The following is a 56,984-nucleotide window of genomic DNA, read 5'->3' on the forward strand; positions in this document are numbered from 1 at the left end:
CCAAAAATTGTCATCTAACTACGTCCTACTGGTTCTGCTATTAGGGTTCTAGAGAGCCCTCATACAGGTGGGCACTGCCATGTTCCCCATCTTAAAAATGGAGAAGTTGTGGTTTGACACTAATTTGCTGGTTTAAACAGATGGTAAGCAGAACCTGAACTTCGACACAGAAGTTGACTTTGGAAACTTTGAAAGCGACCATCATACTATTTGTGACTAAGGAAAACTTTGCTGGCTGGATATATCACTGGAAGGTTGTGCCTAATTTTCACTAATGTTTATTTTTTAAAGATTATTTTATTTTAGAAAGAGAGAGAGAGAGAAGGGGCATGGGGAATGGGTAGAGGCAGAGGGAGAGAGAGAATCTCAAGCAGACTCCCTGCTGAGGGTGGAACCCACACAGAGCTCCATCCCGGGACCCTGAGATCACGACCTGAGCCGAAATCAAGAGTTGGATGCTTAACCGACTGAGCCACCCGGACGCCCCATAATTTTCACTAATGTTTAAAGAGTCATTCAAGTAGAAAGCATCTGCCTAGAGAATCAGAGAGCCCAGAAGTGTAAACGAATCTAGACAGACAGAATATACATCTGTTCTTCTCAGCTACGGTGCTGCTCGTCTCTCTCCCACACAACTCCTCACATCGACTTCTCTGCTGCCCAGCTCTCTTTGCCATGTCCTCATCTTAGCACACTCAGCGGCCTACCAGCAGAATCCAGTCTTCTCAAAGAGACTGTTCTTGGAAGACACAGCAGGGAAGCAGAATAGAGAGGATACATTCAAAATTCCCCCAGAGGAGTTTTAATCTATATCTAGCTGTTGTGAGCAAATAGCCAGAACAACTCTATTGACTGTCTGCCTGCAGAAAACCAGATGACGTTCACAAGCTTCTAGACCTACATCATAATCCTGACGCCAGATACACATGCACCCATCCCTGCAGGGCCCAGAGCTTGCTGGCAGTCTTTTCCTGCAGAACTAAAATCGCCCATTTCTCAAATTCTAGGTGAATCCCAATTGTGGAGCCCCTAACTGTATAACTCAGGGTCGATGGGAAGTTTTTAAAAGCAATCTTTGAAAGAGGCTTCTTCTGGAAAAGAATATAGAACTTTTGAACAGACGTGTTCAGCTGAGCAGAAAGTTCAGAATGGTCCAGACGGTAGGGGACCAAAAAATTAAAGATGGTCTGAGGGGAATGAGAAGAGCCTAAAATAAATGTAACCTAAAGTAAATGTAACTGCTACTTACCAGGAACATAGGCACAGTTACTCTTAGGGCAAGCCTGGATTGCACTGCTGTGAAATGGGCTATGAATTCTCAGAGTGGAATGGTACAGGGAGCAGAAAAGAGAGAAAGAGGCCTGGGTAAGTGTGGGCGGCACGACCGCCCCTTTGGTGTCTGATGGCGTTTTCCGAAAATGATACCATTTGTAAAATGGATTTAAAATACTATTTTGATTGGTGATCTCATGTCCGTAAAGAGCATTAATTATTTTGGGATTTCCTCCAGTGTTTGGATGCTCCGCCTTTTGAACACACTGACTGATTAGCTCATCTACAGCTGCTCCTGTGCTCGGCAATGTCCCCTGTCTTGTTGCTAGGAGACCAGGAGGGCTCCCAACCGGCCCGTGTGACAGGCAGCGAAGTGGCGGTGGGCTCTGCCGACGAGCCACAGTGCCACCAAGCGGTCACTCCGCAAAAAACGGTTCGACAGAGCCGGTTCTCTAATTAGAGCACTCAGGTTGTTTCTGCTCCAGATGAATTAGCCCGTTAGCTGAACCGGGGTGAATTGTTTATTCTCCCCGTACTCTTCCGCACACGGTGAGGGTTTTTCTTCCTTCAATAAGTGAATCATGCCACAGCAAGCAGGATGGTGAAGTTAAAAGAATGTTGGACGGGTTGGTAGAAGGCATTTTAGTTCGCCCCTATTCTGACCTCTCTTGGTTGTAACTTCTTCCCCTAAACAACGAGGGGCGTGGGTGAGGTTTCTCAATGTCCCTTCTAATCCCAAATCTCCAATTCCTTGCTGCTTTTACACACAGTTCTTCCCCAGAGGAGCTTATCCTTGCAGCTGATCCTGGGCAAGGAGCTCCAGCTGACCTTGGTTCTGCAGCTTCACCAATGAGTTTGAGCTGGTGGCAGCAAGGCTGACTGGGGGGGAGGGGGCAGGGAAAGACCGTGCCCACCACCAGAGGCAAAACCGCCCACCTTTTCTGGCAAATGACTCTGCTCCCACATGTTTGATGGAGTCCCCCTGGGTAAAACTCCTTCCTGAGCGAGGAATTCTGACCCAGGGCAGCAGCTCCAGGCATCTTGGGTAAAAACCTGTGATGTAAGGTCAACAGGGAAGGGCATCTGAGCAAGATGTGCTTGTGAACTCTGGACTCATGCTTCCACTGAAGATTAGAAGAGAAGGAGAAATTCGCACTCCACCCAAAGGATGCACCCCTGTCTCTTCCTCTGACAGTCTTTGGGAGCCACGTATGAGGATTGGCTCTACTCTGCACCCTGCCCACCTTTCTTCAACTCCTGTTTGGAGGCCACATGAATCCAGATTCATGGTGCACCTCATCATGCATGGAGACTGGGGTCATTCTTCACCCTCTCCAACAACCTGCCTCCCTGTGAATTTAACTCTGGTTCTTGCCAGGTAGATGTGAGTTATGGTGAATGTTGTGCTTGTCCTGCTGGGACTTAGGCAAATCTTCATAATCTGTGCATTATATCCAGTGTCCTCTGATTTCAGGATCAAGTGAGACAACAGGAATCCTGAATATTAAACAAGCCTGAACCAAAATACAGTGAATTATGCTAAGAGCACACAGCTGAATTATCGTAGGTCATGAGACTATGATTTGGTTGACATTTTGTCATTATTTGGGGGGCTCTTTTTTTAAAAAAAAATACTTTCTATAACAAGAGTTCGTATGAGATTGTCTCACTGAATTTCCACCTATTGGGGTAAACTCACAGAACATTAAAGACAGAATGAAGCTTAGTACTCATTTTTTAGTTTAAACTGAGACCTAAATATATATATCGATAAAATTGAGATGAATTAAACATTTTACAATCTAACTTAAAAAATATGCCATTTAAAGGGATCAAAATAAAAGTTTGCACAAAAAAATGGACAAAAATGCAAAGGTCTTCTCTATTTTTTAATAGGTCTGAACCTCAGAATTCAAGAGCCAATGAGAGAACTGTCTAGCTCATTTTGTCATTTTAGAGTGCCATCTGCTGATGGGATAAGTAAGAAGATGAGGAGGAAGAAGAAAAGGAAAAAAAAACATGAGATGTTCTTTTCATCTCTTGAACCTGTTGACTGAAGGAAGCACCTCACTTAAAAACATCGGCTCTGTAGATGTTTTGTAGACGAGATGTTTCATGTTGGTTGTTCCCGGCCCTGAATATCAAACCTAGTCTTGTCTCATTTCTCTGCGATTGTATCTCTGACACTCAGCACCACAAGTCCAAGAACCGATCCATGGCCAAAGAAAAGGTGAGGGCCAGCTCATCAAATTTCACCCGACTCTCCTTTTAAGAATGGCCAGATTTTCTTAGACCTTCCTTAGATTTCCACCAAGGCGGCAGCCAGGAGGCCCAGTGAGGCCTGGCTGGGTTTGGCCACTCATGTGTTCCTTAGAGAGACTTCTGTAATGTCAAGGGAAGAGTGACATATTTGCAGTTAAAGGACCTGAGTGTGACTACCAGCCCTGTCACACTCCAATGTGGGCAAGTCACATACCATGGCATCCCAGGTAGAGCAAAGATGACAAGTACATCGCAGAATTCTTTTGAGAGGATAAAATGAGATAGTGTTGGTAAAATCACTAAACAACTGGAATTATTGTTTGCAGCTCTTAACTGGGATGTGAAAATGCATATGGGCCTTGTCTGTAAGCTTTTTATTGTTTAAATAAGAATGTTTTTAAAATGTGCTGGCCCCAGATTTGAAATAACTGACATCTGACAAGCAGAGAAAACCTCGAGATATCACAGGCAAAGAAGAGTCTGGCTTGGCAAAGATGTAATGATGTTTCCTAGAAAGAGATGAGGGGAGAAAGGTGCTGGCTGGGGAAATGACCTCACGTCTGAGTCTCTAGGAGAATGAAGAAGGTGCTCCTTGTGCTTCCTGTCTTCGTGTGTAGGGTAGGGCCGGGCAGCAAAGACCTCTGCCCGAATTGCAGAGCCCAGAGAAATGCCACCTGTCATTTCTCCCGTTGGCATTTTCTCGGGTTGCCTAGCAAGGACACCTACTCATTGGCTTGAGTTTAACTCACAGAAGGGAAGTAAATGTTCCAGACACAACCTAGATGGGACACAGATGTGAGAAAAACATCATGACTTCAGAATTTTCAGGGCATCATCAGTTGCTTAGGTTAAGGGAGAATGGAAAAGAGAAAGAGGGGGAAATGAGGCAACTTGATTATCAATTTTCTTTCCCTAAGAATCCTGATTAAAATTCAATCACAGAAGGTTTCCCAGCAAGTTCCAGTATATTCCATCCTATGGAGTGCATTCCACAGGAGATCTGGATAGTGGTTACTCGGAAGAAGGCAATGTAAAAATATATACGATATTAACACTCCCTCAGTGTTACTTAGTCGGAGTAATACAAGTCTCCGAAATGTGTGACACAGATTTCATTTGGAGCAGAAGCCCACAGTTACAAAATTTCAGTAGGGAGGAAAAAGAGCAGACAGAATAAAACTAAGTTGAATCATGAATCAAAGACTGTGTGTATGGTTTACGCTTTTTGGACCTAATAAGCGTAAGTAAAAAGTAGGAAAGTATTCTCTTTTTTATGTGTGTAACTAATATACTAAAAGGACTACTGACCATAGCTCAAGGTGAAAGCTCCCTCTAAAATGAAAAGCAACCAAAATAAAACCACAGAAATTATAATCAATAATTAAATGCATTTTACAAAATAAAACATTCCCTCAGGAAGTTGATTTAAAAGAAAACATAAAAAGCTGCTGTTTTTAGAGTTAAAGCTTTTTAATCTCTGGCACATAACAATAATTGAAAGAATTCTGCAAAATTACACAAAAGTATTTGGTGGATTTGAATTAATGGGCCAAGCAAGCTTTTTTTCCTTGGCTTCTCTGTCAAATGAATCATAGATCGAGTCTTTGGTTATAGTTTTGGCCGTGGGAGGAATTTCTGAAATGCCAACGTAGTTTTTTTTGGCCATCCTTGAACTGGTTGTGATAGTATAGGCATTGCTTCGGTAACATTTCATTGAGGACATGCAAAAAGTCTCTTTCATTCCTCTCCTAAAATTGGCATTATAGATGGAATACAGCGTAGGTTTAGAGGCCGAAGAACTAAAGGATATCCACGTGATAGCTGTGAAAACAAGGGAACTTTTCTTAGAGTCTCGTTCGTGGGGGTGCCATAGCTGAGCTACATGGAAAGGCAGCCAGGAGAGCAAAAACAACAGATTTAAAATGAGGAACATCTTGATCGTTTTCACTTTTGTCCTCGGGACAATGTTCATGGTCCTCCTCACTGTTCGGCCATCAGTGCCTATTCTCCAAATATACTTCACGACCTTCTGGTAAAACAAGATGATGAGGACAGACGGAATCACAAAGCTCACCAAGAAATGGATGACGGTATAGGCAGTTCCTTCCCAAGAGGAAGGGAAAAAATAGTTGCAGTGATTGTCCCAGTTGGAGCCAAAGAAAAAGAACACGGGGGTCACAAAGGCGGCGTCGAAGATCCACGATGCCGCGATCATTTTTTTGGCTTTTTCTCTGGACACCTTGAAGCTCAGGGGATAGACGATGGTGTAGAACCGGTCTATGCAGATGGAGAGGAGAACATAGATCTGGACGCCTGGGGTGAGATACTGGAAATACCGCACGACCTTGCACATCATGCTGCCGAGCGTCCACCTGCCAGTGGCGAACTGAAGCAGGACGAAAGGCGTGCTAGCCACGCTGATGAGAAGATCCGCACATGCCATGGAGACCACAAAGTAGTTGGTGGTGGACTGAGTCCTCCTACTTCTGTGGATGACCAAACAAACCAGGGAATTGCCAAAGATAGAAAACAACCACAGGGTCCCAAAGAAAATGCTGGCTGTGGCCACCTCGCCGGGTTGCAGCCCAGGCTGCAGGTCTGTTCCGTTGCTCACCCAGCCGTGCTCCTCATGGAATTCCATCAGGTCATGGCTCGGTAGAGGCGAGGCTGTTTCCGTGCAGCTGTGGTTTTGGAGGGGCACCAGCAGTGTGGGAATAACCAAGGGCGGCTTGCTGTTATCCATTCTGTGAGCAAAAACCATACTCACTTGTTTCCTCTCAGTTCTGGATAAGAAAAGAAGAAGGAGGCCTCCTGTTAAAACGGTGTCATACAGAGCGACTCCTAAGGCTAACGATCTCATCTGACACTTAGATGGGTTGTCCTTTGCCAGAGAGGAGGACGTGTGCCTTGGCAGGAAAACTGGCCTACTATCCAGAAACAGCTCTGGCTCCATGTCTCTTTCGTTTCAATAGCTGTTTTAGCTGATCCCGGCTCAAGCTCTCCCTGGCCTCCCCCTCTCTTGACCCTGCGTCAAGTGAGGTAGAAGTCGTGCCAAGCCCCACCCCCGAACATACCCGTGTCGCCTTCACTCACTGGGTACCACAGAGGGTGAGGGTGCTCAGGTCTGGCTCATGGGGAGGGCGCCACCCCCTACATGAAGAGCCACGGGAATGCGGGGCGAGTAGATGAGAAGTTCCTAAATGTCGTGACACTAAAGCAAAGAGGCTGCGAGTGGAAAACATGGGTAGACGGAAACACACAGATGTCAGCTATGGAAATAGCACCCAGGAGTCTGTGCATACAGCCTGGCTGGCTCCTGGAAATGGCCCCGTTCTTCCTTACGCAGTTTCCAGTACAGAAGCATTAGGGAAGTACACGGGGCCACTGTATGTAACACTTTCAGAGGAGCCACTATAGCGCCTAATGTACTGACATCTGCAAATGGCTCACTCTTTTCCAAAAGATGATGTGCTTCATGTTCTAATAGCTTTGCACGTATCCATGACATATCTTGATGCCCTTTTGCTGTTACTGTTTCATAAAAGGACATATTGACGGGAGAACGGGAGAGCATACAAGATGTCCTCTGAAGAATGTAACCAGGTTACTGGAAAGCTTATTGGCCTCCGGATGATTAAAAGCAACCAACTATAACTGTTACTCAGCAACTTTTCAAAAGCTGATGATCCTTAGATAAAGAAGAATATTATAAAGTTTAGCCCCTATTTTAATTTTGGGGGGAACTATTCAGTGAGGACAAAAGTTATCCTTTTTAATAGGTAAAACAATTCTATAATTGTGGGCTATTCAGTTAAAACTGGGGTGACTAGGGTTGCAGTTGGCTTATGAAGGTCTAATTTGGTCTGACTCTATGAAGCAGAAAAGAGAAAGCACAGCACCTAAATCCAAAATAACCAAAGCAGTTCCGTGCGGCCTGCAGACAAGGGGAGGGCACTCCAGCAGCAGGCTCCAGCAGGGCCCAGCGTCCCCCCGTGGGCTCCTGTGACCAGCCTCACGAATAAACGTTTCTGAAGTTTTAGAGGGGGGATTAAAGAACAGGTGTTTATTTTTTTTTAATAAAGATTTCATTTTTTTAAGTAATCTCTACACCCAACGTGGGGCTCAAACTCATAACCCCGAGATCAAGAGCTGCACGCTCCACCCACTGAGCCAGCCAGGTGCCCTAAGGACAGTTCTTGATGAAAGAACAGTTCTTAACAGCTGCTTTTCCTTGAAGGACTTTTGACGTAATTTGTGGCAGGGAGAGGAGTGTTAATATATACTGTCCTCAGCAAGAAACCACATTCAACAAAAATTTGGAGCTCAGGGCAGTAATGTAGTAAATGCCAGTCCCATATTATCTTCAGGCTTTTTTTGTCCCTGAGGCAACCCTACTTATTTCTCAAAAGAAATGTCAGATAATTAGACATTTGACTACTAGAAGACCTTTAAGCATGGCTGGCTGGTTGATAGTTGTAAGAATAGCAACCACACTTTCCATATAAAAAATCAGGATATGCAGTCTGAAAACAGAACATAAGATCTAAAATTAGCACTGTCCTAGAAAATCTGGAATGCATGACCCTTGTACTTATAAAACTGAAATAATCTCTTCACCTTCACATGCGTTAAACTTAGAAAATGCCCCCCAACATTTTTTTAAAGGTTTAAACTTTAGGGCTGCCTGGCTGGCTCAGTCAGTAGAGTGTGCGACTTGATCTCAGGGTTATGAGTTCGAGCCCCACGTTGGGTGTAGAGATTATTACACACAAAATCTTAAAATAAAATAAAATAAAATAGAATAAAATAAAGATTTGAAGTTTAAAACAGATGAGCAATTTTCCCAGCCAGAAAGAGCTGTTCTAAACTTTCTGGGGATGATTGTGGCCTAAATAAAACAGGAGTTGGTGGCACAGGCACTATTCTGTAGTGAATAAACATCTTTTGAAAGCTCTGAACTTACTTTTGTTTCTCTCTTCCTCTCATAGCAAAACCCTGCAGATGAAACTCAAGTTCACCACCACAACTAAAGCACTGTGAGGCCTCCCATCTGCCATCATTTCCTCCAGCTGCCTGTCACCAGTGACTGTGTCTGCCCACTCTTCTAGCCCCACCACTGGGAAGCAGAGGATCCCGCTCCTCAGAAATTGGACAAGGGGGCCTTGAGGAGCTGAGTCCAGGTCTCCCCTGATGATGGCTTGGCTGTTCCGAACTACCTAAATTACCACTGCAGCTCTGTTTATTCATTCAATAAACCAAGACACTACGCTAGGTGCTAGGGAAACAAAGGTAAGTAAGGCCACGAAGAGGGAAAATGTATAAACAAGCTGCCCGACCATATGATAACTAAATTCTGTAATAATTAGAACCGATGTTAACAAGTCAAGGAGCTAAGTGGCAGAGAAAAACAAGGATCCAGTTTTGCATGGGATAGGAGAAGGAAATGAAAGATTTCGCAAAAGAGGCGAGGTCTGAGTTGGGGATGTAGAGACCAGGACTTCTTCAGGAGGACAGGGGAGCGAAAAAAACATTCCAAGGGAGAGAGAGAGCACATGAATGATTGGGGGGGGCTGTCATCTTTCTGCGTTGATCTTTTCTGGGCCCTTTTCCCTTTAGAGTCATCGTTTTCTGCAAACCACACCTCCCAGAGTTTATCGTTTCTAAATGCCCTACAATCAAACTGACCTAACTTTTCCCCAAGGTGACAATGAGAGGTTACATTTTCTGCATTCATGGGCTGCACTGTGGTCAGATGGTGGATGAGAATATTAGCATATCCAGAATGGCTGTGGTATCTTGGTTCACACAGCACTTTCCTACAGCATTTCCCAAGTGTGTTTTGCTTTACAGCAATGGTTCTCTTAGTAATGCACTGGACTCTCCCAGGGAGCTTTAGAAAAATACCCCTGCCCTGGTCCTACCCCCCAGAGATTCTAATTTAATTGGTCTGGAGTGCAGCCTGGAGAGCGGGAAATTTCAGGGTTCCCCAGGTGATCCTAATGTGCAGCCGAGATCAGGAAACCCTGCTTTAGAACTGTTTCCATGTTTCTGTCTTCCCCCACCAAGCTGTGGGCTCCCAGGGGAAGAGTGTTATTCTTTTTCTTTACATGAATAATTGTTTATTAAGTATTTCCTGAATTGAATCCGTAAGGACAGAGAACTGAAATGCATGACTCCTGCTCTAGGGGGCTCTACTAGGAGAAGTAAACCCAGAGATAGACAGTGAGTGTGTCTTCTCAGGTGCTAAAACACTGGTGACCATGGAGACGGGCAAAACAGACTCCTGAGCAGAGCAGGACAGGCGAAATCGAAGTCACCCTGGACAACTGCTACCAGAAGTAGAATTCTCACTGAGGGGAGAGTGAAGGTAGCTGAGGAGGGGTCCTCAGACGGGCTTCTGCAATCCCCACTACAGAAAAAAATAGTCTGCCATATTGTAAGTAAGTTCTAGGGTCCCAAAGTAAAATTTCAGAAAGGTCTCCCCTGCTCCATTAATTTAGAAATAAGTCCTTCTTCGGGGAGGGGGGGGCTGTTTCTGAAATACCAGGGCTGCTTAAATAGTTATTATGTCTGGGTCATCCATATGCAGTAATTTTAACAGCAATAGGAAAGATTTCTTCACCTCCTTCCTGCTCAATCTAGTCTTCCCATCCAGTTCTGACACTGCCCCATGACCCACCCCATTGAATTGAGCAGTAAGGCCCTTATTAAAATATATCTCTATATAGGGGCACCTGGGTGGTTCAGTCGGTTAAGTGTCCAACTCTTGGTTTTGGCTCAGCACTGGGGTCATGAGATCAAGCCCCATAGCAGGCTCTGCACTGGGTGTGGAGCCTGCCTAAGATTCTCTCTCTCCTTCTCACTCTGTCCCTCCCCCCTCACTTTCTCTCTCTCTCAAAAAAAAAAAAAAAAAAAAGTTAAAAAAAAAGTATCCAATACTTGAAAATAAGGCAAAGAGAGTATAGCATATTTTTTTAATGTCATGCTAGTACATTGTTAAATGGGCTTCCCCCAAGAATTATTTAATTCTCTGGGAGAATAATACATCTGTGCTTGATTTTGCTATCTATTATATGACGAGAGCCCAGACATTGAAGGTATGTGTTAACGTGCAGATTTCTGTCCAGCAGAAAAATTAACTCCCAAGGTTATAAACTTATTGCTCTGTAGGACATTAACCAGTTTTGTGTCTATCTCGCAGTCTTATGTCCACCTTCTTTAAAAAAACAAATAACAAAAATAAAACCCTATAAATACCTATTTATTCAAATGCTCTTGGAACCAGCCTAATGATCTCACTGGTTCCTCAGTAGTAAGTTGATAAATCTCTGACATACATTCATCCTCTATTTGTGGAAGAGCCATTATTTTACTTATTTATTAATTTATTCATTTATGGGGGGGAGGGGCAGAAGGGGAAAGAGAGAGAGAGAATCTTAAGCAGACTCCACGCCCAGCACGGAATGGATCCCATGACCCTGAGATCATGACCTGAGCCGAAATCAAGAGTCAGACGCTTAACCGACTGAGCCATCCAGGTGCCCCAAGAGTCATGATCTTGGCTTTTTGAAAATCATCCTGATAGGTGGATGAATGTATAAATGATGAGAAACACACGAAAGGACCACAAGGAGGCACAGAGGGGCTCAGCCGACAAACTGTAGTCACAGTTCTGCCAGGGGTGATTCCTGGCCAAGCATATCAACTGCTGCTTAGGCTTGTTCTTGATTCAAAGAACCCTAACAACTGATTTTTTTCCCCCGTGAAATTATAAAGATTCACAGACATTCTCACAACATAGGAAGACTGTTTTTATTTCTGACATTTGTTCAAAAATTTAATGTCAAGCTAGAATTTTTAGAATGTTGAATTTTTACATGATTTGGTTGGAAAAAAAAACTATAACATTTTCTGTAGAATGGTAAGCATCTGCTGGACCGAAGCCAACACGTAAGATAAGGCTGTTTACTAATGAGCAATAAGATTAGTTATGAGGACAGCAGTTATTATACTACGGAGAGTTGATAGTTATTTTGCGCTTATCATGGGTCAGGTACCTTTGAGGTAGGTAATATCATTAGCTCTATTTCACAGATGGGAAAAACTGAAGTTCCTCCCCAAGATCATACAGTTATAAAGGACTCACCCCAGGAATGCCTCACTCCAAAGCCCATGCTCTTAACCACCCCTGAGGCTCCATGTGTGGGGAGGCCACAAACGACGGGATCTGAAATCAGAGAGTCAAACTGGCTGTACACGGATAGGTCTTTCTTGACTCCTCGATCAAACAGAGGAATGTAAAATTATTCTGCCACAGCCTCTTGCCTACCCACAGATACATCTGTTCAATATGCTAGTTCAGAAATATGTGACATAGTGAACATTTGGGAAAAAAAATCACTCCCACCACATACTGCACAGAGGCTTGGCATCAAAAGTGCAGTAGACATGTTGGTCTGGAAATACAGCTTTTCTTCAGAATAAAGAGTATAAGACTATTGGAAATCCATTATGACAGATGATTAACTGTTGTAACCTTTAAACGCAGGATGAAAGCAGAACTCTAAACCAGTGTGAACTGAAGGGAGAAGTTTGATCAGTATTAGCCCAGGTAAGAAATTGTCTCCTTAAACTTTAATTGTTGTAACTTAGAGAATACAGATTTTCTCTTAAACCTTTCATGGTGATGTAGGCTTTGTGTATACGTGAAAATAAGAAATGCCCAGAACAGCAGTGGGCGACTGGCTTGCCTGAGCTCCCCAGAACCAGTTGTACGCATTTCTTCCCAACTCCAAGTTCAACGACATCATGTTGGCATAAATCAGCCACGGTAGGAACACAAATGAGGTTTTTTTCCCCCACCCCATGCAGCCATCTGTCCCACATTTACCAGCCTACCATTTCCAGCAGGACACGGTTTACAGTGCGACATCTCCTGAAGCTCTGAATTTACAAATGGCGAAGGAGGCCACAGAAGGCTTCAGAAGCTTCCTGAGTGGCTCTCTTGCTATCTGGTCCTGAGCTATGGCTCTGGTGTGCACACTGAGCTAAGTGCTTCATGGAACTACAGAAGACCCGGGCAGCCGCCAGCACGACTTTGGTGGGGGCGCAGGAAAACCAGAGAGGGTAAGACACGTTCTCACAATGTGCCACCCAGGTATGGCTGCCAGATGAAATACAGGATGCCCAGTTCAAGGTAAATTCCAGATCAACAACATTTTCTTAGCATAGATATGACCCATACAATATCCCATATGATATTCAACTGGTGTCCTCTATTTTTTATTAGCTAAATCTGGCAAACTTACACCCAGAATGTAACCTATGCTGAAAAACATCTATTCTTCATCTCACAATACACGAATATTGCAAAGTGGACATGTACGCAGGCTTTGAAGTCAGACAGCCGAAGTGTGAAGCCCACCTCTGTCACACACTAACTAGTTGTGTCACCCAGGACACATTATCTAACCCTCTTGAGCGCCAGTTTTCTTATCTGTAAAATGAGGATAATTAGTCCGTATCTCACTTGATTATTATGAAGGTTACATGAGATAATACATGCACGGGAGTTAAATGAGTTAACACAAGTCAATCTGCCTGGTATGAGAAAAATACTCAGTAAGTGTTATCCCTGTATAGTTCTATAAATTATCTAACACAGTGTCTGGTACATACCAATTGCTTAAACAATTAGCACTCTTGGGGTACCTGGGTAGCTCAGTTGGTTAAGTATCTGACTTCAGCTCAGGTCATGATCTCAGGGTCCTGGGATCCACCCCGAATCAGGCTCTGCGCTCAGTTCAGGGAGTCTTCTTGTCCCTCTCCATCTCTTTCTGCCCCTCCCCCTGCTCATGCTTGCTCTCACGTGCATTCTCTCTCTCTCCCTCCCTCTCTCTCTCGCAAAATCTTTTTTAAAAAATTAGCACTCTTGGTGCACCTGGGTGGCTCAGTTGTTAAGCATCTGCCTTTGGCTCAGGTCATGATCCCAGCATTCTGGGATCGAGCCCTGAATCGGGCTCCCTGCTCTACGGGAAGCCTGCTTCTCCCTCTCCCACTCCCCCTGCTTGTGTTCCCTCTCTCGCTGCCTCTCTCTCTGTCAAATAAATAAATAAAATCTTTAAAAAAAAATTAGCACTCTTATGGAGGTTCCTCAGAAAGTTAAAAATAGAACTATCTCATGATCCAGCAATTGCACTTCTAAGTATTTACCCAAAGAATAAAAAAACACTGGTTCAAAGGGAAACATGCACCCCGATATTTATAGCAGCATTATCAACAATAACCAAATTATGGAAACAGCCCAAGTGTCCATTGATTGATGAATGGATAAAAAAGATGTGTGTGTAGAGAGATATATAGATATATAGCTATATATATTTAATGGAATATTACTCAGCCATAAAAGAAAGGAATTTTACCATTTGCAATGACATGGACAGAACTAGAAAGTATTATGCTAAGCGAAATAAGTCAGTCAGAGAAAGACAAATACCGTATGATTTTACTTATATGTAAAATTTAAGAAACAAATGAGCACAGGGAGAAAAGAGAGAGAGAGAGAGACAAATCAAGAAACAGACTCATAACTATAGAGAATACACTGATGGTTACCAGAGGGGAGTGGATAGGAGGGTGGGTTAAATAGGAGATGGGGATTAAGGAGGGCACTTGTAATGAGCACCAGGTGATGTATGGAAGTGCTGAATCATTGTATTGTATGCCTGAAACTAACATTATACTGTATGTTAACTAACCGCAATTTAAATTAAAACTTATTAAAAATTTTTAAAGATTAACACTCTTACTATTGTTAGCCCATAAAAGTCTTAAAAGCCATATGACAAACACATTTCAGTAACCACATCACATATCACATAGTATAGTGATGATACTAACATTAGTCACATAATTTAACTGTGTTAAGAGTGAATGGCTTTTGTGGCGGAGCCTAGGTACCTAATCATCATTTACATTGTTGGTTCTAAGGGAAAAAATCACTAAGATCCAAATAAATCAACACAACCTTTCTCCAAGTTGGGCATGATTTTTTTAGTGACATATTAGCCCATAAAACTTTTTTATACCCTAAACCAAAACATGTAATACAATGAATTGAATATTTCTCAAAAGCATCTAAAATTCATTCTGCTAAATTACTTCCATCAGATAATTCTGAATACTTGCAAAAGAACCTCATATTTCCAATGAAAAGAACTTCCCCTCCACCATCTGAGACTCCTAGTATCACAGGCATATAAGCCTAGAATTTTCTTGAATGCCCTTTTCCCCTTTCCTACTATATCTTATATAATATATTCAAATATTCCTCCATAATATTTCCAGCTCTGTGCCTTTCACTCTGCTTCCTGACTGGGATCAAGCAGTTTCCTAAGATCAGACTGGGCACGCCATCTTTGTATTTGGGTACTGGTTGTCCAAGGACCTAGATCACTCTTCCACCACCTTTACCTTTCTTTGTCCTTCACGCAAATTCTAAAATATCAGAAATAAAGAGTCAGCATCGTAGGAGTGATTTCTGGGAAACGAGGAATGCTTCTATCCCAACTTCTCTTACCATTTGAGCATTAATTCTTTTAAAGTCAAGGTCCTATTAAAATGCAAATGCTTCTTTTTTTCTAAAAACTATTTTATTTATTTTTAAGATTTATTCATTTGAGAGAGAGAGAGAGAGAGAGAACACGAGTGGGGGGGGAGGGGCAGAGGGAGTCCAACACAGGGCTTCATCCCAGAACCTGGGATCCCCAAAATGTAAATGCTTCTTAAAGACTACATATTTTTACATATTATCAGTAGAATGGTGATCTCTGAGACCCCTTTCACCTCTGAGATCTATGATCTTAGCGGAAATAAAAACAGAAGAGATGCTGAAACGAAAGCCTTGAGGGCAGTCAGTATCTGGCAGAATGAGAATGGGCAGGGAGTGGGTAAAGGGTGAAGGACTGATGGTGAGGAAGCACCTACTTGACGGGTCTGTGCAGGGATGGCAGCATTGGAATAAATGTCGTACCCAAAAGAATGTAACAGAAAGGAGCCCGAGCTTTACCCCACATGGTTTCTGTTGGCTGCAGTCCTCCCAAAATTCTTTACAGTGTTGCAGGAGAACATGTTAGATCATACTGGCACCCCCCTGTGGGTACATACAAAGGACACTGGCCAATATTTCTCACCCTACTACCACGTAGTAGAGTCTTGCGTAGGAGGGATGCAGCTTCAGATTTAATAATATTGAACTTTGTCCTCTCCCTACTGTTCACACAAAATAAACACCAAGAAACTTCACCCTAAGAAATAACTATTTTGTTATGATGATATATGTAAAAATCGTCTTCCATTATACATTTACCCCATATTCTTTTTTTTTTTTTTTAAAGATTTTATTTATTTATTCGACAGAGATAGAGACAGCCAGCGAGAGAGGGAACACAAGCAGGAGGAGTGGGAGGGGAAGAAGCAGGCTCACAGTGGAAGAGCCTGATGTGGGGCTCGATCCCATAACGCCGGGATCACGCCCTGAGCCGAAGGCAGGCGCTTAACCGCTGTGCCACCCAGGCGCCCCACCCCATATTCTTTTTATACATAGTATGAACCAGGACTGTGCTAACTGCTGGAAGTACAGAAGTTAACTAGACAGACAAGGTCCCTTGCTTTTGTGGAGCTTATCTCTAGTGGGGAAAATAAGTAACAGCAAAACAAATACATACATGGTAAAGAAATGGCTGGTGCTATGGAGAAAAGTAAAGCAGAATGAGGGACCAAAGGTCCAGGGGAAATGGAATGACAGGTGACTGGTTGGTCACCTAATGGCCATTCCCAACTTCTCCCTTGTCCTCCTCTCTCAAGAGGCTGAAAAAGCCAGATAACCACCTCCTGCCATCCCTTGCAGCTAGGGATGTTCACATCTGCTTCTGGAACTGAGACAAGAGGAAATCTCTAGGAGGGTGTTGGGAAGCTCTTGGGAAAATGTTTCTTTCTTGGTAAGAGGAAAGAGGCATGCAGAGAGTGTTCTCTTGTGGGCATGACTGCCCCTTGCTTCTTACCTTGGTAAACTGTCATGTGAAGATGTCAGGGCACTGGGCGGTATCTTAGAAGGTAAAGGGAAGTCCTGAGACTCACAAAGATACTACCCAGTGTCCTGACACGGTGGTGCTGCTAGAACAGACACAACTAGACTTATTAAATAAGCAATATGTTATGGCTTTAAGCCCCTTTGAGTTTTCTGTTATTTGCCTCTAAAATCATCCCGACTGATGCAGGGTCTTATTTCAGATGGAGTGGCCAGAGAAGGGTTCTCTGAAGAAGTGATACTAGAGCTGAAACCCCAGTGGTGGGAAGCCAGCCATGTGAAAATGAGAAGAGCATTCTGGGCAGAAGCAACTTGTGCAAAGACCCTGGGGCAGGAATAAGCTTGCTGTGTAGCTGGAGCAGATGAATGTGGAAGAAAATCGTGCCTGATATAATCAGAAAGGTAGGCAGGGGATCAGATCACACGGCATTGTAGGGCACACAGGTATTAGTCCTACTGCAGTGAAATCCATTGCAGGTTTTATGCAAAGGAGTGATAGGAATATGACCTGATTTATGTTTTAAAAATCCAACTTTAACTGCTGTGTAGGTGGCTAAGAAAAGTGGGGGCACCAGTTAAGAGGCTATTACAATAACGTAAGTAAGTGATAATGACGGCTTAGACCTAGTAGCGATGTAGGTGGAGAAAAGTAGATGGATACTGAATATTTTGGGGACAGCCAACACGATTTGCTGATGTGCGACAGGGTTTGGGGATAGGGATGACTCCCTAGGTTTGAGGGTCTGGGATGGGGGGAGAAAGTCTGGGGAACTGGAAATCAACAATTCTATTTTGGGTGAGTTGCATTCTTATTAGATACCCAAGTAGAGATACCCAGTTGGCAGATGAATATTAAAGTTTGGAGAAATGTCTATTCAGATTCTTTGTCCATTTTCATTAATTCATTCATCATTCCATAAATACAATTTAGGATCATACCCTGTGCCAGAATGTACTGCGCTAAGAACCATGTATACAGTGGCTAATAAAACTGTGTCCCTACCTTCATGAAGTTTACGGTCTAATTCCAACCACGCTGTGGAGGGATGTGAAGAGTAATAAAGAAGTACAAATAAAAACAGTAAGTTGTAATGCGTTCTGTGAAAGAAAAGAGCAGAGCATGGCAGAAGGGCCCGCTTTGGGGCTGGATGGTCAGGGAAGCAGTGGAAGCAGCAGGAGCCAAGACAGAGAAGAACAGGGCCATCTATGGTAGACTTTCTAGGACTCCTGCAGCAGACAGACAATAGGACAAGGAAACCGAGTCACCAAGCTGCCTTGGATTCCCAGCCACCTTTCAGATCCTGAACAATGTTTCAGGCTCCCAGCCACCTTTCAGATCCTGAACAATGTTTCAGGCTCCTTGAGGCCTGGCCTTAGTACTTGTGATAAGCTGTTTTCCTTGAGGCAACTCAGACTTCTCTGCAGTCCAAAGAACCTATCACATGGTGGGGGGCAGGGCAGGAAAGAGGAAAAAAAGGGGTAAGCGGGGCCTGGAGGAACAAAGTGCCCCTGGGAACTTCCTTGCTCTCTTGTACCAGATGGGTTCCCCTATTTTGCCATTGCACTCCACACTATGTCCCCACTGGGTCATTTAAGCAGGGAGCAAAGAATGCCTTTGTTTCTGCTTAGAGGAGGAAGGAAGCAGGGGAAAAGGAGGAGGTCTGACTCACTCACCTGCAGGCCACTGCTCCATGGAGTCAGTGCCGTCCATTGGTAACTGCAACTGGAAGACTCCACCACAACGTAGAGGTAAGATAAGTCATGGGGGTATTGATTTGTGCTGTGCTCCTTGCTGATTCTTTCCTATTCCCTTCTGAGTATGAACCCAGACCCTAAATGCTGCCTTGTCTTGGAGAAGAGTTGTATCACTGGGCCCAAGACAACCCTGTTTCCTTGGCTTTCATTTTCTGGAGGCTGAGCTCTCTGAGGGGATTTCTACAGAGCGTAGGAGGAAGAAACAAGGATGTCTGAACCAGGATGCGGCTGTGGCCCCTGGAGTCATGCAAAAGGCAGGCCTGAATGGTCACAAGAGATCTTTTTGGGGATGATGAAAAGGTTCTGAAATTCGATTATGGTGATGGCTGTGCAACTCTGTAAATATAACAAAAATCACTGCCTTGTGCACTTAATATGAGTGGATGTTATGCTACATGAATAGAGCTGTTTAAAAAAAAGAAAGAAAAAGGTAGGCCTGGGATCCTTGCCTCACTTCTCCACTGCACTCCAGGTAAGTGACAAGTGGTAATTGAGGAGTGCAGGTAGGGGGCTGGATCCAAGGCAGGGAGTTCCTAGCAAGGAGTATAGTCCACTGACCCGGGGCGGGGTACGAAAGCCACAGACCTCCCAGCTTTCAAGGACACACACCAGCTCAGACCATAATTACGTCTCTGCTATGATCAGAGGAGATCCAAGACTAGAGGGACCACCCCATACATTTTGCTGGGTTTACAAGCCCCAGGACCTAGGAAGAGTCCCAGAAATGTTTGTCACCAACTTTCCCATTAGCCTGGGAGGATGGAGCCTTGCCACTATTTAAGGAAGTAATGTACGTAGTAGGCAGAATGGCCCCCTAAAGATGTCCATGCTACACAGCAAAAGGGACTCTGCATATATAATTAAAGTTATGAAACTTAAAACGGGAAGGTTATGCTGGATTATCCAGGAAGGCACAAACTAATGAGCCCTTAAAAACAGAGGATCCTCTCTGGTTAGAAGCAGAGATGAGGCAAAAGAAGTCAGAGAATGATTCCAAGCATGAGAAGGAGCTGACATGCTGGCTCTGAGATACAGGGGCTCACGTGCACGAACCAGGGAGAGGCCACTAGGAGTTACAGATGGCCTCCAACTGACAGCCATCAAGAAAATGTGACCTTAGTCCTACAACCACAAGGCACTGGATTCTGCCAACCACTGTAAAGAGCCTGGAAGGGGAATCATCCTCTAGAAAGGAACACAGTCCTGCCAACACCTTGACTTCAGCCTTATGACACTCAAAGCAGAGAAACCAGCCAACCCACCCAGACTTCTGATCTGCAGAACAGTGACATAAGAAATACTCTTATCTTGGGGCACCTGGGTGGCTCAGTCGTTAAGCATCTGCCTTCGGCTCAGGTCATAATCCCAGAGTCCTGGGATCGAGCCCCACATTGGGCTCCCTGCTCAGCGGGAAGCCTGCTTCTCCCTCTCACACTCCCCCTGCTTGTGTTCCCTCTCTCGCTGTGTCTCTCTCTGTCAAATAAATAAAATCTTTAAAAAAAAATAGAAAGAAAGAAAGAAAGAGCTGTTATCTTAAGCCACTAATTTTGTGCTAATTTGTTCTGCAGTAATAGAAACTTATTCAATATAGCCATTTCTTAGATAATTCAGCATGAACATTAAAATTCACACCAGCCATCCTATCACTTTCCACTACCCCACCAGCATCTAGATTATCAGAAACCTTGAGAAGATTGAACAGTGTGGTGCTTTCTGGTTTACCTTAAACATGGGACTGGGGGCTAAGAAACCTGGGCTCTGATTCTGAATATAAGCACTGAACAGCAAGACAAGAGACACAGGTCTTATTTTTATATCACAGTAAGGACCTTAAGTAAATCAACCTTTTGGAATCTCTGTTTCCATGGCTATAATATAAATGAGTTGATCTAAATGATTTCTGAGGTCCTTGTAGTGTTATGAACTAAAACTGATAGGTAGACATTGTGATGAGCAACACACGTTTGTTTAATTTATAACTCACTACTTTCACCTGGCAGAGAGCTCACCCCAAGAATGCATTCTGACGGGAGGAGAGGGAAGCTGGTTAGGGCTGCTGGGGCTTCTGTGAGCTTCTGATATCCAAGATCAACGTATGGGTCTCCAAAAGAGGGATGCATTTTCCCTGCAGGCCAGGTAAGCATTCCCCGCCCCAATAATTTTCCTGGAAGTGCCAACAATCTCTTACTGAAGATTCCCTGCAAGAAGTGGTCTGGTCAAAGAGGACTTGACACCTGTATCTATCTTCCTTTCTATCTACTACCAAGCTTCTCAGAAGGGAGAGACACTTACTAGAACCCCTGGCTGTCTTCTACCAATTTCCCACACCTCTCTTCCCAATAAGGAGTCTTTCAAATTCGGAAGGAGACAGTTTGGCCAAGGGATCTGCACCTCCCCAAATTCAATTTAATTCATTACCACAGACATTTTTTGAATACCTGCTGTGAGCGCATTGAGTCTAAAGTAGAGGCAAACAGTTGTTTTGGAGGTTAGCATTCAGTTTCATTTTCAAGCTCAGATTTCAGTATCAACATCTCTAGTTGTGCAATTTATTTTATTTTTTTTTTAAAGATTTTATTTATTTATTTGACAGAGGGAGACAGCCAGCGAGAGAGGGAACACAAGCAGGGGGAGTGGGAGAGGAAGAAGCAGGCTCCCAGCAGAGGAGCCTGATGTGGGGCTCGATCCCAGAACGCTGGGATCACGCCCTGAGCTGAAGGCAGACGCTTAACGACCGCGCTACCCAGGCGACCCTAGTTGTGCAATTTAAACAAGAAAGAAGTGAGGAGGCAAAGACCAGACGCATCACACTCAAAGCAAAGAACTACACAGTAGGTACGATTTACAGCAATTTGAAAAGAAGGTGAAGTTTTCGTTAAGCACGGAGTACAAACACTAAACAGAGAGTTACTAAGAACTCTGTTTTTCAGAAGCATTTATATTCTGTCTCACATCAAATTCACAGCAACACTCAGGGTAAATTTGATCTGCACCACTGTCTTCAATCAGGGTTTTCTAATAAAGCAAACCTTTAAGTTCATGAAGCAAAAGTTAGATTTGAATTTGCATTAATGTGCATTTTTCATGGACAAATTATGCAACTGTATGTAGTCAGTTGTCACTGAAAATATGTTGAATGTCTATTTGCATGTTTCACATGGTTAATATATATTTTAGTACCATATATTTTTAGACATCTTGTAAGTTAAAATGATACTATCATCTCTCAGTGCTTCTTACTTTAATCCCCTCTGCACATCAGTCATGGTTGACCCAAATCACCAACACCAGCCATTTTTAGCCTTTCTTCCTTAGAGACAGATGTGACAAATGTGTTCATACATGTGACACACTCCTACAGATATATCCAGAATTATGTGCAACTCTAGGAGCTGACCTGTATCGTTAACAGAGTCCTCAACCTAAGAAACCATGTGGAGAAGAAAATAATTATGTAGATATTCTTAACTTTATTCTAATTAATTAAAAAATAAATCACTAGCAAATCTTGGTATTTGATTAATTAGCAAGCAATTATTTGCAACAGACACCCTTTGTTTAGGACATATTTGGACACCATGGTTGATAAGCTTTGCTATACTGTAAGTGTACACCTGAAATCTGAATTCTTTTTAAAGATTTGTTAATTTATTTGAGAGAGAGCACACACGAGCTCGGGTAGGGGCAGAAGGAGAGGGAGAATCACAAGCAGACTCCCCACTGAGTGCGGAGACTGAAGCGGGGGCTCTCAGGACCCTGAGATCATGAACCTGCGGTGAAATCAAGAGTCATATACTTAACAGACTGAGCCACCCTGGTGTCCCTGAAATCTGAATTCTTGAAGGCTAAGGGTGCCTGTCACAGAGAACTGAGGGAAAGACAGTAAGAGAGAGAAATATGGTTGTTTTTTCCAACTGGGCAATGGTGGGACACCATAAATCTGTTATAAAAGTCTACTAAGGAGCATTTTTCTGGAAGTAACTAATCTCCTACCTATGATCTATAAAGCCATTGATATTCCAGAAGGTTTCATAGGCTGCACCCAAACCTGAAGGTGTGTTTCCTTCTCTAGATGTGGAAGAAAATAACTTCTGCACATTTTAAATATGAAGAGGCTATATAATGCAGTGATTGGAAGCATGGGCTCTTAGAGCTGTGGTTCTCAGGTCATTTTGCCTCCCAGGGGACATTTGGCAATGTCTGAAGAAATTCTTGATGTCACACCTAGGGGAGGAGAGTGTTACTGACATCCGATAGGTAGAGGCCAGAGACGCTGCTAAACATTCTACAATAAAGTCGGCCAGTCCCCCACAGCACAGATTTGGCTGGCCCCAAATACCAATAGTGCTGAGGTTGAGAAACCCTCCCGTAAATCAACCTGTCTGGGTATCAGATCACTTAATATCTGCGTAGCCTCTACCAAATTACTCAACATCTTTGTCCTTATTGTCTTTACCAATGAAATTAGGATAATAATGGTACCCACTTTGTTGATTTGTTGTGAGAATAAAATAAATGACGCAAGAAAGAAGCTAAGAACAATGTCTGAAAAAAAGCCAGTGCTCAACAGATGTTTACTTTTGTTATCTCTGGATGAATTGAGAAAGATCTGAGAAAGAAATATACCAAAATTTTAACAATGACTGTTTCTAGGTGGCAAGATAATGACTGATTTTTCTTTTCTTTTTTTTTTTTAAGATTATTTATTTATTTATTTATTTATTTATTTATTTATTTATTTATCAGAGAGACAGAGAGCTCAAGCAGGGGGAGCAGGAGGCAGAGGAAGAAGCATACTCCCTGCTGACCAGGGAGCCCGATGTGGGACTCGATCCTAGGGTGCTGGGATCATGACCTATGCCAAAGGCAGAGGCTTAACCGACTGAGCCACCCAGGTGTCCCGATTTTTATTTTCATTATGCTTTTTTTTTTTTAAAGATTTTTATTTATTTGAGAGCGAGAGAGCAGGCGAGTGGGGAGGGGCAGAGAGGGAGGGATAAAGAATCTGAAGCAGACTCCCCACTGAGCATGGAGACCAACGTGCAACGTGCAGCTCGTGCAACGTGCAGCTCCATTCCACAACCGTGAGGTCATGACCTGAGATGAAACCAAGAGTCAGACACTTAACTGACTGAACCACCTAGGTGCCCCTATTTTTCATTCTATATTTTTCATTTCCCAAATTTTCTAGAACTGTATTTATCTTAGCCTAATATCCAAAAACATATATATTTTTAAAGAATGCAGAGGAAAGAACTTTAATTGTGATAGGAACGAGTACAGAATTCAGATCCTGGCTCTATTTGCTGCGCGGGACTTCAGGCAAGTTAGTTAATGTCTCTGAGCTTCAGTTTCCTGATCAGAAGTTGGGGCTAATAACCTATATCGCAGAGTCTCTAACGACATTACACATGACAGACATCCAGTGCCTGGGAAAGCATGCCGAATGAGAGGCTCCATGAGATGACTGCTTTAAATGTTTAGCGAGGGAAAACAACTCCATAAACAGGAAAATACATTCATTACAGTAGGTCTCTTTTACTTTTGAAACTGTCCTCTTGGAGAAACCACCTCTCAGCTTGTGCCATTTTTTGCCTTGGTTCATAAAGGAGCAGTTGTGTCCATATTCTGGTTCTTCTATCCATTGCTTCATCCTTCCCGACGTACACATACGCTAGGAAATGATCCAGTCTTCGGGCCGGCAGGGCCTGACTCAGGTGGTGGGGTTTACTAGCAGCGGGCAAGTGACTATGCCTGAAAGGCAGGACCTAGGCCTCACTTTCTCATATCTGTCCCCCATGCTCGCTGCCCCCTTCCTGTCTCCTCTTTCCTTCTGGCCTCCAAGTAGAAAGCACACTTGGCAAGGCCCCTCCGTAAGGGGACACCTCTCTACTTTCTGCTTGATCTTCTCCTGTTCAGCTGGTTGAGTGGAGCTGATAGATTCGAGAGAGATGAGCAGGAAGCCCAGAGAGGCTTCCAGACCTAAGCCTGCAGAGGACACCTGTCCCGCTTCTCTGAGGAGCCCTACATGAGTGTGGTGGGCATGCAGCTCATGCCCGGCCATACTGGGCTGCCAGCAGGGCTTGCTTACTTGCTTGCTTTTTCTTGAAAATATTTATTTAATTTTGTTTTGTTTTATTATGTCATGTTAGTCACCATACAATACCTCATTAGTTCCTTTGCACAACTCACTCAGCAGGTAACACTGGAGGCAAGGCAGATGAGTGGATAGGAGTCAAGGACCCACACCCTATCTACAAACCCTAGTCTTCCTTTCCTTCATGACTTAATTAGGTGGAAATAATAGAACAGGTTATGTTTGTGAATACTATCAAGACAGATGACTATTTCATTTTTTATTTTTATTTTTTACCATAATCTCTACACCCAATGTGGGGCTTGGACTCATGACCGCGAGATCAAGAGTTGCACGGGAGCTCTGAGAGAGGACTATTTTAACCCCAGTTAGCCTGCTAACTTGAATTCAAATCCTAAGCAACCTTTCCAGATACCCTGAGACAATCTTTCGCACTCAAGTCCTAGCTGCCATGGTTTGGGAAAGCAGCCAGGCTCCAATCTACTCTGACACTAATGATTCCAGGGTTCTCTGGGGAGGAGTCCTACAGTTCTGTGAGCTCCCAGTTCAGAATTCTGAGGACTGGGAGCCACAGCTGATTAGCAGAGGCCTGCCTGGAGCAGGAACTGACCTCAACACGTTCAGTCTCAACCCAAGGTGAACAATTTCAGTGTTGGGAGATGGTGCCAGGCAAACACCAGAAGAAAATGAGACTGTTAGGGTGCCTCTATATCCAGATATAAATAAAAATACCAGAAGAACTTCATTCTAAAGATAAATAAAATGTCAGGGGGATTTGTAATCCCAGGAAAGAATTCATGGATACTTCTTGAACTCTAATGTGCTACTGCTCCAGAGTCAGTCTGACTAGCATATATAAATTTCAGACATAATTTTGGCAGCTGCGAAGGTCTCTCCCACTACACATGTACCTCTTCATTGTCCTCCCTATGAGCACATGCCAAACAAAGTAGGGATGGGCCCCTACACAGGTCCCAGCAGAATGCTTTCAGAGCTCTTGCAAGTGGATATCAAGAGCCTACCATAAACCAGGACTGGTGCAAAGTGCTAGAAACCCAACGATGGAAGATATGGTCCCTTCACTCAAGAAGCTCACTTCAGGTGACTATAATAGTGTAAACGTGGTACTTGTCCCAGGGAAACAGAGATTCCAGCAGGGATTCAGAGCTTAATATAAAGAACTAAAAGTTCAGTATTGTAGGGGACACAACCACTCTTCAAAGTATTCTTCAGTGAAACCCTAAAGGGAAATGCCTCATTTAGTAAAGAATTTCACAATTTTAGATTTCTATCCCTTTTCTTCCTCCTTACATTTAACCTAGTAGCTTCCCTTAGTTTTCCCATAGCTGTAAGAATGAGATCAGTCATCATTCATTGTCAAGAGCCGGAAGGGAAACTACACAGACCAGAAGGAATAAATCTTTATATTTCAAAAATTTCTAGAGTTAAGAAAAAACTTCCTCTTTTTCCCTTAAAAACCTAAAATAATTTGCAAAGACAGTAATCTAGTCCCTTGAAGTATGGTAATATTATTTTAAAGCAACAAATGTAGTCCGTTTGACACCATAGTTTGTATTCATAATTTTTTAAAGTTTTTATATCTATTTATTTTATTTTGAAAACCAAGTAAGTGCTTTTTAAAAATAGTATGTTTAGGCTGGTATTGTTACTAGGTTCAGAGGATGAAAGAATGTTAAGTTCAATTAAAAAAAAAATCAACCATGATGTAATTCTAGATTTCTTTTTTGCCTTTGGACATCATTTGGTCACCATAGTAACACAGTATTTTACTACCAGATATCTATACAGCACAAAGGGAAGAGAAGAACAGGCAATTACTTACTGGGTTATTTGGGGGGAACAGAAGGTGACTATTGGGATAATTTAAGATTACATATAGATTCCAATGGGGATCTGTTTCAGCCAGGCAAGCTGATTTGATCTTCTAATAACATCAGCTGAACAAAATTTGTAGCCAAATCAACTGTTGACATCATTTGAAATAACACAAGCAGGGAAGAAGTTAAAATCATGGACTCTGGGGTCAAGTTTCTTGGGTCCAAATCCTTTTTGTAGAATTTGTTAGCTGTGTGATCTTGGGAATGTTTCCTAACTTCTCTGTGCCTTAGATTCTTCATTACCAAAATGTGAGTACTAATACCTCTCCCAGAAGATTACTATAAGGACTAAATGACTGATGATTTGTGCTTATAATGATGTCTCGCACATAGCAAGAACTTTGTAAGTATTTGTTAAAAATGAAATAAAATTTAAATTTGCTAGCTTCCCTCTTTGTGCTGGGTAGAAATGGTCAAAGATACCAAGATTTGAGTACATGGCAGATTATTTTAACCTGTAACTTTGGAAAATTCCTTTGAGAACTTCCTGGGAGCCTTCTTGATAGCTATTCTGTAAGATTTGAAAGTCAGTTGCACTCTACTATCCCAAACCAGAGATGGAAATAATCATAAGCTCTCCTGGTATCAGGAACATCAGAAGGAAGACAATTGCACAGCACAAAGAAACAGCACGCCTGCCCACTCAGGCTCCCTAAGCCAATGCCAATCACCTCTGGGAACATGGGCACAGAATAAGCAACTGAAAAGGGAGAAAACAAGATTTTATTGCAGTGACAATGAAATTTAGTTGATTTCAGTAATATTATTTGTTTCCTCTTTCCAGGACTCAAAGAAAAAAATCATTTTCATCAATTAGTGCTTTGTTTTATTAATTATCACTATACACAATTTCCATCAGTTTTTCTTCAACAGGCACTTGCTCTGGTGAATAATTCATTTTACAGAACTATCTAGGCATCTTTTCTAGACCTGTATCAAATCTAAAGCCCCCTAACCAAATCTTAGCCAGGACAAAAATCTCCAAATTGCCTGGAAAAAAGAAGGTATCATGTCCTGTAAGCCAAATATCAGCCGCGATACCACGGGATCCCTAGCACATACCTTCATCTGGACTTGATTTCAGAGACGGTCTCCTTGGGTCTTCTCGGTCAGGAATAGCCCCTGCACAGGAGTTTGGAGAATGCCATACACCACCAGGAAAGCTTGGGAGCACATTCATTTCTGTCCTCTGCCTTCCCCTTGGCTCATAGCCTGCTTCCTGGTAGGAAGACAAGATGACGCTGTGCTGGGTTGACTGTTAAACCATCTTCCCGCCCCCAGCCCCACTCTCTTGGTGCCCCTCCCTTCTCCTTTCCAAGGCTCTGGAATGTGTCACATGGGAAATGGATCATGTGGCTCAAGGGGAGAATGTGGCCATCTTCTATCTCCCCTCCCCCACTTTTCCTTTCAGGAGCAAAGCAGCAGAAATCTCTGACCTGATTGGCTCTGACCAAAAATCTCCATATGAAAAGGAGAAAATTCAACCAAACCTCCAGCCTTCTCCACTTTCTTTTTTGTTTTATTTTTCATCTGAACATTTTATTCTGGACATTCAGAGTTGCCTGGTAGGGAGGGAAATGATACTTTCTTCCCAGTCTCTCTTTCTTTCTTATCATCAACACCCTAACGTGGCAAGGTGTTCCCTCACTCTCCTCTGGAGCCCCCTTAGCACGTCTGAGACAACTGAGTGTTCAGCACCAAGGACAGCATTACACCCCCTTCAGCGTTCATTAAAGTCATTTGTCTATTTCACTCTCAGGTAAATAAAAATATTTTAAAAATATTTCTCTGAGGTGTTATGTCTAAATATAAGTCAGGCCATATAATTAGGGCTCTGACTTCCCCTACTATCAACTTATTGCTACCTTATAAATATAAACATAATTCTTACATATCATTAAACCCAAAAGACCATACCATGCCTACCTACCACCCAGCCCTCATCCTACCACCCATCCCCACCCCTTAGATATGCTCCATGTTTTGGGGGGAGGGGAAATTCTCATAACATAGTTTACTATATGCCCATATATCTATGCTTATGGACAAAAAACAAAACACAGAAACACATAGGATTTTGTGTGTGTGTGTGTGTGTGTGTGTGTGTGTGTGTGTGTGTGTGTGTCAAGATGTGCTTAGCCCCATTCCTAGGCCTCAGGCAGGGTTGAATTAGAGAGGCAGGGAGGGAGCCTGGTAGAAGCTGTTTTGTGCAGGGTCTATCCTGCTTTGCTGACGTCCCTGTTGCCATGGTGCTAGGTAACTGCTGAAGGGGATGATTTCTTTCAGAACCGGTCACCATGGGACCCTGCTGACTAAAGAAAGGGAGAGGGAAAAGGACTGAATTGCTGAGGAGGACTTTCAATTAGCATTTTCAGAGCCAAATTTACCCTAATGGGCCCTTTCCTTACTGAATTGTTGCTGACCCTAAATCTTAAAAGGATTCTGGAAATTAGTATGGACACTGCAATGGTCACTCCCTCCATATTCCACTGCTTCTTTCCCCTAAAAATCTAATTAGGTGCAACTGAATGAAAATGCCAGCTTCACAGAATGACTGTGGAGTGCCATCCCAGAGTAGGGGGGAAGGACACAGGAACCGATTTCTCTTCACATTGGGGCTTCTGACTTTTATGAAGCCATTCATCCAAGTCCCAACAGCCTTAATTGGGAGATACTTCAGAACCACACCTGACTGCTGACACAAGGAATAATTCGCGACTCTTTACAATGTTATGGGAGAGAGGACAAATATTTGTTAATGTGAGTTGCTGGATTATTTTGAATAAAAATAAATTTGACTAGTTTAAGGTCAATCCTTTGGAATAGAATTTGGACTACCCGAAATCAGGAATTTAAGCTAGTTCTGCGTTTGTCTCATTAGGCTGCCATAGAACTGATTGTTTCTAAATCAGAGTCCTTACCATGGCAATTCTAAATATTTATTCTGGGGGGCAAAAATACTTTCCATGTGCAGGAATGCAAATTCTGTTAAAAAAAAAAAAAAAAGAGGTTGCACAGGGGAGCTGCTGTATAATTTCAAGAAATCAAAGTTCCTTCCTGGCTCAACATTCACAGCTTGAGACATATTTACTTCCTTTATTTTAGGAGAAGAATCAGGTTAATTCCAGTTTTTCTATATCAGACTCACAGAGAATTTCAACTCTGCTAATTCTGATACTTGCTGGGTACTATAACAAACTCTCCTGTTTTATAGATGAGACTGAGGCTTCCAGAGGATAAGGAATGTGCTCCGAACTGCAGAGCTAGTGTGGGAACAAGACTTTGGAACTATTTAATCTGATTCCAGAGCAGGCACACTATACTATACTATTCTGCATCGTGAATAATGGACTAGGCTAAAATAACTTGTCAAATGTAATGTGATGTGATTCACTACTAAGGGCCTCCGACAGGAGAAATCAAAAAGATTGCTTCAAATTACTTGAGACCAAAAAAAAAAAAAAAGACCAAATTATTCATTCCTTTTAGGATGATTGCATGTGTACATCATAGCTTAATGATAAAATAGTAATAATTCTTCTAGGAATCATAATCCAGAATATTATTAAGGATTTTTATAAAACATGTGGTGTAATATACTAATTCTGCTTAAAAAATCTTAAATTTGTAATCACCTAACTTGTTCCTGGTCATTTGGAAGAAAAGAAAAGGACAGTGTCTTCCATCCAAACTCCTAAAACTCCACAATACTTGTAATTGGGGTAATATTTTGAAAATGATTTATGTGATTTTTTTTTCCTCCTTTGCCTGGGAATCAATTTGCCTTGGAAATAGGGAGTGTGGCACTGTTTCAAGTTACAAAAGGAGTGGAAAGAAAGAATGAATTAATATATTCAGCTTCTGAAATTCAAAACAGGAGAGTGCAGCAAGACAAAAGCCTTGAAATCCAGGCTGTTCTTTTGAAAGTCATTCTTGAAATTCCTGTATTTATGCCCTTACTTGTCATCAACCAAACATGGGAGAATTTGCTTAGAGTGTTTGGTACTCTAGAGAGGTCTTCAGACTGGGCAGACAAAAACTTTCCAAGAAGTCCAAGAGCATGGAGACAGTTTTATGGGAACTAATTTCTAGATCCTCAACTTCCACAAGTACGCTTTCTAAAGCTGATCTTCCTGAAAACCTGTGCAGTGAGGATGTCATACTGATTCTCGGTTCTCACCTACTAGTTTTCCTTCCATTTTACCATAGAACGGTGAACTCTCACCCACCTTTACCTCAAATCCTACAGTGGTGCACTGCCTGAATTTAAAAAGCTCCTGGGAACTGAAGGAACAACCAGAAATATTGGGGATGCTCTTGAGATACTATTGACCAGCCTCAATAATTGAGTAACAAATTCTTTTAAAAATCATGAGTTTTCTGATTTCTTTCAACAAAATTGAAAGCAAACCACTACCCAACTGGCTACCAAGAAAGTCATTAAAATAGTTTTCTTAAAAGAAAAGCTTTTTCTACAGCAGAATACCAGCTAATGAATGCACAGTATAATAGCTAGGGCACCATTTTTGCAGCCCCCAATGAAATAACCTATTCAGGCAAGGACTAAAATGGGTATTCAAACTCTCAAATGAAAAGTTGTTGAGAACAAGTTGTTTGTAGAGTATTTGCAAACTGCAAAGGGAAATGTATCCTTTTCCATGGTGAGACTGGAAAGGGGTAGGAGCCACCATTTTAACCAGGTGACCAAATTTTAGCATCACCAATAGTGAGACAACCTGAAATTATGTGCCTAATGTGGAACAATGTGACCTACCCAACACTACTAATCAAGTATTCTTTCTAAAAAATGTTTAACCTGAGTCTAATCAAACCTCTGTGCATAATGTCTAGTTTTTTTAAAAGGGCAGGGGTTGGAGAACAAGTTATAAGACATTATGAGGAAATAATCAGCCAAATTGAGAATACAGACTATTCTACAAGAGGACTCGTCTGGACTTATCAAAAAGTCAATGTCATGGGGCACCTAGGTGGCTCCGTTGGTTAACTGTCTCACTTCTGATTTCAGCTCAGGTCATGATCTCAGGGTCATGAGATCGAGTCCCATGTCAGGCTCCACACTGGGCATGGAGCCTGCTTAAGATTCTCTCTCCCTTTCCCTCTGTCCGCCCCCCCCACCACTCACATGCTCTCTCTAAAACAATAATTAATAATAATAATAATAATAAGGCAATGTCATGAAATAAAAATTAAAAAGGTGTGCTGTTTGCAGCATGTGCTGTTACAGATTCAAAGAGACTAAAGACCACAACATAGGATTTGCTGAGATTCTGACTGGGGAGCGAGAGAGAATGGATATAAAGTAGCTATAAAATATTTTTGGGACAGGGGCACCTGGGTGGCTCAGTCGTTAAGCGTCTGCCTTTGGCTCAGGGCATGATCCCGGAGTTCTGGGATCGAGCCCCGCATCAGGCTCCACCGCTGAGAGCCTGCTTCTTCCTCTCCCACTCCCCCTGCTTGTGTTCCCTCTCTCGCTGGCTGTCTCTCTGTGTCAAATAAATAAATAAAATCTTTAAATAAATAAATAAAATTTTAAAAAAAGAAGAAAAATATTTTTGGGACAATTTGGGAAATTTGCATTGTGAAATGGATATTAGATGATATCACAGAATTGTTATTTAAATTAGGTGGGAGAAAGGAATTGTGGTTTATGGGAGAATTTTCTTATTCTTAGGAAATGCTGACATATTCAGGATGAAGTGTCAAGACAAATGCAAGTTGCCCTCAAACTGTTCAACAACAAGAAAATACATGTATGTACATATACAGAAAGGGCAAGTAAGTATGGCAAAACATTAACAATTGGTGAATCTAGGTGAAGAGTATATGGGTGCTTATTGTCCTTTAAACGTTGTCAGCTGAATGAAAAAGTAATAAATACTTCCCTATGGTAGAACAAGGACATGCCACATGGAGTCTGTCCCTTTCCAGCTCCGGTTTAACAAGAAAGACAGATAAAGGAGACTAAAGCTGTCAGAAAACCAGGCCCGACCCCTTTCTAGGCCAAAGTTGGATTTGAATGTATTCATTTTCTACCGTGGCTATAACAAATTACCACAAACTTAGTGGCTTAAAACAACACAAATGTATCATCTTACAGTTCTGTAGGTTAGAAATCCGACATGGGTCTTACCGGGCTAAAATCATGGTGATGGCATGGCTGCATTCATTTCTGGAAGCTACAGAGAGAATTTACTTCCTTGCCTTTTCCAGCCACCCATATTCCTTGGCTCATAGTCCCCTTACTCCATCTTTAAAACCAACAACTTTGTACCTCTCTAACCATTACTCCATAGTCACATCTGCCTTTGACTCTGGCCTTAGACTAGAAAGGTTCTTTCAAGGACCCATGTCATTAGATTGTGCCCACCCAGATAATCCAGGGTAATTTCCCCTCTCAAGGCCCTTAACTTAATCATATCTACAAAGTCCCTTTTATTTTGTAAGGTAACATATTCATGGGTTCCAGGGATTGGGACTTGGATATCACTACGGGGCCCTTATTCTGCATGCCAGTGAGTTACCTCCGTGTTGAGAGGATCTCTGCCTTTGCTCCTCTTTTGGGACGACTGCCCAGGCCCCTCATACCTCACTCTATGCACTTTCCATGGCTGTCTGGGCCAATGGCAAGTTTCCAATAGTGTAGTCAGAGAGAGAGAGAGAGAGAGCAGTCAACTATCCTAAGCTGTTACCGTTCCCTTGAAGCATGGGTGGCATGGGTGCTGAGCTAACAGCCAGGGGCGCTGCCATGGCTAGGTGAGGTGACTCCACAGCAGGGGCCAAGGGGAAGCTGAGTCTGCAAGAGGAAGGAGCCAATACTCCCTGGGAGATTTGCCTACAGCCAAAAACGGGCCATGAATTCTCCAACTGCAGGCTTCAGCATCACAGACCAGCAAGCTCCCCAGCGATCAGGCCAACAAGGGGTATCTTGCCAGAAAACTGCCAGTACATACTCTAGGTCCAGAATGAAGCCAGGGGATACCATATCTCTCACCAATTCCACAACGATGTGTACATTACGGCTCTCCACCCCCCATATAAACAGATGTTATCTTTAGAGAAGATGTAGGACCTCCTTGGGAGGCATTATGAAACATGAAACATTTTTATCCAAAGGAGACTTATACTACTTAAAGGAATTGTTTAAATAATGAAATTGAACTATATTCGAAACTGAATTAGGGGCGCCTGGGTGGCTCAGTCGTTGCGTCTGCCTTCGGCTCAGGGCGTGATCCCAGAGTCTTGGGATCGAGCCCCACATCAGGCTCCGCCGCTGGGAGCCTGCTTCTTCCTCTCCCACTCCCCCTGCCTGTGTTCCCTTTCTCACTGACTGTCTCTCTCTCTCTGTCAAATAAATAAATAAAATCTTTAAAAAAAAAAAAAAGAAACTGAATTAGACACTTAGGGTTTTTTTTTTCCTGTAACCTAATAATTGTGGTGGGGTTTTGTGTGTGTGTGTTTGTGTGTATGTGTGTGTAGTGGTGGTTTTAAAATATGTCCACAAATCCTTCGATATGCCCCCCTTCAAATAGTGATATATAATGCCACTCTCCTTGAACGTGGGCCTTACTTAGTAGCCTATTTCCAGTGAATAAAATGTGGCCGAAGGGATTCTGTGTAACTTCTGGAGCCAGATCATAATAAGGATAGTTTCTGCCTGGCTCTCTAACATCTTGGATTACTCATTCTGGGAGAAGCCAGCCACCATGTCAGAAGGACATTCAAGCCATCTTGTGAAGGGGCCCACATATGGAAAACAGGCCTCTCACCAACCAGCACCAAAGAGCAACCAGCTGAGTGAGTCGCCATGGCAGCAGATCCTCCAGCCCTTATCAGGTGACTACAGTCCTTGTCAACATCAGAACTGCAACTATGTTGCCAGACCCCAAGCCAAAACTGCCCAGCTAAGCTGCTCCCAAATTCCTGACCCACGAAATTATGAGATAATGTTTATTATTGTTTTAAGTTAGTAAGTGTTAGGGTACTTTGGGGGTTTTTTTTAATTGATTTTATTTATCTGAGAGAGACAGAGCACGAGGGGCGGGGGCAGATGGAGAGGGAGAAGCAGACTCCCCACTAAGCAGAGAACGCAACATGGAACTCAATCCCAGGACCCTGGGATCATGACCTGAACCGAAGGCAGACGCTAAACCAACTGAGCCACCCAGGCACCCCAGTTTTAGGTTATTCTGTTATGCAGTAATAGATAACTAATACACAGGTGAAAACTCTAGGAAAAAAAAAAAAAAACAAGACACCCACTCTTTCTAGGCATAGCTTAGCTGTAATAAGTGAAATAAGTGTCCCTGGTACATATGTGTGTTCTTTATGTGGAAGGTATGTGGTTTCATGAGGCCAAGACATTACAAAGGGGAAAGCACAATTAGCCACTCAATAGTGGTGTCTGGGGGGAAGAAAGCTAAGTAGGTGGAAGAAGATTATAAAGACTCAGAAGAACTGTACAGAACTCTAGAACAGGAAGATGGACCTAAGATGGGGCTGACATAAGGGACCAGAAAGCTGTGGGAGCCGAGACAGCCACTGACTCTCTCTCTTTCCCTATGAGGCTACAATGCCTATTGTCTCCTATTCCCTCTTCATCGGCTACATTCACCCGCTTCTCTTTTGATATCAGCTCATCCTGCTTTACACTGCATTACTGGCCCCCAAAAGCTGCCCCCAACAGGCCGAGTTAGCTCTGAAACGTACATGACCTTACAAGTTCAATGCTCCTACCACAGTAACCCAATCTCAATTAAAAACTGAACCACCATATGATCCAGCAATCCCATTTCTGGGAATATCTCTGAAGGAAATAAAATCAGTAGCTTGAAGAGATATCTGCATCCCATGTTCATCGTATCATTCACAGTAGCCAAGATATGGAAATAGTCTAAGTGTCTGTTAAAAGATGAATGGATAAAGGAAATATGATACACACACAGAGATGAATATTATTCAGCCTTTAAAAAGAAGGAAATCCTTCCATTTGTGACAACATGGATGAACCTGGAGAACATTATACTAAGTGAAATAAGCCAAATAGAAAGACAAATCCTGCATGATCTCACTTATATGTGGAATCTAAACAAGTCAAATTCATCATAACTGTGAGTAAAACAGTGGTTACTGGGACTGGGGGTTGGAGGAAATAGGGAGATTCTGGTCAAAGGGAACAAACTTTCAGTTATAAGATATAGAAGTTCTGGAGACTTGATACACAGCATGGTGACTATAGTTAACAATAATGTATTGCATATTTGAAATTTGCTAAGATAGAGTTCACGTGTTCTTACCACACACATACAAATGTAACTATGTGATATGAATATACTAATTTGCTTGATATAGTAATAATCTCAAAATGTATATGCATATCAAAACACCACAGTGTACACCTTAAATATATACAATTTTTATTTGTCAATAATATTTCAGTAAAGCTGGGGACAAATACCTGACCCAGTCTCTCAATGTTCCGATCTATATTCTTAGGAGGCAGAGTCTGACTCAGCCTAAGTCAGATACACAGCTGGATCCAATCAGTTGTAGGCAGCGGGATGGAGAGGAGCTCCCATACTACCCTCTCAGCACTCTCTGATTGGCAAATTTTATAAAAGGGCAGGGCAAGGAGAGGGAGGAAAGGACTGATAGAGGAAATGACTGGCATCTCAGTGTGTGTGTATGTGTTTTTACAATTCCATTAACTCTCCATGGGTGAACCCAACAGCCCCACTCTAAACTCATAATACCTGTGGCCTCCAGCTCACCTCTATTTTAATCACCCACCTGGCTTTGCACACCCTTCACTCTGCTTGCAGCTCTCCCACACATACACTATGCTGTTTCCATAGCTGAGACTTGACACATGGTGTCCTCTGCCCTGTCCACCTTGGGAACATCTATTCCTCTCTCAAATCCTGCTGGGTTTCATCTTGTGTGTGGTTCTATGCCTCTTTACCCCCACCCCCTCCAAAATAAGTTACTCATATCTTCCTTTTTACTATAATACTTCTTTAATTCTCACACATATTACTTCTGTGGTTATATATATTTTATATTGCAGTGTGTTCATAAATTCTTATAGGGAGAATGTCATCCAGTTCATCCTTATACCTCTAGGATTAAAAAAACAAAGGAGGTGCTCAACAGTAATGTTCCAGCATACTGAACAAACTGGATTTTGGGGACTAACTTAAGGCAACTTAATTTTTATTTTCCACTGTCCCTGTGAAAACACTCTGTAGGGGTTGGTTCTTCTCCCATCCCTGAATGAAAACTTGGGCAGTCCCATTCCTTTTCCTGGTCACTTTAGTTGAGAAAAGTAAGTAACTAAAATATCCAGTCCTGTATAATAGTCACAGTTTGCTGACAAAAGCCTAACTGAAAGGCTTTCCCCCTCCTCCCAGTTTGTGCCTGCTACAGTGGGAAGCTTACATTTAGGGAAAGAGTGTGGCCACTTTTCTCTCTGACTTGTTTGTCTAACAGCACTCCAGTAACTCCATTCAGATATCCTCTTTGAAACCCCTTTACCAGTATTCATCTTGACTTTTTATGCCCTTGACATGGGTGAGAGTTCAAAAATAGTCTAATCAGTTCTCACCCTCCTATAAACTGCAAGAGTCCTACACAGCAGTCTGTTTCTGGTATTTCTTGTCATAGAACCTTAGGCAGCCACAACAACCCTGATAGATTTCATTGTCAATGGCCTGCTGCTCATGCTTTCCCACAAGCACCTTCCCACTAGAGAGGAACACCCACATACATACACTTCAGTGATGCCATGATGCCCCTCCCCAACCAACAGAGCAGAGCCAGTTGTAAAAGGTTGCCGCACCCCTCTATGGACATCAGACCAAGATTCACCACGCGGTAAAGCAATAAAGACATCATCTGTGTTGCCTGCTAGCTCATAGGATCAACTTGGGAGGCTCAAAGCCCTCCATCGCTACAGTAAGGCCCATATACTCCTGGGGCCTGTATTAATGACCTCATCACTTGCCTTTCCCAAATCCGGATGCTTACCACATTCTTATCATAATGGTCTCTTTTCCTGAATATAGCTCCCTATGCCCTACTCATCTGCCCATCTCAACCACTAGCCTTTATTCCTCTAGAAATTTTTCAAATGTATAACTATACAGACGGTCTTAAACCACAGATCTAATTTTCTTCTCCCTCTTCTAGAGGAACTCATTTTTTTTTTTTAAGATTTTATTTAGGGGCGCCTGGGTGACTCAGTTGGTTCTGCGTCTGTGTTCAGCTCAGGTCATGATCTCAGGGTCCTGAGATTGAGTCCCACATCGGAGTCCCTGCTCAGCGGGGAGTATGCTTGTCTCTCTGCCTCTGTCAGTCTGCCTGCTTGTACTCTCTGTCTCTCTCAAATAAATAAATAAAATCTTTTTTAAGAGAGAGAAAGATAGCGAGAGCAAGCACAAGCAGGGGTGGGGAGAGGGAGAAGCAGGCTCCCCGGGACCCCGGGATCATGACCTGAGCTAAAGGCAGACGCTTAACCAACTGAGCCACCTTGGCGTGCTAGAGGGAACTCTTAAAGCAGTGGTTCTAACTTCAGTAGCAAAATGAAGAGCTTTAAAAACTACTGACGTCCAGGCTCCACTATCAAAGATTCTGACTTAACTGATCTAGGGGGAAGCCCGGCCATTTTTCAAAACCTTCCCAGGTAATTCTAATGTGAAGGTAAGGTAGAGAACCTGTCTTAAATACAGGCGACTCTATGCTACACAGAGCTTCCATATTTGAGGGGTAGATGGCATGCAGAAATGTGGGAGACTCAGGGAAGAAACTTTCATTTTTTGATCATAAATTATACATCAAGTTCTATGTAGTAATTCATGCAGCCTTCTAAACAGTACCTCATTTCATCTTTACAATCATCCTATGAGGTAGGCACTGTTATCCTTATTTTACAAAGAGGGAAACTGAGGCACAGGGAAGTCACACAGAGTTAACTGGCATAACCAACCAAGGCAAACCCAAGGTCTTGATTCCCAATTCCACACACCTTCCGTGACACCATATTGAGATGTCATGCCTCCTACAGCTAGATGATCCCACTTCCTAAAACAAGACACGCAGGCTTTATTCCAAAAATCCTATTCTATTGCATCCACGAATTTTTTTTCTGGAACATTTTCCCATCAATGGCACACACAGAGCCCAGCTACTAGGCTGTACTTCAGGCTGCTAAAACGGAATGAAGTGCTCCAAGGGAGAACTTCTTGATAGGGGTCTACCAAGTCTGGGTCTTTATTGAAGTACTTCCATTTTATAATTCCTACCTGGATCCTTTGTCCATCATTGCTAACTTAAATCCTGTGGCTTTCTATATTTAGTTTTTCTTACAGATGAAGCTATACTACTTACCTACAATCCACTGCTTTGGTGGGCTAGTAAAATTATGTACTCCATCCCTCTTCTGCCTTGTACTCCAGATGGTACACAAAGAATCAACATATAGTGGCTAAGCTGCATAACACTGCTGCCAGTATCAAGATGGACTCTAATACCTAGTGAACTGGGAAGCTAGAACTAGAAGTATGTTTTTTTACAATGCACCAGTGGTATGTCTAAGGGACTTCGTAGCTAAATTCCACCATTTCACGCCAGGAAATCCACCTTTCATTCTGGCTGAGGTATAGGGTGGGCAGGAGGTGGCAGGAACCAGGGGACTTACTGGCAGAGAGCACTTCAGGTGTCTGGGTGGTACCTTTCAGATGTTGCAGGACAAAATCCAATGCTTGTGCAGGTGTCCCATGTATCCTGCAAAAGAGGTAAGATTACTCAGTTCTCTCAAGACAGTTCCCAAATTCCTGATGCCTGTGACCTTAAACCGTTTTTTCTAATCCTAACCTCAGCCCTTGTTCAGGACTACGGCTTCTAGAATCCTCCTTGTTCCCCTCATTCAGGGACTTCCCAATTTTCACCTTACAAATCATGGCCTAATCATTTCTACCTTTCTGTTTACAAGCATGCATAGGTTCACACTATTTTAAGGAACTTTTTCTATTGCCAACGGTTGTCTTTCTAGTCTCACCTCTCCCGTGTGCTGTCGAGTTACTGCCTTCATTTATCTCTCAAATTATCCCACCTTCTCCTTCCCACCGCATTACCTTAGTTCAGCACAGTCTCCCTGAGTCTCCAGTGAGAAAAAAAAACATCTTGGCCCCCTCAGATTTATTCCTTTAAGTCGCTCCCCGAGTTATCTCTCGAAACACTTCAACGACATCATCCTTATTTTAAAACCCGGATTCGCTCTCCCACCCCCACTCCTTTACTACTGGATTCGCTGAAACTTCCTCTCACACAGAATTCACGGTCAACATATATGAACGGAAAGAAGGGACGACCATGAAATCATGCAGAGTTGTGACTGCAAAGTCTCGAGGAATGTAGTGTTGTGTGCTTGAATCCCTCAGACCTTTCTGGAGGGCCAGGTTTGGTTTACTATTATCGCCACAGAGAGTTTCAAAACTTTTTCGCGCTAAAAAGGCTTAGTCAGGGGCATGCGCACACGTACCCTCCGAGGTTCCGCTTTACGCTCAGGCAGATCTCGCGTGGTTTGGGGAAGCCTCAAGATTGGGAAATTTTTTGCGGCGTTGTGCCGTCTTGCCCCACCCCCCACCCCCCAACCCCCCAACCCGGGTGGATTTGTGCTGTAAACAAATAAAGGAGAGCAGAACTCCGCGGCGAGGACGAATGAGGCTGGTATAATCAGCCCACACGCTAGCCGCAGTTCTTCGGGGACGAGGAATTCTGCAGACTTCTCTGCAAGGCCCTGAAGGCCGCGCCTGTTCCTCAGAAACAAAAGCCAGAAATAAGTAAAAATAGAAAAAGCCACGCACTTTATCACCTTAAGAAGCGGCGTTTTGTTTTGCTTTTCCACTTTAAGCTTTACGAAAAATCCCCGGGTGGCTACCAACCCACCGGTTTAGCCTCCTGCTGTCATTGCGCCTGCGCGGAGTTTGTTTACCAACTCGGGCGTCCGCTCGGTTCGGTCCCGCTTCCCCGGCGCCGGCGTTTACTGTCTTGATGGGTAATTCATAATGAAAGTCCTGCTTTCAGTCAGGAACACGGACTGGAAGTTAAGAACAGGACATTTGAAGTGTTCAGTCCGAAACTAGTGAAAATACGAACGGTAATGAATGCCCGGAATATATATTCAGAAATCGTTGCCTTGTCAGACCTGCCGTGGGACAGCTTTATAATGAACGTGACGAAGGTGATAGCACACTGTGACCATTACTAAGAAGTGACAAGCAGCGGCAGTAAACCCCAGAGCGCAGGTAGTATTTAGGTACCTATTTAAAATAAGCACTCTGTTATGGAAAAGATGCAAATAAGTCTAGCCCGAAAGCCATTTTGCTCGAGCAAACCCTGAGCAGTACCTGCCTGATTAAGACTGACTCTTGAAGCAAAGTCAAAAAGGCAGCCATGCAAATTTTGAAACTAAAAAGAGACGTAACTGTAGAAGCAGTAGCCATTAAAAGCACAGCGCAACAAGCAAATTTTAAGAGATGGTTTTAAGTTCCCTTCGGAATCCGTTTCAGGTAGTTTAGAAGTCTAAGATACTTAGAAAAGGAGAAGATCTGGTAGAACTTAGTGTTACAGATTTATGACTGAATCTGTTTGAAAACACACACAAAAAGGCAGGCAAGCTGATTTTAAAGTATCTTTATGGAAGAATTTCTAATGAGGCATTTTAATGTGCCCAGAAACAAACAACTAGTAAATTCAGTTAAATCTGAATATCTTAGAATTGAATAAAAGCATAGAGGTTAGCAATTTGGCAATTCTATTGCACTCTACTTGTTAAGCTTTAAATGATGACGGCTTGGATTTAGGATAGAAGAAAATTTCTACAAAAGAAGGTGAGATTTTTAGGTAGCATGAAATTCAGTAGAGAAAATATATGGACATGTGTGCAGGTAGGGCCAAATTTTGAAGGCTTTGGACATTTGCAGTATGGTTCACATAGAGCCTTCACCTTAAAAAAAAAAAAAAGCCTCTGGAGGCGCCTGGGTGGCTCAGTTGGTTCAGAGTGACTGGGGTGGTGATCTTGGGGCCATGGGGTCTGGCCCATATCATATGACTACCCAGTGTAGGACTCCACAATGGGAACTGGAGTCTGCTTGGGATTCTCTCTCTTTCTCCCTCTGTTCCTCCCCCCCCAGTCCCTGCTCTCACGGGTGTGTGCGCGCACTCTCTCTCTCTCACACACACAAATAAATAAGCCTCTGGAATATTCTTACAATGTTCGATATGATATGATAGTAAAATTTAGTAAATCTGGCGGTTAGGATACTTACCTTTTAAGGCATATTTGTACCAAAGTCAGAAGTGATTTTAAAATCCTGCTCTGTTATCAAGAAGTACACTCATTTGGTTGAGGAAGGTGATAACCAGTTTTCTAAGCCAGGATTGAATTGACATTTTCTTCATGAAGGAAAAGAAATGTAGATAAGGTGAATTGATTCTTTGTTCACCTTAATGATTAAGACTGACTCATAAAGACGGCTGGCTTACTTCGTCAAGGCAATCAACAACTGTAAAACAAACTGAATACTTTTATTGCACTGGATGAGATGACTCTAATGAAAATTAAGTATGGGAATTGGATGAAAAGTTGATAAAGAACTGTGAATCCTTTGAGACGCCTGGTTCGTTTACATGTGATAAAAATGTTAGTGTAAGACTGGTAAGTGGTCAAATAAAACTTCATCTTTGTTCACTGGGGCAAAAAGTTCTTTGATGAGTAAAAGAAACTCACAAATGGACTGGTTACCTATCTAGTCTGTCATATGACTCAGCAGGAAATATGCTTACCCAAATTTCTACAATCGGTAGCTGAAAAAGTGACCCATACCATTTTTTTAGCAGCATTCTGGGCATTCTGGGCACACTGTCCTGTTATCCTGACACTATAAAGCAGTTAAAAAAAAAAAAAAAGTGTCGCCATTTTTATCCACATATTTATGTGAATCTGGGTTCTTGAATTATTGTGACCCAGAGACAAATAAGAAATTGCCGAACAATGAATCTGATATGCATTATCAATTACTCAAAATTGGTTGAATCAAACACAATATTATCGTATTAACTGAGTCATGGAAATTTTTTTTCAGGATAGATAACTTTAAACATTTTTTAAAGTACTAAATACATATATGACAGCCAAAGTGCAGTGTTTGTGCATGAAATCTTAACGATAAGGGACCTCAAGGAAATTTTGCTGCTGCTTCTAACTCTGCACTCTTTTAGGTGTTGGGAGTAATTCCAGCACTCTTGTCATACCTAAAGAAAGAATGTTCTCATCATTTAGCAAAGGAGAGAGGGATGGAAGAAAAAAGGGTAAACCTCAGTTGTGAATATTAAGCAAAGCCCACTGAGGACATCTTCTCTGCTAAAGCACTCTTCCTTCTGCTAGGGAACTCTGCCTCAGCTTCTCTCCCACCCCCATATTTGCATGGCTAGCTGCTTCACTGCATTTTCATCTCTGATAAGCAAAGATGCCTTTCTGTTCTGCCATCCTCAACATAATTAAAGAGTCTTCTATCATAGTCACAAGATGGCGGCCATAGCTTCAGACATCATGCTCTTATACCAAATGTTTCAAACAGAAAGAAAGGGATGGGGTGGGGGCGGGGGCTGCTAAGCTTTCTCCCTGTGGCCTCTCTCTTCTTATCAGGGTGAAAAATTTTCCCATATGACTTCACAGACTTCCCTTTACATCGCTCTGAACTATATCATATGACTACCCATAGCTGAGAGGAAGGCTGAGAAACCATGTACAGGAAAAACAAGTGTTCTTGAAAATGGTGTGCTAAAAATGACAGGACTTACAGAAAATATAGACTTAGGAGCAGGCCCTCAAAACCTATGCAACTTTGTTACTTGAGGACAATAAAAGTTACTATGCTAATAAAAAATAATACCAATTAAATCTCCACTGGTATTTGTGTTCAACTTCACAGTCATCCTCTTGAGCTATGCTGCCCAATATGGTATCCATTAGCCACGTGTGGCTCTTGGGCATTTAAATATGCTAATCCAAATTGAGATGTGCTATAAATGTAAAATATACAACAGATTTCAAAGACTTAGTAAGAAAAAAAGAATGTAAAATTGTTCATTAATAGTTTTTATATCGATTACGTGTTGAAATATTTCACCTGTTCCTTTTTACTCTTTAAAAATGTGGCTGCTAGAAAACTTAAAATTGTTTACATGTCTCATATTTCTATTGGATAGCACTGCTTTAGAACCTTTAACCCTGAAACACATGCTTCCTTCTTATACATATAGGTCCTGAAGGGCATTTGCTTCCAATTAAAAACAGTTTCATCAAAATTAAAAATATGATCCAAGATTTAGCCCTCTCAATCAGTGCCCCCACACACACATAGGAGAACTTTTCATTTACACTGTGCATCTTCACCATATAAGTTATTGTTGTGAAAAGTTTAAAGGTTCTTGAAGATCCAAACAAGCGTGTATTTGCACTAAAAAAAGGCATTCCTGAGGGATTGTCCGCTTTTTTCTTAACGTCTTTATATTGCTATGGTTTTCTACTTAATTTTGAAAAGGCTTGCCCCTGATCACTTCAAAATGTTAAGTATGTCAGGAAAAATAATGAATGAACCAATGTAATGTCTGAGTTACATAGACATTATTTCCCCCATTTACCAATTGCATATGCACTAATAATGACTATATCTGGCATGTAAAGCTTTTATGGTGGGAGATAGAATTGCCAGTAGGCAAAAGGGAGAGAGAATTTCAATCTTATATTTTTAAAGGATTGGTATATGATTATGGGCTATCTTGAACAGTGCTAGTGAACTATAACAGGGGAATAAAGTGACTTCTTTTTTTAAAAAAAGATTTTATTTATTTATCTGACACAGAGAGAGAAAGAAAGCACAAGCAGGGGAAGTGGGAGAGGGAGAAGCAGACTCCCTTGCTGATCAGGGAGCCCGACTCCAGGCTCAATCCCAGACCCAGAGATCAGATCACAACCTGAGCGGAAGGCAAGACGCTTAACCCACTGAGCCACCCAGGCGCCCCTAAGATGACTCTTCTGGTTACCAAGTTAACATTTAGTAAATTGTCCCATTTGATTAGCTCAATTACCACTACCACCCCACCCAGTTAAAATCCATTGAGTTTTTAAGACCCATTTCAAAAGCAACCTCTGAAGCCTTCCCTGATCTCACCTCTAAAAACTTCATAGCACTTTGCTTATACTATTTTTTAAAGCACACATATTGGGCCTTGCATTAATGTTATTGTCTCTTCGTTTAATTTTTATATATAGAATAAGCCCCCCCGCCTTGAAGACAGTGATTGTATTTTACTCGCTTTTCAAAATTCCTCTAGTGACTGGTCTTATGGGTCATACAAATTATGCACACTTAAGTATTTGTTGAATTTAATTGTACCATATCCTATGGTTATTTAAATAATAGAATATTTTTCAAACTTAAAGTATGAATTGGTATTTGACTCACATCTCTAGTAAAAAAAAAAAAAGTACAACAGAAACCTCTCAGAGAATATTATTTATTTTGACCAGGGAGAATAGTATTTTTTTTTTTTTTTTAAGAAAATCAAACTAAACATGTTAGAGGATGTACTGGTAGATTTTTAAAAAAATTATTTTAAGTGATTATATGACTAAACCACAGTAAATATAGACCTATGATAAATCCAGATCCATCAATATAGTGATGACTCATGTTTGAAAAGATTCTAGTTTTCTGATCTCCCTTCTTCTCCCTTTCGTCGGTGACTTTTCCCCTTCCTCCTCTTTAAACTCCCTGTGTTTTCTTTACTTCTCTAATTTGATAATCACGCAAAATAAGAAATCAGCAAGGGTTTGCTAACTCTTAAATCTAAAATACCATAACCACATTTAAAATCCTGAGAAGCCAGCATTCAGGTTAAATAATGGTCATGATGAAATGAGTAATTATTAACCCTGTCCATCTAATTATACCATTCTACATCCCGGTGATCAAGGCACTCAAGAATGATGATTTAATTCTGCTCTCATCTTTTCACTTTGGATACACAGTATGTTGACACAAATCTCATGTTGACGGATAAACTGGAATCTGGTAGAAGAGCTCTAGCCTAATGACTTACAAGCAAAAGAGAATCTACCATTTAGGCAATCAGTGTATAGTTTTCCTAAATTTTGTTTTAATTTTTTTCTTGTATAATGTTCCCAGGCCTTTCCTGCTGAGCTGGGAGCCCCACAAGTACAGAGAGCTTGGCTTATTTGTCAGTGTTGCTCATTTGTCTCTGTAACTCCAGAACCCATGTAATGCCTGATATGTGATAAGTAATTAATAGATACTGAGTGAATGAAGTACAGGTTGATCATATAAGCATATGGTTCCATGTGAGCTTGGTTGGGATTAAAATGTGTGTTTATACTGGTTATGGAACTTATCTGTGGGTGACGGTTGTAAGGAACAGTCTCATTTGTTACCCTGGCTAATGTGTGCAATATGTGTGTGCGTCTTCCCATGTATTATAGCAATCTTAGCCATACTGCCAAGTCCTTAGAAAATAGAAAGCCAAACTATGGGGCCTTGAAAGGGTCCCATGTACACAGGAATCAGAAGTTCCTTTGGGATGATGGGAGTTCTTGATAACTTTGCCATGGAAGTCCATGGCTGGTCATTCCAACATATAGTGACTGCAGGGTCTCTGCATGTCTTCTCTCTGTAGCTGTCTGTTCTCTTTTCACCATGATCTTCTGATTCTTACTATACTTCCCAGTTCTAAATCTTGAGTCAGAGTATAAGATTGAATTAGCTAATTACCATCTTGCTTTTGGGCGGAGCTCTCTGTGTTAGGCCCCATCATAAATCACAGCTCTTGGTCAGGAGCCTATGCCATAGCCTGTAGGTGGGGTACTTTCTCTTGAAAGGGGCCGTAGACTTGATGGGTTCCATGACTGCCATTTCTAAGACCACCTAATAGAATGCAATGAGAGGGAGGCTCCCGGGTGGCTTTGGCTCAGGTCATGGTCCCAAGGTCCTGAGATCAAGCCCCACCTCGGGCTCCCTGCTGGGTGGGGAATCTACTTCTCCCTCTGCTTCTCCCCCTGCTCATGCTGTCTCTCACTCTCACTTTCTCTCTCTTAAATAAATAAATAAGTAAATAAAATCTTTAAAAAAAAGAATGCAATGGGAGTTATCTCTGAGCTATCCTGGAACGTGTGTATTGGCCACTATTGGGTGCTATGTACTTTGCATTTATTTGTTTAGAGGATTAGAATTGGAGATACGAAAGATTAAAGAATGTAGATTTATATCCGAAGTCAAGGCGAATATGTCATGGAGGCAGTATATGTGTTTGTGTGTGTTAGGGGGCTGTATTTCTGAGAGAGCTAAGTTCAATAGAAAAGGATCAGATTTACGTTGTTACCTTGACCTTACACCTAATTGTGTGTGACCATAGACAAGTCACCTTTTATCTTTATTTCTGCTTCCTCACTTGTTAAGGGTTACAATACTTACCTTGACAGACTACACAGTTATTAAAACACTCTGCTATGAGCGAATAAATGTTAAATTCAGATCAGTATATGAGTAATGTACGTATCGTTAATGTATAAGACAATCTGAAAATGTTTCATAGGTAGAATCTATGCAGATTTAGAGTTCAATGAAATCTGGTGGGGATTAAAACTCTTGTGTATGCATTTTAAAAAGTAGATTACAAATATGGTTGAGGTTTGGGATAGTGGCAGGATTAAGGCTGACAGTTCTGGCCTTGTGCTGCCCTCCTGTGCTGTTTAAACAGCGCAGCAGGTCAGTCACATTCCTGCCTGATGAATGCTCTGGGGGGGATTCTATCTTATTACTTACCCTCTTCTGTCCTCATGTGGCCACAGAGGGCCTAACTATTCTGGATGTTCCTGTTTTCTTCAGGAAAAAGATGGAAAACTACTCTGAAACATTCTAGGCCAGAAAATCTAATCACGAGTTAAGGAAAAAGGCAACAAATTGCATTTGACACTGGAGATCTAATTGGTCCACTGATATAGGAAGATCCTAAGCAGATGTTTGAGGTTTGTAGAAGAATACCATTATGACAGAGCGAGGAAAGGCTTTTTGTCAGGAATAAATAAAAATGCAACTCATTGCCCTCTTAATATGCTAAGAATTTAAAATAGAGCCTTACACTGTTTCTTTGGTAAATAAGACAGTCTATTATGGTGGGAACAGAAGATGCTGTTCTACAATGAATTTCAAAGCAGAACATTAGCTAGTTGAAATATGAGACTTACAACCAAAGCTAATTCTGTGCTAATTCTCTTAGCACATTCTCCAAAAGTGATTCCTTTCAAAGAGGTTTAAGGAAGTTTGTCGACATGACAATTTTTAGGAAAATTCAGAAAAGATATTGAAAGAAGCATCATGAAACCATACAAAGAAACAAGTACAGACGATAGCCAATGGGAGGCACTTTTATAATGTGTTTACTCCCCATCTGCCAATGCTTCCAGACTGGTTAACTGATATTAGAACCTAGTTACCCTCTGCTTACACTAGGTATAGGTGTGCATATTTTATTCATGTGGGTATATAGCCGTCAGGCTTTCATATCTTCCAGTCTACCAGAACTACTCTTATCAAGATCACCAGTGATCTCCATGGCAGAATCCAATGGTAGGTCTTCAGTCTTCATACTTCTTATCAGCAGCACTTGAACCATTTGATTTTTCTCCTTGAAACACATTCTTTAACTTAGTCTCCGGGTCACTTCTCTCTAGGCTCTCTTCCAATCCAATCAGTGGCTCCTTTCCAGTCTCCTTTGCCTAGATCCTTCCCATCTTCTTGATTTCTTTTTTTTTTATTTTAGGATTTTATTTATTTATTCGACAGAGATAGAGACAGCCAGCGAGAGAGGGAACACAAGCAGGGGGAGTGGGAGAGGAAGAAGCAGGCTCATAGGGGAGGAGCCTGATGTGGGGCTCGATCCCACAACGCTGGGATCATGCCCTGAGCCGAAGGCAGACGCTCAACCGCTGTGCCACCCAGGCGCCCCCCATCTTCTTGATTTCTAAAAGTTGTAATACAATAAGGCTTACTTCTCAGTCCTCTTTTCTTCTCTAAATTTACTTTCTTGGTGAACTTACCTGGTCCCATGGCTTCTAGCCCCATCACATAAATGCTGAAAATTTCCAAATTTGTATCTCCAGCACCAACCTCTCTCCACTGAATTCCAAACTCATATATACATCTGCTTACTCAACATCTCCATTTGGATGTCTATGGATATCTCAAGCTTAACACATTCAAAGCAAAATTTGTCCATCTCTCAGCCAGCCCCATTTCAGCAAATGGCCAAACTTTTCTTCAGCTGCTTAGGCCAAAAAGCTTTGCAGTCATTATGGACTCCTCTCTCTGATACACACATTTCCAACCCTTTAGCAAATCCATTGGCTATGTCTTTAAAAACACCTCTATCAATTCTATCCTTTTTCTGCTTACACTACTACCATCCTGGTCTGAGCCGACATGACCTCCTTTTGGATTATTGCAATGGTCTGCTAACTGGTCTTTCTGCTTCTCTCTTGCTTCTTTGAAGTACTTCCCACTCAGCAAAGTCATCAAAGTTAGCCAAAGGCCCATCAAAACTCTCTGCTCAAAGGCAGCTGATCTTGATTGGAATAAAATCCAAAGTCTTTAGCATGGCTTATAAAATATACAACATCGGGGCCCCTACTTACTGTCTGATTTCATTTCCTACCTCCCAGCCCCTACTTTATTTCTGGCTTACTAGTTCCCTTACTGTTCTTCAGTCATTCCAGGCACATTCCTACCTCAGGGCCCTGGGATTTGCTATTTCCTCTGCCTGGAACATAGAAAATTACATAGTCAATGCCCTCATTTCATTGAGGTCTCTATTCAAATGTCACTTTATCAACGAATCCTTTCCTGTTAATATAGCATCTGCTGTCATTACTCTCTGTACCCTGAAGTAGTTTATTTTTCTTTCTAGCACTTGTAACAACATGACACACTATGCTTATTTGTTTGTGTATTGTCTGCCTTCCACACTTGAGTGTAAGCTCTATTCCATGAAAGCAGGACTTTGACTATCTTTGTTTTCTACTGTGTCCCCAGAAAGCCTGGCATCTGGTAAGGGCTCATTAAAAATTTAATGAATGAAGGAATAAACAAATATTCATGTGAACAATTATTCAGAGAGTGGTCAGGAGTAGAAAATGAGCACTTTCTCTCCCCTCTCTTTTTTAGGTTTAAGTGTGCATAAACTGAAGACTGAGATCATAATCGAGGGATGTTTTCTCCTTCATGTTTTCTTAATTTAAAGAATAGAATGTAGTTGAAAATAGTGAATTGGTAGTGAACATTGTTTATTGTCCCAAATTCCATACTCTAGTCACAGAAGTTGTCCACTTACATTTCAATTTTGGAAACTGAATAAATCAGGTAAATAAATCACATAAAACAGGTATGTGGTCACGAATCCAGGTTTTTAAAAATTTATTTCCCATACTTACAAAACCAGCAATACTAGTAAATCTGCATTTGCTTGCTATGTTTTACTTGAAAATGATGATTTGTCTCTAAGTAGAAATGCTTGAGGTATTTTTTCTTTAAAGCATGACCCCACTTATCAATTTGGAACACTTCTTGAATCCAGTTTCTTTCAAAGGTGCTACTTTTCTTTCCAAGAATTTAATCCTCATTTCCCCCAGAAACTTCTTTTTTTAAAAAAATATTTATTTATTTATTTATTTGAGAGAGTGTGTGCACATGTGTGGTGGGGGGAGGGGCAGAAGGAGAGAATTTCAAGCAGTCTCCTCACTGAGCTGCTGAGCACGCAGGGACCAGCCTGGGGCTGAATCCCAAGACACACAAGATTATGACCTGAGCCAAAACCAAGAGTTTGGTTGCTTAACTGACTGAGCCACCCAGGCGTCCTCCTCCCCAGAAACTTCTTTTTATGAATAGTGCATTGTAGGTAAGTTTAGGCAATGATGCCTCAGTCATAAAATTCACAAACCCACACGTCATTGCATCTTCTCCAAGTGTCTTCACCATGCACTCTGGACTCTGCGTCACAAGAGCAGGCACACTTGTCTTCCTGCTTTTTCTGCTCTCTTCTGTGGCTTTGGAACACTCAGCCTTCTGTCTCAGGGCTTCATCTGCGAGAGAGCATAACAGCATTCGTCTCATAACTGTGGTCTTATGAGGGCCAAATGTGATGACACCAGAAAAACTGCTTTCAAATATGTAAACTATTGTATTCATCAGGAACATCTTGGGTTCAACTAACAGAAACCCATTAACAAAGAAGCTTGGGGGGAAACAAAGGGGGAAAGTTGTTTTATAAACATAGGGCTGCCCCACAAAACTTAACTCCAGGGAGTGGGACCTCATGAGCTGCAGGATCCAGAAACTGGGGAGTCTTTGGTTGCTAAGAGTTTTCTGTCTTTCTAAAACCCATGGTCTCTCTTCTCTGCCCCTCTTGGCAAGTCTTTTTCTTTCTTCTGACACGCTATAGGCAATCTTTATCTGCATATCCAGCATATAAGGGTCCAAGATACCTTTCTTAAAACGGCTCTTCAATTCCAAATCTGCATTACCGTATTAATCTCTAACTTACAATTTATTAACTGAAGTTTCTGAGACTTGGTTCCAAATTTTTAGGAGAGAGAATTTGGTTGCCCAAGTTTAGGTCAGGTAGGACGCCTCCTCTTCCCTCCTCTGGTCAACTTCAGGAGCAGAATGGGAACAGTGTCATGTAATCCGCTGTCCCTCAGCAGAAGAGGTTAAGGGAGCAGACTGAGCAAAGAGCATGGGGCAATGAAGAAACAATGAATGTTACATACTTCCAATGTGATACAAACATAAGGGATTGAGAACACCTCGTCCATCCTTAGTCCCATAACTTTGTAACTTTTAATCTACTAAGTTTCTGATGTGGCCATATGATGAATGGCACATTTGTAAACATGGACAGGTCTCACAGAGCCTCACAAACCATGACTTCCCTTCACATCATGGTTCAGATTAATGTTTCTAACACTATCTCTGTTGTCTTCTTAACAAATGTAGCCTCTCTCTCTTTTCTTGAGGATCCAGTTTCAGTGCATATACTGACTGTATCAAATTCTTTTTTTTTTTAAGATTTTATTTATTTGACAGAGATAGAGACAGCCAGCGAGAGAGGGAACACAAGCAGGGGGAGTGGGAGAAGAAGAAGCAGGCTCATAGCAGAGGAGCCTGATGTGGGGCTCGATCCCAGAACGCCGGGATCACGCCCTGAGCCGAAGGCAGACGCTTAACCGCTGTGCCACCCAGGCGCCCCTAACTGTATCAAATTCTTAATCTTCCCTGTTTCTTTTCTCCCCAACTTCCCCCTCTATATTAATTAGAATTGACTGCAAGATGCTACAGCAAATAGACCCCAAATATAACAGTTCATTGAAATAGAAATTTGTTTTTTCTTTCAAGTCAGGTCAGGGACCCAGGTCGATGTGGCTCTATCCCCTTCAACACGTGGTTTCCAGGGGCACCTCACTGGCTTCATCAGTAGAGCATGCGACTCTTGATCTTGGGAGCATGCGTTCAAGCCCCACGTTGGGTGTAGAGCTTACTTAAAAGCAAAATGAAAAACATGTGGCTTCCAAAGTTGCAGCAGTAGTCACCGTTATAGCCCATGGGAAGGGGGGGAAAGAGAGAGGCAGATGTAGGAAGTTGATGTGACAGGTTTCATATACCGGACCTGGAAGACACATAACTTTTCCTTACATTCTGTTGGAAAATACCTAATCACAAGGCCACATCTATCTGCACAGGGGTTGGGAAATACAGTGTGGGTGGGCAGCTGTAAGCCCAATTATAATTCTGAGACAAAGGGAGGAAGCAAGAATGGATTTGGGGGGATCCAAATTGTAGCCATCTCTGTTACACCCTCCCTCTGTGTCACTGCTCTTCATTAATGCATTACTCTCTGAATTAAGCAAGCCTAAGTCCCTATAGTCGTCCTCCATTTCTCTCTTTCCCCAACCCCCTTCGCTCTTCTAACCACCTAAGCAATCCTACATTTGTTCTGTGCTTTTCATTCCCTCCTCCACAGCACTGCTTCATGCTGTTGTATCCCTTGCTGGAACCACTGCACTCAGCCTCCAGAATTACCAGAATTACCTCCCTAAGTCAGCCTCTTCAGGCTCATACCCATCTTTTACTCTGTTGTCAGATGCCACTTCCTACTACACAGATCTGGTTGTCCAAGACAGTTTGGGCCCCTTAGCTGTTACCTCTCCATCTACCGTCGAGGCTGTTATCACCACATGCAAAGCATCTGCAGCTATGGCTTTAGAGCTCAGGTGATCCTGCCAGATTGCCTCCCACCCTCTGTTCCAAACCCTCTCACCCTCGTCTCATGACCCATGCTTCCACCCTTTTGCCTCACGCCTATACTTTGCCCAACAACCAGCTTCTTTTGGATTAATACCTAATGGGACTGTCTACCTAGCTTTCCACCTAGCTCTGTCCCTGGACACTGTCTCTCAGGGCCCAGGCTTGCCCTTGTCCAAGAGACAGACCTAGACAGTGATCACGTTATTCATTTCACCAAAAGCTCCATCAGTGCCCATTGCTTATTGAATAAAAGATTTTTTTTTTAGCATGCCATCCATGGCCCGCCAACTGCCTGATCCCATCCCCCAATTACCACCCTTACCAATACATCCTTATAATCCTGACATTTTTCTCCTTCTTCAAGATCTGAAGATAGGTACTCATATATCACTTCCTTGAAGGCTTCCTCCTTCTCCCTCCTTTGTAGTCCACCTCTGTACCCTGTTCTTCCACGTACTGCTTTCTACCTCTGCAGTTTCTTGTGGACGTGGAGGCCTCCCACACACCTGATGTATACTCCCTAAAGGCAGGGATTGTTACTTAAGTCATCCTTTTAAGCCCCATGCTGCTGAGAACAGTGCTGTGGGGAATACCTGACACATGGTAAGAGCACATCATTCCGCTGCTTAAAACCTCCCAATGTCCCAGTGGCTTCCCCTATCACTCAGTCCATGACAAAAACTCCACATAGGCCTAGATGGTCTTGTATGGTCTGAGTTCCTGCTACCATTCTTCTTGCTCCTTGCTGTTTCTGAAACACATCAGAGGGTTTGCATTTGCTGTTCCCTTTATTGGGACACCCTTTCCCCAGCTCTCTGCATGGCTTGCTTTCTCAAGTCCCCAGGACTTCTCTCCAAGGCCACTTCCTCAGTGAGGCATTTCTCTGCCACTCTGGTCACTTTGGGACCCTACAGCCCTCTCTGTTCCTTGCCCCTGCTTATCCTTTCTCCAGAGCATGTATCGCTTCCTTACATAGTATATCTTTCCCTCCTGTGTTTTTGTGTTTCTTTTCTGTCTCCCCACCACCTACTAGAACATAAGCTTCGCCCTAGTCTAAATCTGATTTTTCCTTCTGCATCCCCCGCGCCCAGATAATGCCTGATATACCAAAGGCAGTCGATACATATTTGTTGAGAGAAAAAAAGGATAAGCAAATTAGAAGGTGCCCAGTATATTTTTGTAACTTTGAATGAAAATGACAGAAACAGTGCTCTGTGAAATTTTCAAACTCTAAAAGTATGTGAGTTTAGGAGAATAGTGAAATTGAGTGAAAGCTGCCTCATAAACATGCTCGAGGAAGGATTAAAATTGGGTGCTTGTGGTGGGAGGGGCCGCTGGGCCAGGAAACTAGTACCTTCGCAGAAACACTAGGGGCTGCTTAACTTCCCCCTGAGAGGACCGCATCTGGGAGGCCAGCTCGCCCTACCTCCCCATTTGGACACTTGACTACCACACAGGTGTTTGAAGTTATTTTGGGGTCTGCCTCTCTCGGTTTGTGAAGGACACGGAAATCTGGGCTGGCTTACGTGACACTGCTCAGTTCTAAGAAGGAAACTATCCGGAGTGAAAACGACAACAAAAACACCACTCAGGACTCGATTCTGGGTCTTGGGGAAGCAGAGCCCATTTTAGAGCAGTGCGAGTGGAACTTTCTGCCTTCTACCCAAGCTCCGCCTTCACACTGTTTTTCTGAAATTTTTCTCCCTGGCTTATCCGCGGGAGGATGGCGCTCTGATCTCCACGTTCCCTCTTCCCTTGGGGACTCCATAGTATTTTTTTTCCTGCTCCATCGCTACTACAGCAGACGCCTGCCTTCTCATTATTTGCCTTACGGATCTCCGGTGCCTGGACTGTAAACAAAACACTTTAGATCATAGCAAGGTCGTTGTAAGCACAGCCTTCTGCTGGCAGCCAGTCGTCTTAAGGTGGCGTGACTGTGACTCGTTTACTTTCCAAGATTAACAAAGCAACAAAATAGTGCTCCTACATATTACTCGAAGACAGACTCTGGGTGTGTAGGGGATGGGAACAATGATTTTCTACTCTTATGTAAGATATTAATTCCATTAATAAAATCAAACTCTTGTGGTATGTTGTAATGCTCCAGAATATCTCCATTTACATATATGTGGTAGTTTGTGTATTTATACATGTGAATTTATGCTTATATATATTATAGAATTCCTGTGTAGTCTAGCAATTATGTAAAAATGTCAACAATGACCTACTTTAAGGAATAGGGTATAAATTATGGTATAGAGGCCTACCCTAATTTTCCTATCCTTCTCCCCCCGCCCCCTTCTCCAATCCAATAAAGTAAGTAGTGCATTTGATTTGGAAAAATTAAGATGAGACCTCTTACTTGGATCTCAGGTGAAATGTTTTCTGTCAGTCAGGTAGGAAGTCCTGACTTTGAAACAAGTTTGGGGCACTGCCTCTCTCCTCTCACTGCTCTCTGGGTATCACCCTTGTCCTTCTGGAATCTGCATTTTAGTTGAACTCGTGCATAGTGATAGGAAAGGCCAGTGACAGCTGCATGTAAATATCAGTGACCACAGGCCACATCAAGAAAACATCTGCAGGCAGTCCAGGGAATGAGCAGGAGCCATTTTGAATCCCTTGTAAGAAAGGAGGACCTGCAGACTACAGGACAGGCGAATCCAGACAAAACCTGAACCATTAGGAAGGAGAGAAAGAGAAAAGGAACCAGCCAGAGAGTTAGGAGACCTGCCTCCAGGCCCCGGCTCTGCTATCAACTGGATACGTGTCCCTAGACAGGAAACCTCTCCTGCTCTCAATTTCCTCAGTGGTAAAAAGAGAGGGCTGAGCCACAGGGAGTTCTGCAGGGCCCGCCAGCTCTTACATTCTGGAGTGCTGAGGTGAGGCAGGCACCACACGAACAATATGTGGTTAAGAAAACAAGTTAAAAATCAAACTCATCTGTAGCAGAGATGCGTAAGAAAACATTGCTGCTGTGCACGATTAGAACTGAAGGAGATTAGTTTCCAGTAAAATGTACTGACTTTGGCCCAAACCAAGATTATACGTATGGGGGTGGGGTGGGGTGGGGTGGGGTGGAGTGAGAAGACAGGAAAAGACCCTTGGAGCTCCGTGTCACATATGACAGCCCCCACCAAACCGTTTTCAGTCCCACCTTCCTGCTCAGGGTCATACTGGTAGGTCAAGTTGCAAGGGGGAGTAGAGAAACGCCCGAGTAATAATGTCAGACGTGAGGATAGCGTTGTGGTGGGTTTTATGAATCATTTCATCATGTGGACTTTCAGATTACTTTCACCCTTCGACGACTTGTAGCCCTGTAAAGGCATTCACTTGCATCTAAATTTTGTTCTGGGAGGGTTGGAGCAGTGAATCTGGGGGGAGAGAAAGGTGGAGGAAGGAAAGAGCTGTTGTATTTGGCGGCGGACTCAGGTGGAGGAAACGGCTACAACCCGGGAAAGAATTGAAAAATAAAAAGAGACGAGTTCCCACACGCAGCCCATGTCCACGGCTTTAACTGTGCTCAGGAAGCCAGAACCTGGGTCAGGGGTGTAACCTCGCTTTTGAAACCTAAGTGTGTCTGAGACAGCTACAAAGTTTATTAGGGACTTGGAGACCAGTGGAGTTTTTGATCTTGAAATCCTTATTTTTATTGAGGGAGAGCCTGGGTTCAGAATACTCTGTAAGTGCTGAGCCTACGTTCGCCTTGGCTTCTTCCCAAAGCTCCCCGCCTCCCCTAGAACAGCAGAGACTTCTAGGTTAAGAGTGAGCTAACCACTGCTCATCCCCAGCTGAGGCGCCCAGGCAGGGGGGCTCCCAGCCCCTCGGCGCAGGCCACCCTGCCTCCCCGCAGTGCCAGAGGTAGGGGCCACCGGCGAGAGCCCAGCTGGGGGCAGAGCTCCCACCGCCTGCCTCCGCCCCCAGCGGCCCGTACCCCAGGCTCGGCGAGTGCCGGGAAAACAAGATCGCCACCGAGGCGTAAAAGCACCCGCCAGCCACCTTGGTGATCATCTGATCCTGCCCCTCCGTTCCCCGGGCGAGGAGCGGGCGCGCCAGGCAACGCAGCGCCGGGACCTGAACCCGAGGCCCCGCCGCCCCCGCCCCTCCCCGGCTTCCCGGCCGTTTGGCGAGTTTGTTTGTCTCGTTTTTAATTTCTCCGAGGCCAG

General features: G+C 42.7%; 1 protein-coding gene across 4 annotated transcripts; it reads right to left on the reverse strand.

Moving 5' to 3' along the window:
* Positions 1 to 5,006: 5,006 nt before the first annotated feature.
* Positions 5,007 to 40,616, reverse strand: GPR19 (G protein-coupled receptor 19). Of its 4 annotated transcripts, none has more exons than XM_087855645.1 (4): positions 40,334 to 40,616; positions 39,084 to 39,169; positions 27,434 to 27,590; positions 5,007 to 6,317 (listed from the first exon to the last, which is right to left on the reverse strand). In XM_087855645.1, exon 4 carries the CDS (start codon positions 6,293 to 6,295, stop codon positions 5,048 to 5,050), a length of 1,248 nt encoding a protein of 415 aa, XP_087711771.1. In that variant the 5' UTR covers positions 6,296 to 6,317; positions 27,434 to 27,590; positions 39,084 to 39,169; positions 40,334 to 40,616; the 3' UTR covers positions 5,007 to 5,047. The 4 variants fall into 4 exon arrangements, with proteins under 4 accessions (XP_087711771.1, XP_087711770.1, XP_045637430.2 ...); XM_087855644.1 differs by having other exon boundaries at positions 40,252 to 40,616; XM_045781474.2 differs by lacking the exon at positions 40,334 to 40,616 and adding an exon at positions 39,927 to 40,018.
* Between the last annotated feature and the right edge of the window lie 16,368 nt (positions 40,617 to 56,984).

This window comes from Ursus americanus, chromosome 25, assembly GCF_024610735.1.
Source record: "Ursus americanus isolate L20-20 chromosome 25, mUrsAme1.1.p, whole genome shotgun sequence".
NCBI lineage: Eukaryota > Metazoa > Chordata > Mammalia > Carnivora > Ursidae > Ursus > Ursus americanus.

Excerpts from the sequence above, each read along its gene's own strand:
- GPR19 (XM_087855645.1), bottom strand. The coding sequence starts at position 6,295 with ATGGTTTTTGCTCACAGAATGGATAACAGCAAGCCGCCCTTGGTTATT.